General features: G+C 35.8%; 3 protein-coding genes and 1 long non-coding RNA gene across 4 annotated transcripts; 2 read left to right on the top strand and 2 right to left on the bottom strand.

Moving 5' to 3' along the window:
• Window positions 1–37419: 37419 nt before the first annotated feature.
• LOC114533002 lies at window positions 37420–38796 on the top strand. The gene is made up of 4 exons (XM_028554577.1): window positions 37420–37548; window positions 38059–38218; window positions 38659–38742; window positions 38777–38796. The coding sequence occupies exons 1-4, from the start codon at window positions 37468–37470 to the stop codon at window positions 38794–38796; spliced, it is 345 nt and encodes a 114-aa protein (XP_028410378.1). The 5' UTR covers window positions 37420–37467.
• Window positions 38797–45466: 6670 nt separating this feature from the next.
• On the bottom strand, window positions 45467–49375 carry LOC114532983. Its single transcript, XR_003688017.1, has 5 exons — window positions 48120–49375; window positions 47145–47324; window positions 46697–46844; window positions 46184–46256; window positions 45467–45750 (listed from the first exon to the last, which is right to left on the bottom strand). It is a non-coding gene; the product is annotated as an uncharacterized LOC114532983 (long non-coding RNA).
• A 1055-nt stretch (window positions 49376–50430) lies between these two features.
• On the top strand, window positions 50431–53638 carry LOC114533000. The gene is made up of 2 exons (XM_028554576.1): window positions 50431–52253; window positions 52661–53638. The coding sequence occupies exons 1-2, from the start codon at window positions 51519–51521 to the stop codon at window positions 53636–53638; spliced, it is 1713 nt and encodes a 570-aa protein (XP_028410377.1). The 5' UTR covers window positions 50431–51518.
• Window positions 53639–54225: 587 nt separating this feature from the next.
• Window positions 54226–56086, bottom strand: LOC114532999 (ATP-dependent DNA helicase RecQ-like). Its single transcript, XM_028554575.1, has 2 exons — window positions 55256–56086; window positions 54226–55129 (listed from the first exon to the last, which is right to left on the bottom strand). The coding sequence occupies exons 1-2, from the start codon at window positions 55837–55839 to the stop codon at window positions 54226–54228; spliced, it is 1488 nt and encodes a 495-aa protein (XP_028410376.1). The 5' UTR covers window positions 55840–56086.
• Window positions 56087–72089: the final 16003 nt, after the last annotated feature.

Below are 72089 nucleotides of genomic sequence, written 5' to 3'. Positions count from 1 at the left end.
AAGTCGAGTTTGATTGGGATTCTATGAGTCAGAGTAAGGAGCGGAGGAATAATATGAGATAGCGAATGCGAATCCACCATAATTGAAATCCCAGAAATGGGCACATTTTATTGGGATGGGTAAAGCCATATATAGAGGGGGGGGGAGGCATATCATTCCTCCGCTCATTAGTATGACTCATAGAATCCCAATCAAACTTCGACTTAAGGTAAGTTTCGTTTAATTTCTCAATACAACTCGTCATAGTGACGTCACTGCAAAATAATATGAAATTTGCAAGCGATGTGCCATATTTCCAAATAATTCAACACAGTAGTTAAACAACATGTTATATTTAACAGAATAATTATAAAGCCTGCGTGTGTAAACTAATTAACGCTATCCAACAGTTTTTCCCCACAAAGTTGGTTGTTCAAGTTCTAAATTATAAAATTTTTCAAAAGTGTTATTACTAAACCACCCAGCACTTTCTAAAATAGTATTTATTGGTAATCCATGCCGTGCTGCAGCCGACGTCGAAGCAGATCTAGTGCTGTGTGCTCCATAATAATTCGTACCTATATCAGCCTGTTCCAAGGTCGTTGTTTTCGACAACTGTTTTCTTCTATGGATAACGCATGAAGCGGTTGGCATCTTTGCCCACTCAGAATAGCAATAAGTACTGCCAGCTTACAGGTTAGTTCTTTTAGAGATATTTATCATACTCCGGTAATGATTTTAAGGATCTCAACAAAACATTAAGGTCCCTTGTTTTAGTATATGTCGGCAATGACGGTTTATCTTCAAAGACTCGTTTCAATAGCCGCTTGACCAAAGGATGTTTCCCAAACGATGTGCCATCAGGGAGTGTTAGTACACTTGATAGTGCAGTCCGTCCGGATACATGACATACCAGCAGCTGTAGCATTTCCTCTGGGTAACATGGAAAACATAAATTGTTTTTCTTTGGTGGTATCAGTAACGGATGTTGGATCAGCAGTCTCATCAAAGCTGGGAACCACACATGAGTTGTCCAGTTCGGTACCACTAACGCTCCAGTGACTTCCTCCTTTTCGATTTTCTGTATTGTTTGGGTTGTCACACTAAATTGTGGGAAAGCGTAGAACATTATGGGCTGCCAATTTAAAGAAAAGGTATCTACAGCTATACATTCTGGATCTGTTCTATATGAAGCATACAGTTTGCACTGGGTGTTATGCCGAGATGCAAACAAATTAACCTCTGGTTGACAATTAAATGTCTTAAGTGCACTGTTAAGCAATTCCCGTCAAGACTCGTAGTCAGCAGATATATTGTCTACCCCAAGTATATGTGCTGCAGTAACCCAAATTTTATTCTCAGCACACCACACCCAGATTTCTATGGTCAAGGTATTACAACAACAACCTGAATGACTAGTGGCCATGTAATTAATGCAAGAGACGGCTGTTGTATTGTCGCACTTAATCTTAACATGTTTCCCTTCAATATTAATGTGAAAAGCGGACACACACCACTTTTACACACTTCTTATCTTCATGTTTCTTTTACACAAAGCCAACCCTGCTCCCCGCTGACGAGTCCGCAAAAGGATGAAACGCCGCGTACGGGGATACTGATTCGCACGCTTGCCTTTCTTGTCTTCTGTTTTACTTTTCTACCTACCTCCTTACATCACCTTGACTTAACACCACCAATAACGCTACACAACCTATTACTACAAACGCAACTACATAGTTTCTTGAAGAACTCCATCATACACAAACAAAACCCCTTTTTTTGAAAAATTTTATTTCAAACACACCACATGGTTGGCAGTTGTCCAACAAATTCCAAACTACCCTGGTTATTTTTATTTATTTCTACGCCCCTCAATTCGCAATTAACTATTCAACGAATTACTCATTATGTTCCCCTTTAGCCCACATACACATAACGTTCTATTTTTTCCTCTAGTTTGTTTAATTCAGACAATTGTTACAAATTAACTTATAACTATATAAGAACTACAATATGGTTCCAATTACCTATGTCAAAATATAAAATAAATATTGTTTAGTTCTAGTTGTAACAATTGAATCAATCTCATACAATGAACCAGAAAACAGTCCCCCTTGTTTATTGACACGTAAACCTCCACTATCCCCAACAATGACTTTGACACCTGACCCCAGTGACCTAACATACTAACGCATCTTACTTCGCAATTAACTATTCAACAAATTACTTATTATGTTCCCCTTTTGCCCACACATATAACGACCTAACCTTTTTCTCTAGCTGGTTTAATTCAGATAATTGTTACAAATTAATCTATAACTATATAAGAACTACAATATGGTTCCAATTACCTATGTCAAAATACAAAATAAACACTTTTCAAAAGCCTTGAGAGAGTACCAAATGGCAAGTAAATTGTCATTGCCGAATAAAGACTTGTTATTATAATTCTTCTTATCATGTTCAACCTCATTCAATCATTGGTAATTATTTCGTAGTGACGTCACTATGCAGGGGCGTCGGAAGCGGGGGGGCCGGGGGGGCTCAGGCCCCCTCACTTTTTTATTTGGGGGGGCCTAAGTATCATTGGGCCCCCCCACTTTTTGACAAAGGTAAGTAATAAACCACAAAGTTATGATTGAAAAATTGATAAGCTAAAAACACTTTAAGTTAAACAATATTTCAGAAATTTGTATTTAGAAACTTTAAAAGTTGCGCGTACAGTCGAGAGTCGATATTAGCAAAATAAACATGAATACAGAAAACCAATGTCCGAAATATGTTTTATTTTGAGGTTTAATGACATTTTTATTGTTAGAATTCTGTAAATCTTCTCCCAAAGTACAGGATATGGCGTTTCAGTGTTCAGACTCTGGTTTTAAAAATTTCCCAGAGGGAAGGCATGCCCCTGTAACAGTGTAACCTCTTAGAAAGTTGCCCACATTTGGCACTTGGCAGGCACTTTGTGGGCCCCCTCACTTCTGGCGGCGTTCCGACGCCCCTGTCACTATGACGAAATAGAATTACACTGGCGTAGATAAATTGTAAGTTTCTCTCAAATTCAGATATTCTGACATAATCATCACCGATGTCCGTGGCTGGCCACTTCGTCAGTTCATGGTAGTTGTGCGCACGCGCAAAATTTGAACAAGTGAAGACTGGTAATTAGCAACTAGCTGATTGGCTAAGACGAAACCTGGGTGCTCACATATAGGGCGGTGCAACGAAAGACCGGGCGCTGATCGACGTGTGATGCGGAAGTAGCATGAGGCGAGCGTGTTTTTGATGAAAAATGCGAAAATTTGTTATTTTGACAGGTCTTGTTTATCCGTCGATAACTGATGACCGCATTTTTCGATGTGAAAATGCATTTACTGGATATATAACTAAAATATAACTATCGCAATGAGATTCATATACATTGAATGTGGTATAACAACTGCCTAAATAGTCAAAACACTTCTCAACGTTTCGACCTGGGGGGCTCAGGTCGAAACGTCGAGAAGTGTTTTGTCTATGTAGGCAGTTGTTATACCACATTTGATGCACCTTTTTAATAACGGTATGTTAAAGTTTTTCATTTGGTGAATTACAAATAGAATTTTCCTCAAAATCGAATTTGATTCTTGGAAGATATCATGGATGAAATATGACTCTTTTTAAACCCATATTTTTTGTTTTTTTTCTGCAAAATATTTCTCAGTTTGTAAACAATTCCAAACATTTTGGCGAAGATATGCTTTGTTTTGTTCATACGTTTTTTTTCGCAGTTTTACCCTGCAACTTGAAAGGCCTTGAAGCAATTTTTTATCAATTTACCAGGATTATGACTAAAAAGTTTGTCGCCGCTTTAACTTTTTTTCGGATGTTAGGAAAGGTGTGTAACTTTTTGAATTAGTTTAAATAAAACGTTCAACTTTTAATAGAACTGTGTTTGTTTCCGAAAATAGTCAAGGACCTGTATATGAGTTTGTATGCATTTCATTTAGGACAGGTAAACTCAGCTGTGTTAGGGTAAGTTAACCATGGCGGTCAACATGGTAATGCTGCCCGAACCAAAACATCCGAAACTGATCACACTCAAAAAACGGCACATTCACTATAGTGCTATGAGTAATCTGAGCTGCTTATATGGTTCAGAGATGGTGCTTTTAGGGGTGGTCATTGGTAAGTAGAAAATGCCTAGCACTAATACTTTACAAGAAAATAACCATGCAATATTCATACATAAGTGTCAAATTGTGGCTAATAACTTTTTTCCCAAATATTTTTTATAAAAACATAATTCGTACATTTTTAAATATATTATCACTGTTTGGTGTAAAAAAGTTAATATTTTGTGACTGAAATATTAACTTCACTTACTTGCAAATGGACGCATTTCGCCGATTCCCAAGTTCACATCTCTGTTTATCAGCGAAAATCGTTTGAATCCTTCTGAGTATGAAAGTCAGTCGAGACATTTTAATATCATTTACATTTTTAAAAAGTTTCCGTGAGTCTTCAAGTAGAGTTCAACTGTTTAACCATCGAGAACGTAAAACCCCAACTTTTACCAAATACGGCACCATTGTGTCATCCCGTGTCAGTGTTAACAATTCCGCATTGTTATTTTTACATTCAATGCCTTTTAATATGAGCTTTAACAAATATGACCTTTGTAAAGGATTTGAAATTAAAAACATGAATAAAATATCAGAAAACAGCGTTTTACGGTTTACCACCCTGTTAAATTTGCACATGAGTCGTTCAAAACAATGCATACAGATTTCGCGCGAGGAACGGGACAGGGCTCTGACAGGGGGTGAATATCTTCACAGATTGAAGAAAGCCGCATCAGAAGACTGAAAATACGCACAAAATTGAACGCTTTGCCGCTATCCAGTATATAACAGTATATTTCTGGATATACCTTCATTAATACATTGGTTTTTATAGTCTTTGTTTGATTACAGTTATTATATGCCTTTGTAATCGAACGCATTGAATAACACTGATTGAACGCAGCTTTTTTTTTCTCGTGTGGAAAGAGAACAACCCCCTTGGCACATCCTTATCACGTTCCTCGCGCGAAATCTGAACGGATTGTTTCGAAAGAATATTCTTTTATTATTTAAGAACACATTTTAAATGGTGCTAGCTAGATAACTATTGGTGGAGGTGAGGTGCTATCAATCCATGAATCAAAGTTATATGGGCAGTGAATTATGAGTGAGGTAAGTCTTCGAGGCGAAGTTTATTTCAGTTAAATAATGCCACATATGCAAGTATAAAGTGCATGTGATTAATGTTTTTTTAACAATAACACTGCTGGATGTTGGTATATTGTATCGAGATCTTCCTCGAATAATATCGTGCGCAAACATAATTCGATCTAAATTTGAATATACAAATGATTTTTTAAAACAGGAAGCTACAACATCAAGTGGTAGTGGTCGTGGCAAAGGTTCATGTTCTAGATGCTAGAAAACCTGCGCAATACAAACCAACGATTTGCCCTAAATGTGGTTTTGAAATTAGTGGATCTTACTCACCAAAGAAAGTTAAAAAATGCTAAAGAACGATATCCAGCTAGCACATTGATCTTCTCCAATGACACCACACAAATATATTCGGTTATGACTACAACAAGGAATAATCAGTGCTTTGTAATAGTTGAAGAAGGAAACATCATGTGCCTCAATGCAACATGCACAATGAAAAGATCAAGTCTTCGCATCAGCCAAAGTTGAAAGCTTAGTGCTGATAACAGTATTAAGTCAATATGTTTGACATAATTAATGAGAACAGTGATATAAATATTGCTCATGTTGTACAAGTGTCTGATAAAGTATTTGCAGTGTTTGCCCTACCTACTGCTTCAAATCCTGTTGGATATGCACATGTCAACAAGGAAAGAGGGTTCTATACATGCTTGTCTAAGGCCTGTAAAACAGTTGGTGTCAAGATGAAACAAGCTGGTGCAAGGAACATATGTATACATATCCACATAATTTTGTGCTGTCTGAGCAATGAAGAGCTTTTGGCCAACAAAAATGAACATGTTTCTGAGTCAGAGGTGAATGAGGTGGTAAAAGATTCGTTATCTCGTCAAAATACACGAAGGCTGTATAAAAAATTTTCCCTACTATGTCAAATTGAAGAGGCATTCATACAGATAACCAGAGGGTTGGATTCCAAAAAATACCTTGGTCAATGTAGGTGGCAAGATGTGTTTGAGCTAAAAGAGGTATGCTGTGGGCTGTGCGGTTCAGAACTCGGTCCTAGCCGACCTCAGACTGGTTCAGATGGCAATCGAATTCTCCTAACATCCCAAAATCCATTTCGGAGAGTCAGGATATTGGTAAAAGTCTGCCGCAAGACATTTTGTCAGGCAATGCACCGTGTATCTCCAACTGACCTTGGTATGTAAATGCACTGTATTCATTTTCGGTAATTGCGAGGGAAATTATTCTCCCAAGTATTGTAAAATGTGTAAAATTGTAAATTAATCTGCATGAAATAATATATTTATTTAACAATTCATAGTAAATCTTTTATCAAATTTGTTCTGCATTATAAGGATATAGGCTAAGGTATTATAATGTTTGAACAATGGCTTAATTCAGTTATTTCAATAAGCTTCTTAATAATATTGCATACATTGCTAAACAGTTAAAATCTACTTGAAAACTCATGGAAACTTGTTAAAAGTGTAAATGATATTATTTTGTCTCGACCGACTTTCATATTCAGAAGGATTCAAACGACTTTCGCTGATAAACGAGGAGTGAACTTGGGAATCGGCGAAATGCGTCCATTTGCAGGAAGTAAGTGAATTTAATTTGACACTTGTGTATGAATATTGCATGGTCATTTTCTTGTAAAGTATTAGTGCTAGGCATTTTCAACTTATCAATGACCACCCCTAAAAGCACCATCTCTGAACCATATAAGCAGCTCAGATTACTGAAAACCATTTCGGTTTGGCAGATAGCATTATAGTGAATGTTCTGTCTTTGGGTGTGGTCAGTTTTGGATGTTTCGCCCTGTGCTATGCTTCGGGCAGCGTTACCATGTTGACCGCAATGGTCAACTTACCCTAAAACAGTTGATTTTACCTGTCGTAAGTGAAAAGCATATAAACTCAGATACAGGTCCTTGACTAAAACGAAATATCAGTTATCCGCTTTACATTTAGGTCATTTCAAAATATTGAAGGTCTGCAAATATTTTGCTTTGTTTGAAATGGCGAGGGGTTGCTACATGCATATATTTCTAATTTTTAAATTATGATTTTGTTGAATGCAAAGACAAGGACCGTGCTTTAGTACCCAATATGCACGCATGGTATGAAAAATGATATAGTACTAGCATAATAGTACATTTAATATTTCATTTCGCTTATTATTATATAATGTGATTATTCGAAATGTAGGTGTTTTCGATCAGCCTGACATGCGTGTTTTATTCATATTGTGTTGGTGTTATTCTCCGTTTACGTGGCGTAACAACAAGCTCCTATAATGAATCAACTCCACAGCAATGATGTAAACCCGTCACTTAAATGAGTGCTCTAAACTGTATACTTACGACTATGACATTTTGTATGAGGTGTGTGTATATGCATGAATAAAATATACATATGCTCATTCGGTATTTTTAGATGTTTCCCCTTACATATAACAAAGAATATGTAATATATGTAATAAATTCATGAATATGTGTCAACATGAGTGACTATAAGTAGGCTTAATAATAACCTAACGTTTTCTAAAAATAATGGTAGTAAGGGTGATTCGAATAGATTTACGTTTTCTTTAAGGAATTTTGCAAATTGATGGTTTATAACGCAAGCCTTTTCTACAGCCTGGTAGCCTGGCTGTTCAAATCGCAATAGTTAGGCACACTGCATGGGTGAGAGACTGGCGTTTCAATTTAATTTTAGATATTTCCTTTACAAAAATGAATAAATCAGCATAACTGACCAGTTAGAAAATGTCCTACTGCAGTCAATGCCAAATTTTGCTCCGAGAAAAAGAACTCATATTCCTCACCAATTTATTTTTAGATCTATTATAGCATTAACGAATATATCAACTTGAATAACCTATTCCGAACATTCGGTTAGTCTGACGTTTTTAAAAGAGCAAACGGTGACAAGCTCTCTACAGTTTCTCTCATAAAAAGTGCTTTGTAGATAATGGTTCACTAACGTCACCAACCAAAGCCTATATCACATGCTAGAAAATCTGTTGCAACAACGCACTTCGGACAATGCGAACTTGCATCCCACAATTTTGTTTTTACCTTAAGTCCATATATAGACGGTGCATGTAAAAAGGATTTTCAAATTATGAAATATTGCATGCCCCTTCAATATAATTATTTAGATTGTATCATTTGTGACCGCAGAACTTTCTTTAGACGCACAAGTGATTCATTTCCCCTCTCTGACATCATCATGTGCAAAGTGCGTGAACTGTGAAGGGTCAGCACTGAACTGTGTGGTTAATAGCGCAAGAAAACGATACTATTTAAAGTAGCTCACTTTCCTAGTTTTGCCCATAAGACGCTCATCTGGTTGTTGGATTGAGAGAAGTAAGACCATATTATAGAAAGGCTATATATATTTCAGGTATATAGTAGATAACTTTATTATCTCATGTTCTAAAAAAATCTTTTAATTGTTTACTCATATCATCGATCATTGAGCTTATTTCACTTTGACATCGTATGCAATTAGCTATACCTTTCTTCCATGTGCACATTTTAGACAGAGGAAGGAGGATTTTTTTAGGGTCATCGAATTTGTGGATAAAGAATGAAAACTGGTACGTAATAACTATAACATCTCGGATTATAAAAATGTGCTATATTTTCTATTTCCAGTGTGAATCGACGCATTTTGCTAGGAGTGTCTTGCTCGACGCGTTTACTCCAATGTCTCAGGGATATCGAAATCTGAAACTTTGCCCCGCATTAAAAATTTTATATCATTGCGAACGATCCAACGATCCCTAACGATCCAACTTAGCTTAATTTATGTTGATTTTGATGATATTTATTCTTCATAGATACAACGTGTGTCTTCTTTCTACTATTCATGGTTTACTCGCTGTCAATGTGTTTCAACGCTGGAGATAGTAAGCAACTATAAGTCTAATAATGATTCAGTTAACTTGCTTAAACTCTACCTACATTAATAGAAGTCCAAACGAAAGGCAAGGGTGATAGATAATCGTGAAACCCCACTTCTGTATCGACGCTTATACGAGTGGGCTAGTGTTGGGAAAACAAGTGGACAGCAGTTGAGCTCTTCTGATCATTTTTTTCTCTTTGCTAAATATTCCAGGGTTTTCCACGAAACAATTGCTAAGGCTAGTACAGTGTTTCTCTAGCATTGTCTGAAGCATATTTATTGAAGAATTGCATGCGCCATTGAGCTGAGAGGACAACATTTCTTTTATTATATGTGTATAGAGATTTATGTACAGCAGAATGATGAAATAAAAATCGTATTTCGTTGCGTAAATTCATTTCACGCATTTCGATTGTACGTACGATGTTTCTCACGTGTGAGAAAAATGCCACACACGGCTTTGATTGGACGTACGATATTCTTCATACGTGAAAAATTGTCGATGTCATTTTGACGGCAATTTGTTTATATTTTCTTACAAGATGGTGTCGATACATAGGAGTGAGATTCAAAACATAATTCTCATATTCAAGATATTTTTACATTCAGCACATTCTCAAATCTTTCGGAAAGAATATCTAACTTCTATTGAACAAAATTACAAAGATTGATTTTTTTTTGCTTGCTGTGTTTTTGTATATTAAAAGTGTGTCGTTGTCAAATTGATCTCTATACACATTTAAAAAAATAAATTACTTCATGGTTGGGTCGTTTGTACGATTTTGATTATGAACTCGCTGTGAAGGATCGCAAATCACTCGTTCGCTACGCTCACCCGTACGTTTTGCGATCATTCACAACTCCTGCATAAAAATCGTACGTCCTCGCCAACCATGATATAATCTCTATTTATACTGCCCCTGTAGGTGAAAGCAAAAGGACGACTAACCTCTGCTGCGTTGAGTTGATAGTCTATGCAGTACATGTGATAACCAAATAACCGGCTCAGTCTTTGCTCGTCTGTGACACTTTTTTATATTTTTATTCGCAGAAATTGGTTTTTATCCGTTAGAAATATGGATAGAAATGTGTGGATCAGATGGCAATACATACACAGGTTATCGTTTGATGAAGAAGACGGCTCGCGATTTGGATGAAAAAATCAGGGTTGATCATCTAGGACGTTGTGGTAATTGTGAAACGTCTGCTAGGTTTATAGAAGTGATAGAAATCCTAGTGACTATCAAACATAAAACTCAGTCAAAGTCTAAATCAGGAACATCAGACAAATGCGGGTTGAATTCACAGTCGAGCTAGGGATTTGATAACAACCAAAATACTTTACAAACGACGCTTACAATAGGATCTTATTAACCTTCATTAACAAATTTATATTTTTCTTTAGATCCAAAGTGCCAAGGAATTTGCACAATGGAATACAATCCTCAATGTGGTACAGACGGCAAGACTTATGGTAATCCGTGTACCTTTAAATATGCTCAATGTGAAAGTGACGGAAGGATTAGATTGGCCTATCATGGAGAATGTGGTAGGTGTGTGGCATGAGAGTCAGGGTTTCCATTTGTAAGGAAATTTCCTTAAAAAAAGCTCCACTATGGGGAGGGGCAATAATTTTATTGCATAAATAATACGCTATTTTCAAAAATTTTTTGTTTACTCTGCTCATCCCCTGGGTATGAAGTTGCTGCCGTGCATGCAATACCAAATAGTACTAGGTGCCGTAATATTAAATAGTAGTAGGCGCACTGTATAAAAACTGACGAATGAAAAGAGATTAGGTGGATTTGATCATGAGATGGGAAGGATTTGTCGAATATATTTAATGTAAGTTATAGTTAATGTAAGACCCAGTTACCTGTCAAAATATATAATAAGTACATTGATTTTTACCAACAATAATTAAAATCCGGTAGATTTTATCAGATCACATGATCGACATTTACCAGTGTACTTCACTCTAGTAGTACGTGCATTGTATAAAATCTGAGAAATGAAAGAGCAATGTTCATACAAATTTTAATATTTAAAGGGCATCAGTGGGCTTTGTTGCTGTTCTAACAACTTACAATATGATGGATGGAAAAAAGCTTTTATAATAAACTATATAAAATTAAAACTTGATCATATAAAAAATCCATAATTATCAAAAATGTAAGTTTGTTAAAAAAATTCAAGTTGCTTAGCTACAAGCCCCCGATGAATGTTATTTAGAGTCCATCGCACCGTTGATTTTGCTAATTCTCCATTTATGTTTTTGCAACACTTGTATTGAACTATGTTTTCTTGCTTTAATTCAGTCTCTCTATATTCTCTTCTCAAGCGGAATTATATCAAACACGATTACTATTTTCTAAATTTGTCCGATATTTTCCCCCTCCCTTTGCCCTTGTCGGATTGTTTTTTAAAGTTTGAACCGGTTGCACGTATATTTATTCTGGGTTCTACTCCCCCCCCTCCATCCAAAATCAAATGGTCAGTACCTAAGTGAATTAATACCGACAGGTTCCACTTGTTTAAATCTTTTAACCAGAGCACAATTGCGTCTATCCTTGTCCAATGATATTCCTCCCTCCAGTATGCGGATCGGATGGAAACACATATCCCGATTATTGTGTTTTGAAAGAAACTGCGTGTGAGTTCAGACAAGATATCAAGATTGTTCGTGGAGGAGAATGTGGTAAGCATAATGATTTAACTTTAAATACGTTGGAAAGAGCTCTCTAAAGTTTGGCAAACTATGACCATAGAATCATTTAGGAAGAAAGAATAGTCGATGGCACCTGTTAATTCATTCTGGCGCGACCTTTTTCCGTGCATAGACAGAAATCGCAGTGATGCAATATGCAGATTGCCGTAAATAATTTGCATATTTGTTCAAATACTTTCGATTGCAGGAGCCGTTTATACGACGGCAGGATAGCGCTATCCTCCGGATAATGGTTTTTCAATCGCTTCAAAATCACCCGTTGCTGCGTGTTTGGTATAACATTGATTAAATTTCCTAGTACGGCTAAATTGAGGATCCTGTTTAATAATTGCTGGTTCCAAGGCTGAAATTGTACTGCTCTAGCTTGAAGCATTTTTAGAACGGTTGAAAAAACCACTGTCCAGTGGATAGTTCTATATCCGGCTTTCATAGAACCGTCCACCGCACTATAAATTACATTGTACCCTCTAAAATTCTAAAAAAATTGAGAAAACCATTCTTTCACAATTTTCACTGTTTGTTTCTTGTAAATCGAATAACATATCGAAGTTCCGGGGGGTAATGTTATGCTGGTTTGATTTAATTTATATCGAGGCAAATTAAAACCGACATGCTAATAGTTATATTTTAGTATTTCAGTACTTCGTATTATACTGTTACTATAAAATTCCGGGCCTAAAATTTAATACCGTATGCAAATTTAGGCGGATGTAGAATGTTAATTATGTCCGAATTTTCTGGCCATGTGCGTATCTTATGTTTTTAACCAGTCATTTCACATGTCGCTATGACCGAATGACTATAAAATCATTACTTTCGATTTATATCTAACATAATATTATATTATAACTATAACAACGAACTTAGAAAACATTGAGTTATACTAAAACAAAGATCGTCTATCTCTCTTCCAGATCCCAAATGTGCGCAAAGTTGCACTTATGAATACGATCCACAATGCGGAACAGACGGCAAAACATATCCTAACCCGTGCAAGTTTAAAATTGCCTTGTGTGAGAGTGATGGGAGAGTCAGGCTGGATCATCATGGAGAGTGCGGTAAACTATAGTTCCACACATATATATATATATATATATATATATATATATATATATATATATATATATATATATATATACATATATATATATATATATATATATATATATATATATATATATATATATATATATATATATATATATATATATATATATATATATATATATATATATATTTAAATATATCACTTGGGACACAGGACGTGCGGTTACAAATTGTTGGAATTGTATAGTGAAGTCACCAAACTTAGTGAGTGCTCAAACTTATACAAGCTTTGCATAAAGCTTGCAGTGAACGTCTCTCGATGAGACTCTCCACACAATTGCTAGAATGCTCTAACCGCGCATGCGCAGTGAGCGTAATACAACATGTGTGCAACAATGTGCCCTCCCGGCTATCACCAGAGCGCAATGGTGACTCCTGCACTTGGGACCCAGGACGTACGGTTACACATTGTTGGAATTGAATAGTAGAGTCACCAGAGCGCTCAAACTTAAACAAGCGAGCGTTGCATAAAGCTTACGGTGAACGTCTCGCAATGAGAATCTCCACACAATTCCTAGAGCGCTCTAAACGCATGCGCAGTGATGCCCGCTATTACATAGGTTAATAGCGCGGAATAAAGTCGTATCTCACAATTTGACGTCATAAATCAACCTGGCCCAACGTCGCGCTAATAATAATGCTTGACATTTCTGTTTAGAGCCAAAGCCGGAGGAGACTCAGGGGACGTGTGCCATTCCTTGTCCCAGAAGGTGGCTCCGTCCAGTATGTGGATCAGATGCCAATACATATCCTAATGTTTGCATATTGAAAGAGACTGCTTGTCAGTTCAAAGAGGATCTCAGAGTTGTTCACAGAGGACCTTGCGGTAAGTTAAGATAATTTTGGCTGAAATTTATTTTTTCTTAACATGGAATATAAGTATTTTTTAATAAATTAGAGGGAAACTCGAATGTGGTCAGGACGTCTCACGGCTTAAAAAATAACAAGACCAAATTTTCGACCGTGTATAATGGGTCGCAAGATTACTTTTTATTTGCAAAATTTATGCATTTTAATTAAATTGTTATCTAGTCTAAAATGACAGATAAATTTAATAAATATAATGAATGCATTATATTTTTTGTGAGAGTTGCCAGCTTTAGGATAATTATATACATTTGATAGTATGCAGTGCCCATATTGACCGCGGGCTGCCTATGCTTTGATTCTTTAAAAATATACGGCTTTGCGATTTGCTATGATTAGGATGCTTCCACGTGCAGAAAACTATTTCCATACTTTTCTCAATTTCTATTTCTCACATACCATGAACCCTCCAAAACGCCCAACCCACATAAATTTTCTAATAATCATGTTATCATCACTATGCTTAACTAATTTTGTTTGACCGAGGCGAGGGGTTGCTGCATGCATGTATTTCTAGTATTCTAGAAGTGTTTTTTTTTTATACTATTTTTCGTATTATGAGAGACAGGTGTAGTATAATACAGCATGCAAAATTTTATCAAAGGTCACCGAACAAAATAACGAGATATAGCGCGCTTTTTGGCAAAAAATGGAATTTTTTAATGACGTTTGCAATCAAACGAGCGGGGTCGAAAACACGCATTACGTGAAACAAACACGCATCGCGCATGCTGTTCTGATTGTTTTGATTCTGATAGCAGTATTTGTGTTTTTGTTTCTCGCTGGTTTTGGCAGTTTGTTCGAAAATATAACTAGACAAATATCGCGAGGCTATTAATGTTTCCATTGGCAAGAGCGCAACTAAATATACGGTATCGAGCCACCTTAACTTAACGAGACAAAATCTGTGGTTATATTCTCTTGTTCCGTATCTCGTTGGCAAAACCTCGGATCCCCAATCTACTTATACGTAACGAATTCTCTTATCGAACAAACATTTAACAGTATCTTCTTTGAATATAATTATTCGCCCTCGCCGAATCTGGTGTATCCATGCCATATCCATGCTCTGCATAGGATCCCCAATCAACTGTTTTCCGAATGTAATTATTTACGTTGCAAAATTACATAAACCATATAGGTAAAATAATTTGTATTTAGCAACAAATTGCTTTTTAAACGAATATTGCCTTACCCTTGTAGTCAAAACTTGATTATTTTTCCTTTTAGAGCTTCTTGTCTCACAGAATAATTATGCTGAATTAAAATCTGTTTACGGTAGAACCAAAGTGTAACCCAAAGATCCCATTGCCATGGAGTCCTGAATGTGGTACGGATGGTATAACATATGGTAACAAATATGAGTTAAAAGCCGCCTTGTGTAAGAGTGATGGAGAAGTGAGACTGGCTCATCATGGAGCGTGTGGTATGTACATTACCTTTAATGAAATTTTATATTTGACATGCATATATCCAGTTGTGCAGTTCAAGAAGATGTATGTTGGAAACCATCATGGACTTTATGATGTTTTTTAAAAAAAATATTCGCTTAATCTCCCATCTTAGAAACTAAGCCGGAGCCAACCTGTATCGTCCCTTGTCCCAAAATACAGCTTCCTGCAGTATGTGGATCAGATGGCAATACCTATCCAAATTATTGTATTTTGGAAGAGACTGCTTGTGAGTTTGGAGAAAACATCACGATTGTACGCGAAGGACCTTGCAGTAAGTAAAATGGAAGTTGGGGAATAGTTTATCGGCTCTAGGAATTTGATTCAGGGTATTGCACTTATAGGGGAAGAGACATGCGAGGAAATGTTCTTGTGTGAGTCTTTCCTATTTATTAAAATGAAAAATATTGCTATTCATTTTAGTAAATAATCTTGAGTAACATATTAAGTAAAGAGCACTTACAACCATCTTCAAAGCATGGAAAGTAAGCATTCGTACGGCTATAACCGTAGTTGGCCTAACACTCGTGTTCCGCGTACACAGTGATTAGCACATATTAATTTATCCTAAGGTTGGCAACTTTATCACCAATTATCAATAATATATCACATACATACATTTCAAACTTCGATAAAAACTGAAAAACTACCACAAAATACTGCAAAATTAATAAATATAAATGAACTTGGATATATTTTCTAAATTCCGACATAGTTTTTAGCTTCAAAATGTATTGGGAAATACGGAAATTTGTTCATTTAAAATAAGGTTTCTGAAAATACATTGTCGAAATTTTCTTGTCGATAGGCGGGATCCAATTTACCCTACATTACGTCACCTTCGGAGATATCCTGAGTCAATCCTATTGGCTGCTCTCTCATGGAGCAATGTTCGGAAATTTTCCGACTTTTCAGCAGCCAATAGGATAAATAGGATTGACTCGGGGTTTCTCCGAAGGTAACGTAATGTAGGGTATATTGGATCCCGCCTATCGACAAAAAAATTTCAACAATGTATTTTCAAAAAAAATTATTTTAAATGAACAAATTTCCGTATTTTCCAATGCATTTTGAAGCTAAAAACTATGTGGGAAGTTAGAAAATATATCCAAGTTCATTTATATTTATTAATTTTGCAGAATTTTGAGGTAGTTTTTCAGTTTTTATCCGGCGAAGTTTGACATGTATGTATGTGATATATTATTGATAATTGGTGATAAAGTTGCCAACGTTAGGATAAATTAATATATGCTGATCACTGAGTAGCGTGTACGCGCGCGGAACATGAGTGTTGGGCTACCTAGCTATAACCTAAATAGTTTCAAAGTGGAATGACATTCAAACTTGGACTATATGAACACCTGATTGTCGTAAGATCGAGTTTCATTTCTTCACAACGTCTAGTTAGATGTAGTATTACGAACATTGTGATATGTGAAAATGTGAGCAACCCGATAAAACTAAACTGAAAAACAATCGCGCCAGAAACAGAAAGAAACTTTCCGGGTATCCTGCAAATTGTTGCAAACTGTAATGCTTTGATCGATAGTCCGTAATGTTTCATAACGAAGTTAGAACGATAAAATATTCTCAATTCATTGTAGTACCAAAGTGTTCAGCGGCTTGCACAATGGAATACAATCCACAATGTGGTACAGACGGCAAGACATACGCTAACCCGTGTATCTTCAAATATGAACAATGTAAAAGTGACGGGAAAATTAGATTGGCCTATCATGGAGAGTGTAAAGTGTAGGTCATCCTTATACCGCTTTCTTTCCTTTTCACTTTCCACACAATAAATATTTGTCCTGATAATGTCATTCATTCCTTTAGACCTTTGAAGGAATAAAGAAGGAAGGGATCCTTATCACCTACGAATTTGTTTAACAATGTGTAGTTTAATATTTGTTGTTTCAATAATTGTCCATCAGTAATTTTTTTCGAAGAATCTGTAAGAATGTCTTCTATATTGTCAACTGCTTAATTGTTTTATGTTCTTTTCCAAATAAATGTTTGAGTCTGTAGCAGTTGTTCCGGCTGTTTTTACATTTTTGTGCAAAAGAGGAATTTTTTCCTGAGCAACAAAGCTTGCAACCTGAATTTTACTAAGCCATGGCATATAAGCATTACAATAAAAAATTTTTGAATGCAAAATGCAAATTTTCCTGACTAAGTCTACCAATGCAAATTTTCCTGACTAACGGCTGTATTCTAAAAGCTCACTCACACTCACATATTTGTATGTTCAGCTGCAATAATAATTGCAAAGAAACAGCAACATATACAGACAACTGCATGCATAGTCAAAAACAGAACAAAAAGAGAAAATTGATATTTTAAAAACTGATTTTGTATGGTGTTACTGGTTTTTAAGCGATTTTAGTGAAAATGGCGAGTTCAGTTTTGAACTATGCCTGAGATGACGACACCATTTTTTGATCCTTTGATGGAACGCAAGAGGCTTGACTCACTTGAAGCTCATGACTATGGTGCATCTCCTGACCTGCAACAGCTAAGGAAATTTGCAAATGTTCATTTGATAGATTTTATCAAATTGCCCCTAAAGAGTAAAGAAAATTATTCAGAAGCACTTGATATTGTAATTAATTCTAAACTGAAAGATTACTTATCTAAGTTTCTTGTATTATTGCCTGCTGACTATCCAAGTCAGTTTTACCCTAGAAAAATTTTGCACGAATTACTTCAGAAGTATTGTGAGGCAAAGAAACATGGAAAAACACCTGACCTAAATCCACTCTTGTCAATAATTCCAATGATTGGCCCTTTACATATTGATTTAAATTCAGATGAAGACCTGATGTTGAATCTCCTGCCACTATTCAGACAGATTTATGAATTAGTTTTCCCTGGGAAACATCTAGCAAATCACCCTAAACCATGGAGAATACAGTTTATCCTAGAGATTGTACATGGTGGTTGGACCCTCATCAAACGAATGGTAAAGACAGTTTTCAGGCAGTCAAAAGACATTCAGTATGGTACCCTTTTGAATGTTTTGGATAATTATTGCCCTTTAATACTAACCTCATATAATGTTTTTGTTAACTTCATAGCTAAGACCATTGTGGACTTTGAATAGAGAATGCAATTATATAATTGTTACTAAGCCCGGCGTAGCTAAAACGTAGCACTTCTCATGCGCCGAACGCACTATACTTGATAGCTAGTGATTTCTATAATATCTTGCTTGTTCATTTGAAATTTATTGTAATAAAAATAATATTATTTCTACCAGTCCTTCTCATTGAAACTGCTGCCAGGAATCGAATGTATAGGTTGTTGAAAAAACGATTTGTTATAAGTGCTTATCTTTACTTTCTTCTAAGCATGGTTACAGTATTTGCTAATAATTATTTGCACTCCGAAGTCTCTCGGTAGCGGTGAGGGAGTTTTGCTAAGGGTAGCAAAACAGGCTGCATAAAGGCTCGCTAAGTTACATACTTTATGGACCATGATATTATGGGAAATTTACTTTTCTAAAAATGTATTATATTTAGATGTTGTCGCTCCTACTATAAGGAACATTAAGACGCCATAATGAAGCGAGCCAATTAGACAATAAGTTATGCTAAACGAACGTTTGGCTACGCTAAACGAGATGTTTCACATTTAAAAGGACACGTTTCATGGTTGCTTTCGAACGCATGATACTTCATTTCGAACAATGGCGTCAGGTGATACCGGCCTAGCAATCGCCACAGTTCGCTTATATAGCGGGTGGTGAAACGAGCTCACTGCTCGCCGATGGATGTGTGATGCCGCTGATGGCTGGGGCAAGTAAGTGAGAATTAAAAATGGCGGATGCATTAAGAGTTCGTCCGAATCTTCATAAAATTTTCGGTTTTTCTCCGTTGGCGATAAAGAAGATGGTTGAGCTTTTGATATTACAGAAAAATGTTAGGATTCTTCATAATCTGGTAGAAAGCTTAAATCCAACTACAATGATCACACATAAAGAAATATTTTTATTAATTGCTTGAATAAATTGGCCAAAAATAAGGAGTGAACAGAACAGTGGATATATATCATATCAAAGTCAGTTGGAACATCTGCATGTTGTTCTTTTTCATGCAAGCATGATTAAATGCAGTTGAAATGTGAATAACTTGAAAGGCCACATACCTTTTCCAAGATATTAAATCACAAAGAAATGATTGAACATGGTATGAAATGCGAACAGCTCTCAGCCTCTTTTTGGATTACTTTGACTGAGCTTAAAGCAAAGAAAAAGTTTTAAAGAAACTTCAAAAGTTGGCTTTTAATGGTATTCAAAATGAGAAACTGGTTTTCAATGTGGCGCAAGTTGACGAGAAAATAAAAAGGTCAGGATTGCTAAACTCATTACATAAAGCAAGTTTTCAAATTCAAATACAGGTTTGCTTTATTCATTTAACTTTCCAAGAATTTCTCGCAACAAGGCATATTGGGAAAACAAAAACACCAGAAAAAGTAAAATAATTTCTATGTTGCTATATCAAACATATGGCAGATGACATCTGGGAATCCTGTTTCGTGATGGATTGTGGCGAGAGAAAACAGAGACGTCTCGCGAATACAAAACTGCGTATTGACGTTGAAAGAACATCTTTGTGGTAAAATTGAAAATGACGAGGCTGTGTGTTACATCGGTCGTGATCAAGTATTAGTGAGTAGTGATGAAAAGTTAAAGAGAAATACAGAATGAAAATATTGCTAGAGAAAATTTTGCAACCTCTATTTCAAAAGATGCGAACAGGCAATTTCGAATAACGAACTATCTCGAAAATCGTTTCAGGGAAAGTTTGAAGCGTTTGGACGGCAAACGAAGGGATAAAAAACGATATTTTTCAACGAGCGAAATAGGGTTAACTTAGCCCTGTTTTCCCGTGGAAGGTCACATATTCTCAAAAGACAAGGACATGACATTATTTGCTTTATTGATTCTGGAACTAATTTCCACATCCCGTGGTCTTGAACAACTAGATCGTTTATCATCAAGTTTCGTAATGATCCCATTGCTCTAACTTGAGTAAGAGGCCTAGAGGCACAACACACAACGTTTAGAGACTTAGCCTTCTATCTCATGTATTTATATTACATAGTCACTCGTATATATATGACTACAAATTGATGGTGACAATTTCTAAATGGTTTATGCCAGTGTGTGTGTTCCTTATCCTAAAATTTACCTTCCTGCAGTATATTTGGGTCGTCAGATGGCAATACACATCCCAGCTAACTAGCCTATCATATACCTTCAGATAACATGCATCCGCCACTATGGATCGTAGCATTTATATTATGCCCCTTTTTCATGCATGCATACAGGGGATGGATTATGGATTAAACTGTACTGACAGTGTAATAAATCACATTTTAATCTGAAATTTTTTTCAAAAAATTTGGCGTCGGGGCCGCGTTAAACACATTTCTTCATAAACGTCCACAGTGTTGAAATTACTCACAGTTTCCGGACTAAACCACAGAACTGCATACATACGTCATTATATCACAGGCTGAAAGCAAGCTGCATGAACACCTGAATTACAATAGCTAGGACAAAAGAAATAATCATGTCCATCTATCAGTAATTGTGTTACGTTAAGCTTCTAAGAGATGAACGTAAGCAGTATCAGTAACTTATTTTATGCACATACACGCGCTATTTTGAACATATTTATCATGACTGAATACTGATTTCAGAAAATAAGATTTCAATCTCAAAATGTTGTATTTATTATGTTACAGATGGAAATAACTATAGATAAACTCAAACTCACTCCAAGGAAAAATCGAATCTTATAAGTTTGTCCATATTTTTATCGGCCAATAATGGAGCGAGATCTCCTATTTATTATAAGTAATTGGGATGTTTTAAAAGAATGCCTCAAAATGTGGAGATGTATTTAGACGTATATATAATCATAAGACACACAAGGTAATAACCTCATGATTAATTGTCTAAAAAATCGGGCATAAAAACTGTATACGTTGCAAGGATAGCGCGCAGTTATACAAGCATAAGAGAACTTAATTAAGTAAAGCCTACCCTAGCTCCCAACACAGTAAAACCATAATTTTGGACTGAGGGCGCGAGAAGCATAATGGTGAGTTGTTATGTAGTCGAGTAAACACTGTGATGTAGCTTAAGCCTTGTGCGACCGAATACCATATACACAAGTGATCAGCGAATACAACAGAAAATTTTCTTGCTCTGAAGGCAGTTTTCTGATATATGTGTTATATATGACCCATCTTTTCTCTAGCGCTTAGGGTCCAACTATTATCTAAATCATAAAAAGCCCCATGCATTTTCTGAAGCCACAAATATTATTTAAGATTTAATTTAGATTACCTAAAGTGTCAAAGTCATGAAGGATATAATACTTGATTTTTGTTGTGTATCGGTTTGGTGATTGGTTGATATTTGTACCAGAACAGCGGGCTGTTCTGATGCATTTCTCGTACGAAACAAGTATGGAAATCTTTCATGATATCATTTAAGTGAGCCGTAATAATTATGAATACAACCGATTCTTGTATGTTTTGATTGAAGCTCATTTCATATTCGGAATATAAATTTTCCGGTTCCTTGCACCTCAAGTGCTTCCTACTTTAGTTTGTAATGTTCGTAGCGGCATGTTAGCAGCGTTGCATTTACGCAATCTTCCGAATAGTCGACCACATTAACCACAGGTCATAATGTAATTCCGTAATCTCCATGCAGAAACGCGTACGTTTTATATTTAGTTGTAAATTTTGGTTGGTTTTATAAAGTTTTAAATAGGTTCAACTTTGCACACTTTAGAGTAGAAAAAAGAGCGAAAAATGACTCCATCCCGGCCCAACTCAGTTCTGTCGAGCAGTGGCGCATGCAGGGTTAAATTACTGTAGCTTAAAATCCCAATCGCATTGGCAGATTTAAGATTATTTTTGATGACCATAACCGATAGCGTTGTACTTGTATAGGTAACTGAAATTAAATGAAACAAGACGCCTGCTCAAGGCGTTCACTCCGCCTGCAGGTGAGGAAACTACCGAAGGTGACAAAAGGTCACAAAGTGAGGTGATTTTGCCTTTTGTACTGTTGGATGTCTTACTGTTGTCTGTAATACTTTTGGGATTTTTTGTTATACATTTTGTATTGATTAATACGAAATTATTCATTGATGCATCTTTATTCATTGATGTAACTTTATTTAATGATGTAACTTCATTCAGTTGCTTAACTTTGTTTACTGCATGGTGTAACTTCATTAATTAATATAACTTTATTCATTGTAACTTCATTGTTGGCATTCCAAGTTAAGTTAGCATTCAAATGTGACTTAATTGGTATACAAATGTGACTTGGTATTCGAATGTGACTTGGTATTCAAATGTGACTTTGTATTCAAATGTGCATTCATGGAATTCACACTAAGGGACATTAATTTTTTTTTGCAACTTCCTGCAAACGAGCACCAAAACCTGGAAATTAGAACAAAAATAGAGTTTTATAAGTATGGCAAATCAATCCTGTAATAGGAACAGTTTTAATACCCCCTTTTAATCCTGTTATCGCTCAAATTGCCTGGTCAAATTGTAATCAGGACCAAACGTTTCGACAGTCCAGTCTACTGTCTTCATCAAGGGTGATCCAAAGCTGGAATCAAAGCTTCTTGAGGATGTCACCTGCCAATAAGATGCATATATTCCTGTGGCAAATGGGCACTGTCGTCCCTATTCAGAGCATGATTGCTCATATTTATATATGCCACGCTTCTAAGCAAAGTCATTGACCATGTATCGATCCGATACATTAGCGGTAATTACTTTAGAGTTTTCCCAAGCAATCTTGTGTTTGGTGTCAGACAGGTGCTCTAGCTGCCAAGGGAAAACTCTAAAGTAATTACCACTAAAGATCGATATGATCAAAGACTTTGCCTAGAAGCGTGGCATATAAATATGAGTAATCATGCTCTGAATAAGGATGACGGTGCCTATTTGCTAGAGGAATATAATTATTATGCGTCTCGTTGGCAGGTGACATCATCATTTATACATTTATATTTGTGACAAAAGAATACATGGTGTAATCTAAAATACGACACAACTTGGCAACTTAATCTAAAATTCTAAAATTACTTTGGTTCGGCAACAAATACGCGGCCGCCAGGACATTTTTGATTCTGTGAGACCAATTGCAAAGAAACATGTTTCATATAAAAAATCATTGCCGAATTGAGGCTTTTATAAAACAGGCTTTAAAATAGACTCTAGTAAATAGAAATATCGAATTCTTAAACATGTAGGGTTGCTAAACTTGTAGTATGTATAATTTCTGAGAGCAAACAGTACTTTGTATATACCTAGTTTGTATTAAAACACTACGTCAACGTGAATCTGACACTAAATCAACTATAAAACAGAGAATCTTAGTATACTAATATGCATTTACGTCACAGCATATGAATACAATCTAAATCTTAACAACTTACATTTGCAGTTGTTGAACATGGTTCTGAAAACTCTTTCAATTCGACATTCATATTGTTCAATTTTTCACAAGGGAAGGAAGAACATAGGCGGCCCAGAACTGATCTCGCTGACCTCGCGCGACACTCATGTTGTCTGAACAGTCTTATATTATGTCATAATATAAGAATGTTCAGACAACATGAGCATCGCGCGAGGTCAGCGAGATCAGTTCTGGGCCGCCTATGGGAAGAACGAAAAATAAGCATTGCACAAAATCACCACCAAACCTCCCTAAATACCAACTGATGTACATAAATTATTTCAGATCAGTGATTCATCCGTGTAACCCAGGGCTTCTCGGTCAAAATTTTTTGGGTTACCTGCAGAAATGCCAACTTCTGTCGCCCAAAACTACGACGAAAAGGAAAAAAGACCATGGCATTTTAAGACCATGGCATTTTAAGATTATAAGCCTTTCATATTTCCAGCCACGTTCATGGACCAATATTATCGGTGAAGAATTGTAATATATAAGCTATAATTAGAAAATATGTAACTATTATGAGGCTATGCTAATTTTTTGCGGTCGCGGTGTGATTTACGTGCGGTTACGGTGTGATTTTATTGAAAATAAGTGAGCCGACTCGCGAGCGTCAATCAAATCCCGTCTAATATCCCATTCGAGTTCTTTCTTACAAGAGGGTTGTGAGAGGTCACCTCTCGATTGAGAGCTTAGCATTTCCTCTCTGCATAGTTTGTAACCGCGGAAATTCGTTAATCACGCATCATGGATTCAGCGCACTTGATGACGATGACGCTTTGCGTCGCTGCGCATCCAGTGGGAAGTGCGTGAAGGTCAATACTCGGTACGCACACAAAACGATACTATTTAAGAAAACCCTTTTCGTAAATTTTGCTCATAACGCCTTCATCTTGTTGTTGGAGTGAGATAGCGAAGACTTTAAACCAGGTAAGATGAACTTCTTGCTTCATATTTCATTGCATTCCTCGTTCTACCTACATTCTCTTAGGTTGTTTCAATGCAGAAATTTCATACAATTTGTAAAAATATCTCACTAAACGGTTTATCTTAATTTCTTTTCACATTTCTAGGTTACTTAATCGTAATAGTGATTAGTCGTTGTCGCTCTTAGGACGAATTGCATTTATAAGCAACCATGAAAACAGGTAACATATGTTTACGATCTTTAATTTCAATCATAACTAACCATACTTTGTCAGCTAAATGTAAACTCTGCTGGTGCGTTAGATTCCTTAGAGTACTTTACCAGCATATTTACTTTTACTGAAGTCACCATGATTATATTACGAATTTTAGTAATATATACCCACCTCTCCCTCCTCAATTGAATCTGATTGAACAATGTGATACTTGAATTGATGATGTTTCTTGTTCCTAGATCTGTGTTTCTTTGTTGCGCTAATCGCTGTTTACTTGATATCAAGTCCCGTACACGCCATAAACAGAGGTAAATAATCCGCAGTTTAATAATCGCCTATACTTTATGACTGGTCCCTTATCTCCTCAGATATATTGTATCTAAAGCATGTACTATATGTTTTCTAAACTCAAAAATAGCTCAGCCAGTGCTAAATTATTGCACAGCTTTCCACTCGGCAAGCCCTGCACTCCTTAGCTATATTTTTGCCAGCATCAAATAGTTTCAGAAACCAGTTCCTAGCTCAGAAGATCCACTTCATCTTTTTAAAATTTTTCAGTGTGAGTAGTTTGAGTATGTGAGAAAAGATGTGTTGAAATCTATTTCTAGAAGTGGAAGCACTCTTGTCATGCAGCAATCTATATATAGCTTATCTCTGCATGACAAGCATTCATGCAGAGATAAGCTAAATAAAGATATGAATTATGAATCTGAGCCAAATCGAGTCACACTTTTTTGCCCCAATGTGCGCATGCGTAACTTGCTTCGCAAGTGTCAACACTTTTAGTTCATTTATAATATTTGATATCGTAATTTCTACGACGAACACAGTATTCTCCAGGTCAAACCTCGGTCTGATCGCGGTTGAATCGAGGTCAGACCGAGATCGAAACGCGGTGAGACGGAGGTTGATTTGACTATTGTGTTGTCGTTCTCAGCTGTTCATAACATTCTGTTCGGAAGCGAACGGCAACCGCGATCGTATTTTTCCTTTGCGGTCGTCTGCGGTTTCTATCGGTCGACCGCAACCGAACCGAACCGAACCGCGACCTAACCACAACCGAATCGCAACCGCAGAGTTAGGTTATTTCTGGACAGTGTTGTACGTCAAAACGCAATTCAAGCAATGAGGGCTTAACATTCTTATCTACTGCTTGAATTGCATTTGACACGACCAAAATGCGATTCATCATGGAGAGTGTGGTATCTGTACATTACTTCCCAATTGATTTAGATTCTTCTACACATTCAATTATAATCTTACACTATTAGAAATATTACACCTGGGTTGAATGATGTCGTTAAAACATGATATCCAAGACTCATTTGATCACTTAATCTCCCATCTTAGAGATTAAGCGAAAGACGTGTGCTGTTCCTTGTGTCAGAAAAGCGCTTTTTCCAGTATGTGGATCTGATCGCAATACATACCCCAATTATTGCATATTGGTAGAGACCGCTTGTCAGTTAGAAGAAATCATCATAGTTGTACACAAAGGACCTTGCGGTAAGTCAAGTTTATCATTTTAGCGTTTTTGTATTCACTCTTGCACTTATATTTGCCTCACGATTATGGTGCTCATTATATGTTCTATTTCAAGTCTATATTATATGAAATTATCCGTGCATGGTTTAAAAGATTTATAAACCCATTTGCGAATTCAGAATCAGAACCCTTGAATTCTCATCCTATAAGGTCGGATTAGGGTTGGGAATAGGTTTTAATTGGGTTTATGATAAAGGATAGGGTGCTATTTCTAAATCTAACAAAATACTCGCTTAATCTGAAGTATTAAATTGGCACATTTGCTACATAAAGTATCTGTGTCTCAATAATTATATATTCTGAATTTAATATAGAACCGAAATGTTCGGCAGCTTGCCCAAGGAGCTTCGGTCCTCAATGTGGTACAGACGGCAAGACGTACGCAAACTCATGTACCCTTAAATATGCGCAATGTGAAAGTGACGGTGCAATTAGACTAGCCCATCATGGGGAGTGCGGTATGTTAATTTCTCCTCAATCTCAGATTCTCCATTGCAGATCCACTCAGCGTTTCACCATGACTTTGAGATAAAGTCTAGAGTTTGTTTTTTCTTGTATTTCATTGTATTTTTAATTGTAGAACCTAAGTGTCCGAGCAGATGCACAGTGGAATACAATCCTCAATGTGGTACAGATGGTAAAACATATGGTAACCCGTGTTTTTTGAAAGTTGCCTCGTGTGAGAGTGATGGAGAAGTGAAACTGGCTCATCATGGAGAATGTGGTATGTTATAGTCCTATAGATTAGGTAATTGCAAGGCATCTTGGGGCCGGTTATTCGAAAGGCGTTTACTGAAACGGCGCATAAGTTCAAAGTGCAAAAAATTATCTACATTATTTATTACGAAAGAAGAGGTGGGTCTTCTGACCTCTGACTTTCTTCCGACTTTCGAGATTCTGACTGATTCCTGCTAATACCCAAGCTATTTCGATATTATGCAACGGTCAATCGCAATGACACTGAAATTATACTGAACTTCCTGGTATAACATTGTGGACGAAAAACTGGTATATTATGAAATATAGATGGGGAACTGATACGATTCTACACCAAAAAAGAGCTTGTTCACCTGAAGGAAGTCATTGTAACAAACAAAGTACGCCAAAATATTTGTTGTTTACTGGTGCAGCTAGAGTGACGATTTAGTTCCGTATGCAAATTGTAGGTTATTCATTTCTTTGCAAATTGTTGCTATCAGAGTAGATCAAGATCAAAATATTAGCTAACGGGACCAAATTAAATCGCCTAGGTATTACGCCTAATTAAATAACTGTGCCTTTGGCTTCTTGTGGTACATATACGATATGATATCCCGAAATTTGTTTAATCGCTCAATCTCTACCATAGAAACTTAGCCAGAGCCAACGCGTGTCGTCTCTTATCCCAAAATATATCTTCTGTGTATGGATCAAATGACAAATACGTATCAGATTTATTGTATTTTGGAGGAGACTGCTTGTGAGTTAGAATAGAACATCACGATTGAACATCACGATGTCAAGATACAACAGGATATCTTTTATAAATACTGTATGATATCCTAATATACGACGTGTTTCTCCGCAATACTGCTTGATATACCACAAAATTTTGCATTCTCAATACGAGATAACTTATATTTTCTACCTCAAATAAACCTTGTCATTCTTTGTGGTACTGCGTGGTATTATATGATACTCTGTGATGTTTTCGAATATAGTGATGACATTTTCTAATATTTCTTCCTCATGTGTACATTTACTATGCTCATATATATAATTGGCTATATATAGCGCTATCCACCAGCTTATGATTTTGCAATCGTTGTGAACATGCCTGAAAAGCAATGAAATTAGAGATTTGAAAATAATAGTTAAAAAGAGGATCCCCAATTTAGTAACATTAAGGTTACAGCGACTAAAAAACACTATCCCATGCCGATATCGCTATCCAGCTTTCGTACAACTAGGCCCTACATGGGCAGCATAGCCATGGGTAGTTGGGTACGAAAACAGGGAAAATTTCCTACGCCTAAGCGGCCACGTCGAAGCTGAAAAAAAACCTAATCGTTATGACCGTAAGTGCGGTCGTTCTTGTATGATCCATAACTTCACTTTGGGTAGCGCTCTTAAAATACATCACGATGCTGCTAAAAACTCCACAATATCCCAGGATCAGTTGTACTTTATATTTCTCAGATTACTGAACGCAATTCTAAACACAACAGCTTAAAATACTGCTTGATATTTCTATTTTAGAGCCTAAGCCGGAGGAGACTCAGGTGACGTGTGCCGTTCCTTGTCCCAGAAGTCGGCTCCAACCAGTATGTGGATCAGATGCCAATACATATCCTAATGTTTGCATATTGAGGGAGACTGCTTGTCAGTTCGGACAAGAGATCAAAGTTGTTCACAGAGGACCTTGCGGTAAGCTAAAACTCTGTGGTTATATTCTCCTGGCGTATCTCGTCTGCATAACCATACTTAATCCTTATCTACTTATAGTTATATTAGTTATAATTATTTTATGTACAGTAGTTATAATAATTTACTGTGCAAATAAACAATTCGTATGAAATTACTTTTGTGACGGATATTCCCGTACCCGTATACGTAGCTAGTCAGAACTTAATTGATAAGTCTTTGTTCTAGAGCTTCCTCTCTCATATAGTATTTATTGCATTTTAAATCGGTAGAACCAAAGTGTCACCCTATTATCCCATTGCCATGGAATCCTCAATGTGGTACGGATGGTATAACATATGGTAACGAATATTCTTTGAAAGCTGCCTTGTGTGAGAGTGATGGAGAAGTGAGATTGGCTCATCACGGAGAGTGTGGTATGCACATTACTTTCAGTGAAATTTAATATTTTCCATATCTCCAGTTATTAATGCACTTGCCGAAGAAGTACCTATATTGGAAAACATCCAAGACTTTATGAAGTCAAAATATTTATTCGCATATTCTCCCATCTTAGAAACTAAGCCGGAACCAACCTGTATCGTCCCTTGTCCTAAAATACAGCTTCCTGCAGTATGTGGATCAGATGGCAATACCTATCCCAATTATTGTATTTTGGAAGAGACTGCATGTGAGTTTGAAGAGAACATCACGATTGTACACGAAGGACCTTGCAGTAAGTAAAATACATTATTGTTTTTGAATGGAAGTTGGGCATTAGTTTTGCAGCTCAAGGAATTTGGTTCAGAGTTGCACTTTTATGGGAAGATACAAGTGAGGAAATTATCTTCTTTGAGTCTTTCCTATCTTTTCATAAAATGAACACATATTTTAAGTAACGGGTAATTACGACCATCTTCAAAGCGTCATGGAGTTAGGCCATTCATATCTTGTGTTCACACAATGCCGGGAAGAAAATACAAAACCGTCATGCTAACCTTAAAAGTTTAAAAGAGAAATTGCATGAAATATGTCAGCACCCGACTGTCGTAAGAGTTTCCTTTTTTTCAGAACTTGTAGTTAGATATACTGGGTGTAAAAAAAAATGTCAGGTCTCTCTACCAATCAGAGGCTGCAATCTACAACAATCACCGTTACAAGAATCACCATTATAACGTATCGTAGCTAGTTGAAGTGCATGTCAATGTCTAACCATAAATTTCGAATTTGATATAGTACCGAAGTGTCGCGCCGGTTGTCCAAAGCTTTACGATCCTCAATGTGGTACAGACGGCAAGACATATGGCAATTCGTGTATGTTAAGATATGCTCAATGTGAAAGTGACGGGGAAATTAGACTGGCCTATCATGGAGAGTGTGAAGTGTAGGTTATACCGTTTTCTTTCGTTTTCACTTTCCACACCATACATTTTTGTCCCGCGCTTATATCATTCATCTTTTTAGGCATTAAAAAAAATGAAGAACGAAGACATCCTGATCACCTACGAATTTGTTTAACAATGCGTACTTTATTAGTATTTGTTGTTTCAAATAATCAGTGATAATACTGTAAGAATGTCTTGTATTCTTCAGCTACTTAATTGTTTTATGTTCTTTTCCAAATAAATGTTTGAGTCCTTAGCAGTTGTTCGCCTATTTTTACATTTTTGTGCAAAAGAGGAAATTTATCTGAGCAACAAGGTTTGCAACCTGAATTTTACTAAGGCATGGCATATAAGCATTACCATAAAAATTCCTACTTATCAAATGCAAAATGCAAGTTGCCCTGACTAAGTGTACCAACGAATTTTTAACTGGCCATGCAAATGGTAGCAAAGTTGTATAAACATATGTCTCTAAGTGGTTTAAAAAAGTATGTGTTGTTTCTTTTACCAAAATTTGTGGATGATCACATGGCAATGAATAACCTAAATATAGTACCAATATGTTCCAATATGTTCCAACATTTATGATATGCTATGTTTTCAGATTTTAGACACTGCATTAAGAGACTGGGCTATGAGTACTATAGTCCATTTTGTGCGATTTATGGCAGGCATCTCCAGCAAAATTTTTTTTCTCACTCCCCGACACAGCAACTTAAGCCAAATATAAATGCCCAATATAAAAACATAAGAGATGCCTGTGGAGGAGGCTAATAAATATATAGTATTGTTGTATGTTTGCTTAGTAGCTAGTAGCTAGCCTCCTCCACAGGCATCTCTTATGTGTTTATATTGGGCATTTATATTTGGCTTGGGTTGCTGTGTCGGGGAGTGAGAAAAAAATTTGCTGGAGATCTCTCCCACTTTTTTCCTCACCATCCATGACACAGCTAACCCATGCCTAATATATCTAATATAAATACATAAGAGATGCCTGCGGAGGAGGCTAGCTATAGTAGCCTAGGTATAAGTAAGACTACACTTGATGCTATATTTTTAAGTATTTAGAGATGATTGCTGCTATGCATATTGTATATTTAATCATAATATTAATAGCAAAGGCAAAATTAAAATACGTTATTAGCAATTTGGGTGTAGCTCCGTAATCATTGATGTTCGTATTAAATATAGCTGCTAATCTGCCATCTTGAAAACCTTGGCAGGCAGGCGCTCCCGCTTGTAACCCGCATTTTCTAAGATCGCCCGAAATGCTCCCTAGCGTCTGTTTGCGCGCGCATGCATTAAGTATCATATAAATGCAAGCGTTTCCTGGCAAGCATTTTGAAAAACAGAGTCTTTTGAATATACTATAATCGTTGAGTAAAAAATTATAGCCTCAAACCATTCACTTTTGTTTAATTTTCTTCTCGACCTTTTCGTTTCGTCGGCCGGCTTCCGAATTTTACCAGTGCCGTAGAGTAGGTAGAGTAGGTCGAATTTTTTTTGTTTATTTTAAGCAAATGTTATTCCCTGTACACTGCCTAATTTTTTTCGAGATTTGAAAACTTCTAAATACACACAGGAATACAGCTAGTAACAGGTACAGATCTCCGACGGCAAGACATACGGTAACACGTGTGTGTTCAAATACGCCCAATGTAAAAGTGACGGGAAAATTACACTGGCGCAGATAAATTGTAAGTTTCTCTCAAATTCAGATATTCCGACATAACCATCACCGATGTCCGTGGCTGCTTCGTCATCTCTTCCTAAACTTTCGACTATCTGCGAACGAAAATTTTGTCGTGTGAAAAGGCCTTTAAGTTTTTAATTTAATTTGAACTTAAAATGGCGTCTAATATGCTCAGTGCATATGCATTTCTATGATAGTATATCTTTTACCCTCGATAATATGCATCAAAATTTGAAAATTCGCGGTAGAAATTGAAATTATTAACGGCCATCGTGATTCCCGAGCGGGCGCAGAACGCCCTGCGAGGGTATTAATTTTCCTGATAGATTAATTACACCCGGGTGTTGCGACAAAGCATAGCGGAGTGCAAAGCGGTATCGATAAGTGGGATGACATAGTCATATATTCATGTTCTGAGACCGTTAAAGCAATCAATTTGAAAAGAAATGAAGAATGTAAGACACGAATATATCAATATTTCCCCCCACTTAGTAGCTCTAGCTAATGCCAACAATTTTGTTTTGGAATATAGCATCCGCAATCCTGAAAACGTTGGCAAACGCTTTCGCTTGTAACCCGCATTTTCCGAAATTGCCTGAAATGCTCCCTTGCGAGGTAGTTTCGAAAGCACAATATGAAATGTGAAATCAATTAAAACGATTTAAACACTGGCAAGAGTTTAAAATACCATCATGCAGAACTGGAAGAGTTAGTGGTGAAATGGAAATGAAAACTCGTTGTTTATAATCCTTGAAATGGTAGGTGTTTACTTTGTTTATTTCGAGGTTTATTTCGTGTTTCCTGTACCAATATATTTTATCACCTTGGTACAGCATGTCATTATACTCGGTTTTGCGATGACATTACCGACTATTTAAGGCTTTACATCATGGTTTCAACTTCAAAAAGAGTTCTTAAAAGCGTAATTCGTAGTTTTGGTATGACAAATATCACTTTAAAGCTGTTATACAGTCGACTGCGTTCACTGCCTTAATTCAATAATCGAAAAACATCATTCGACGTTTACTGCTTGGTTATCTATATTATTTGTGCTGTTTTGATGTTTTGAAGGTTTAGTTATAGTGAAGTATTAACTTAAACTGTGAAAGTCTATAACTTCATGCAACGTAATGCAGCAGGAAAACGGGTGATTTCACACCTTTTAATACGACTGTGTTTGTTTCCGAAAAACGAAATATCAGTTTACATTTTGGTCATTTCAAAATATTGAAGAGCAGGAAATATTTGCTTCGTTGGAGATGGCGAGGCGTGGCTACATGCATGTATTTCTATAGTTAAAAATTATGATTTTGTTGAAAGCAAAGACAGGAACCGTGCTTTAGTACCCTATATGCATGCATGGTATGAAAAATGATAAAGTACTAACATAATAGTACATTTAATATTTCATTTCGTTTATAAATATACAATGTGATTATTCGAAATGTTGGTGTTTTTGATTGAACTGACATGCGTGGTTTATTCATATTGTTTTGGTGTTATTCTCCGGGTACGTCGGGTAACAACAAGCTCCTATAATGAATTAACTCTACAGCAATGACGTAAAGCCATCACTTAACTGAGTGCTCTAAACGTGCTTGCGAGTATGACATTTTGTATGAGATGTGCGTATATGCATGCATAAAATACGCATATGCTCCTTCGATATTTTTAGATGTTTCCTATATATATAACAAAGAATATGTAATATATATATATAGCATAGTGATCGATAGTGCGGTTAAAGAATGACGTTTACAAAAGGATGTGAAAATAAATTATGCATGCATGCTACTTTATGTATTTTTAGATGTATCTTTTAAATTCATGATGACCATGAGTGACTAAATGGTTTTAATAATAATCTAACGTTTTATAAAAATAATGGTAGTAAGGGTGATTCGAATAGACCTACTTTTTCTTTAAGGGAATTTTTCAGATTGACGGTGTGTATTGCATGGCTTTCTACAGCCTGGTAGCCTGCCGGTTGAAATCGAAATAATTAGGCACACTGCATAGGTGAGAGACCGCCGTTTCAATATAATTTTACATGTTTCTTTTACAACAATTGCCAGATTTTGCTACAAGAAAAAGAACTCATATTCCTCTCCAATTTATTTTTAGATACATTCATAAAGCATTACCGAATATATCAACTTGAATAAACAATTCCGAACATGCGGTTAGTCTGACGTTTTTAAAAGAGCAAACGGTGACAAGCTCTGCAGTGTCTTTCATTAAGAGTACTTTGAAGATAATGGTTCACTAGCGTCACCAACGAAAGCCTATATCACATGCTCGAAAATCTGTTTGCAACGTGTACAACCACTTCGGGCACTGCGAAATTGCTTCCCGCAATTTCTTCACCTTAATGTCCATATATAGACGGTGTAAAAATGATTTACAAAATTATTTATGAAATATTGCATGCCCCTTCAATAAATTTAGATTGTATAATTTGTGACCGCAGAACTTTCTTTAGACGCACAAGTGATCATTTCCCCTCTCGATCTGACATCATCATGTGCAAAGTGCGTGAACTGTGAAGGTCATTACTGAACTCTGTGGTCAACAGCGCAAGAAAACGACACTATTTAAAGTAGCTCACATTCTTAGTCTTGCCCATAACACGCTCATCTGCTTTTTGGATTGAGAGAAGCAAGACTATATAAGAAGACTATAGAAAGACTATATATTTCAGGTATAGATAACTTCTCATGCTCTAAAAAAACCTTGTAATCTTTCACTAATATCATCGATCATTGATCTTATTTCACTTTGAGAACGTATGCAATGCTATACCTTTCCAACATGTGCACATTTTAGACAGAGGAAGGAGGATTTTTTTTAACGAATTTGTGGATAAAGAATGAAAACTAGTACGTAATACCTATAACATCTCGGATTATAAAAATGTATTATATTTTCTATTTCCAGTGTGAATCGACGCATTTTGCCAGAAGTGTCTTGTTCGACGCGTTTACTCCAATGTCTGATATCCAAATCTGAAACTTTGCCCCGCATTAAAAATTTTATATCAATGCGAACGAACTTAGCTTAATTGATGTTGATTGTGATTTTATTTGTTCTTCATAGATACAACGTGTGTCTTCTCTCTACTATTCATGGTTTACTTGCTGTCAAGGTGTGTCTACGCTGGAGAGAGTAAGCAACTATAAGTCTAACAATAATTCAGTTAACTTGCTTAAATTCTACCTACATTAATAGAAGGCCGAACGAAGCAATGGGAGGGGTGATAATTGATAAATCATCGTGAAATCCCACTTGTGTATCAACGGTTATACGAGAGGCTAGTGTTGGGAAAACAAGTGAACAGCAGTTGAGCTCTTCTCATCATTTTTTCTCTCTGCTAAACATTCCAGGCTTTCCCACGAAACAATTGTTAAAGCTAGTAGAGTGCTTCTCTAGCATTCTCTGAAGCATATTTATTGAAGAATTGCATGCGCCCTTTAACCTGAGAGGCCAACATTTCTTTTATACGACTTACCTCTGCTGCGTGGAGTTTATATTTTGTGCAGTACATGTGTTAACCAAGTAACCGGCTAACTGACAGTACGCTGTCCAGAAATAACCTAACAACTGTGACACTTTTTTTATATATTTTTTGCAGAAATTGGCTTTTATCCGATAGACATATGGCTAGAAATGTGTGGATCAGATGGCAATACATACGCAGGTTATCTTTTGATGAAGAAGACGGCTCGCGATTTCGATGAAAAAATCAGGGTTGATCATCTAGGGCGTTGCGGTAAGTGCGAAACGTCTGCTAGGTTTATAGAAGTGATAGAAATTCAGGTTACCATCGAACATAAAACTCAATCACTGTCTAAATCAGGAACATCAGACAAATACTGGTTGAATTCACAGTCGAGCTAGAAATTTGAAAACAGCGAAAATGTTTTACAAATGACGCTTACAATAGCAACTTATTAGCCTTCATTAACAAATTTATATTTTCTTTAGATCCAAAGTGCCAAGGAATTTGCACATTGGAATACAATCCTCAATGTGGTACAGACGGCAAGACTTATGGTAATCCGTGTACCTTTAAATATGCTCAATGTGCAAGTGTTATATGAATCAGAGTCAGGGTTTCAATTTCTAAAGTAATTTCCTTAAAAAAAGCACCACTATGGGGAGGTGGTAATTATTTTATTGCATAAATTATACAATATTTTCAAAGGCTTTTTGTTTCATTCTGCTCATCCCCTGGGTATGAAGTTGCTGCCGTGCATGCGACTTAATGTGAAGTAGTAGTAAGTGAATTGTGTAAAAACTGACGAATTAAAGGAGTTTACCTCGGTTTGATCATGAGGTGGGAAGGAATTCAGGTATATAGATAAGTTTATTTTCTCATGTTGTAAAAAAAAATTTAATCTTTTACTAATATCATCAATCATTGACCTTATTTCACTTTGAGATCGTATGCATGCAAATAGCTATACCAACATACGCAAATTTTAGAGAGAGAAGCCGAAGGAGCACATTTTAGACATGCGCACATTTTAGACAGAATAATTCTTTGTATTATTTTACTCCACACGGTTATCGATATCGTTATCCAGCTTGCGTACAACCGGCCCCTGTATGTTGCATGTGTACGAAAACCTTCAGCCTTAAAGCCCGGGAATTAGGAAAATGCCAACGAGGTTGTGCCAATGCCTAAACGGTCACGTCGGAGCTGAAAGCTCCCAATCGTTATGACCGTCAGCGCGGTCGTTCTTGTATGATCCATAACTTCAATCAAGGTAGCGCTCTTAAAATACATCACGATGCTGCTAAAAACTCCACAATATCCCAGGATCGGTTGTACTTTTTATTTCTCAGATTACTGAATGCAATTCTGAACACAATAGCTTAAAATAATGCTTGATATTTCTATTTTAGAGCCAAAGCCGGAGGAAACTCAGGGCATGTGTGCCTTTCCTTGTCCCAGAAGGCGGCTCCGTCCAGTATGTGGATCAGATGCCAATACATATCCCAATGTTTGCGTATTGAAAGAGACTGCTTGTCAGTTCGGAGGGGATCTCAAAGTTGTTCACAAAGGACCTTGCGGTAAGTTAAAACTGACCATTTTGGCTGAGTGTTTACATAACATGTTTTACTGCTCCATGCAGTTTATTTGATGTTTTTAGTGAGCATCGCACTTATATATACGTAATGATTTCTGTAATGGACTGCTTTATTTGTGGTCTGAGTCTTTTGATTTAACGAAACGGCAAAATCAGTGGTTATATTCTCCTGTTCCCTATCTCGTCAGCTAGGATCCCCAATCTACTTCTACGTTACGACTTCTGTACATGTTATTGAACAAATAATTAACAAAATCTTCTTTCATTATATTGTAATGTTCGCCCTCGCCGAATCTGGTGTACCCATATCATATCCATGCTTTGCATGGGATCCCCAAACCGCCGCTTTCCGAAAGTAATTATTTACGTTGCAAAATTCACCCGTTCCTCGTGTTCTAAATCACATATTGGGGTTATGATGTTTTAACTGACGAGCAAAAGCGTGTCCTAAGGTCTTTTTATGACAGCGGTATGAAAACTACAGCAAAGGATATGCACAAAACGATAATGCGAGCTGCTGATGAGGTTGGGTTAAGCTACGAAAGAGTTAAGGTAACATTTACAATCATATTGTTTAATATTTTTTGATAAAAATCGTGTATGACATAGTCACATACACATCCCCTTTCACTCATTCACACTGATACTGTCTCGTTAATACAGTTATTGAAATAGGACAATAGGTATTGACATTGTGCTAGTAAAAAATTCCGAACAGTTCCGGACAGTTTATTAAAATTCATGAATAATCCATAATCCATTGCTTAATTTGCATAAATTCATAGTATGATAAAGTATGGCCGCGCCGAATGTGATCAACTGTGAATAATATACTGTATACTCACTGCCCTGGCAGATTCCAACGAATGATAAATGTGTTCTTTATGTAGTATTATTATTATCACCATGTGATTTGCTTCCCTCGAAAGTCTTTTGCCATGACATGTCCCTTCCCCTACCTAACCTACTTTAAATTGGCTAGAAAAACAATTCATACAGTGTTTGGAAATTTCAAATTTGGCTAATTAAAAGTAAAAATATATTACATATATAATGTTACAGAAGTGGATTGGAAATGAGAGAAGGAAAAGAAAAGTAGTGGAAGGAGTAGAAACCATGCAAGAAGATACTGGGCAATCAGAAAGCCATGTTGTTAAAGGTCCTCCGCTAAAGCGTTCAACTTCAGGTTTCAACATATTTACATCAAAACTCCTCAGCTCAGGTATGAGAGCATAGCAATATGAAAAGCTCTGGATAAAAAAGCTTTATTATACTACATGTATTTGTAACTAGCTGTAAGTTCTACGACTGGTGTTAGTAATACAGCATCTTTGGGAGATTAACCCGGTCCCATTGCTGGCTGGAGTTTTTGCATGATGAGTGCAATTCAGTGGCGTAGCCAGCCCAACTATTTGGTCATGCAATGCAATATTTTTATTTATTCATTTATTTAAAAATCTATATAAACATAGAAAAATTTGCATAGCATGATCAAAATAGTCGGGCTGGCTATGCCACTGCAATCATCTGGTGCTAGACAGGGTAAAATCTGTTGAGCAGCTTAATCTATCGAGCTGCTTGTTGCCACCGGCCTCACTGGCAACTGGTTAATTAGTGAGGAATGTTCATCAATGACTACAGTGTATGTCATTTTCTTTGTAGATGAATGTAAGGAAATTGAGTCAAAATCTGAGAAAATGACCTTTGTTGCTACAAAGTGGCAGTCTCTGAGTGATAGTGAACGAAGTGTTTGGCAGAATGAAGCTAAGAATATTAAAAGAGTTGTGCCATCACTGCTAACATTGGAAGAGAAAAAAAAACAAATTGCAAAGTCAAAAAAAAATCTCATTAAAGAGGTGAAAAGATAATATATTGTAGTCCAAAATATAACTAACCATAACTGTGGATACCCCTGTTAAGATGATGATGAATGCATTTTTTAAAATGATGAATGCATTTTTTAAAATGATGACTGCATTTTTAAATTTGTTTGCTACATGGTATTTTATTTGCCATTACCACTAACTCATTGCTGGTGGGAGCTTTCTTGTGACAAGTAAAATTGCCTGGTATTAGACAGGATAAAATCTGTGGCCAGTTATAGGTGGCCTTGCTGGCCATGGCTTAACAGATTTTACTATATCTCATGTAAGGGACTCAGGTGATTATACTCATCAGTCATCATGGAAAAGCCCATGGGTTAATTATAATAGAATAATTATTTAATAATTTTAATATCTTTAATTCTTAGCTAACATATCTTGAAAGCCTGGGATGTGAATCAGCAGTTCTTATGCACGACTCTGGAACTGGGACTGTTAACCAGTATGGATCAGCAAAAGGAGCACAGTTTCTGCTGCAAGATAATGCAGTGGCATTGAAGTTCATGAATTTTTTCGGTAAGCGTATTTTTAGCATAAAAATTTAAATGCTCGCAACCAGGCCTTTGAGGATGAACACATCTGCTGTTAGTCTGTGCACACTCTACACATATGCACAAAAGGGCTTTATGTAGAATGCACACGCAAAACTCTACCCACAGCCATCTTGTGCGTTCGCGTAGAGTCTGTAGTGACACATGCTAGCCTGCTGTCAGTAGTGCCACTTTGACACTACAGTATATTATGTTTATTTTAGATACAACAAACAGGGGTCCAAACTACACTAATAACGATGTAAGAGACTTGTTTAACAAGAAGTACAGTGAGTATTTTAATTTGAAATGTATGCTAAATTTTTTTTTATGAATTTTGCTATAAAAGCTAAGTGTGCAGGGTAAACTAGTAGTATCACATGGCATATTAACCCCATCGCTGCCCAGGCGGGCTGCAACTGGCCCTTTCGTAGATTTTACTCTGTCTAATGCCAGATGATTTTATTCATCAAGGGAAAGCTCCTAGTAGCAACGGGTTAATTGTTAAATAAATATCCAGTGAATAGGATTTTAGTATCCTACAGTAAAAGTAATTAATAATTGAAATATCTATAATAAGTTTTCTTTAAATGTTATAATAGGTGAAGCATGTGGGAAACCTGGGTCTCGTGTACCATACCTGAAAAAAGGTTTCACAGTAACTGGTCTTCCTAATGGAATAGAGTTTAGAAAGCCAAATAACTATGGGGAAGAGAAAGTTAAAGCAATAATGAATGCTCAAGAAGGCATAGTTTTTCAACTTGAACCAGAGCCTAGCATCACACATTCTGATGCTGCAGTAACTGAAGAAATCGACCCCCAACAAGCTGAACTTCAACATATTTTATGTAAGGTGGTTGACCAAGAAAAAGCTTTACAAGTGGTGACTGACCAAATTTGCATCGAGGAGAGTGATATGGAAGTCACAGATCTTGCACTCACTGACGTGGAGTATAATCTGTTAACAACAAATTACAGAAATTGCTTCACAGAAGATGCATTGACTGCTTTGGCAGCCAATTATAAATCATTGTCTAATCATAAGGGATACATCCTGCCTGTCTATACTGACACAGAAGATGCTTATTGGCTGTTTTATTTTCTTGAGAAGATGTCTGATCTTCTAAACCAGCATTCTCAACAACAAATTTGGGATATTGGTTAAATGCAACTGAAGACAAGTTGACATTCAAGCTTATTATGTCAAAAAACAAAGTATCTATTGAAACTTTGAATATTATTACAAAGGAGAATAATTCAAGTAGTTTTCTATTTTTACAAAAAACATTGTTGCTTAAGACTAAGACAACAGTAAATCTTCCTGAGCCATTCCATGACCAAATTTATGCCATTTTAAACGAGTATGGCTTCATATAGTTATATATTTATGATTCCATAAATGTAAATAAGTGTATCCTGTAGTATGGTCACCACAGTATGCTATAATACCTGTCACATTTCTTATCTGGTCAAATAATATTATATCCGTATGTATAATTACTTATTTCTACATTTTGTAATTTTATATTTTTATTTTAGCATTGGTATTTCTTCTTGGTATTTCATAGAGTACAGTTGTTTTTTGTTTATTGGTTTGACTAACTACAACAAAAACAAACAAAATGAAATGAAATATTGTAGAAAAACTGATGACCTGGTCGTGATGGTCAACAACTTGTGGCCAATTGGATATTGTAGGTTATCAAAATTAAATGTATTAGAGTTTGCCAACAACACCTGTTAATATTGGACCATAGTTGCACAGAATACTAATGCACCTATCAATGTTTAGCCCCATGGGGGGGCATACCCAGGGGAATTGAACACTGAAGATGCCACGAGAGGGGGGACTTTGACCATATGGAGGGGTTGCTATATGCTGCTTATCAAATTTTGGGAAAGCAAAAAGGTGCTTGAAAGGTGCCTAACTCTGCAGACTGGCCCTGGGGTGGGAAATTGACACTTTGTAGCAAAAAAAGTCAAGATCCCCTGGCCCTAGGTAAGACACCCCACCCTGGGGCTAAATTGATAGGTGCATAACCTGGTTGGGTCAATGAGCTAAGTCCTAACTGAAGCTATCACGGGAATTATTTCATTTTTACATCATTCATTTCAACAAATGTTTTAATTTATATTGTAGCTTACCTTGCGTCTCCGATGACGGCAACATATTAGTTTCAGACGAGTTCTCACTCTCGCCAGACATCACCCTACGAATTCCTTGATAATAATAAACATGGTTACTGTGTACCCTTTTCACGTTTGGGAAACACTGTCGAATCCACATTCTCTCTGAGAAATTGTATTAAATATTACGAAATTCAGCCTTAGGGCTGCGATGTAATTTTCCTTTAATAATAATAATAATAATAATATTGCCGTTTTTGGTGTTATTAGCGTTATTGCCGTTATTAGCGTTATTGCCGTTATTATACCGTTATTGCCGTTATTGGTGTTATTGGCGTTATTAATTGCCGTTATTAGCGTTATTGGTGTTATTGCCGTTATTGGTGTTATTGGCGTTATTGGTGTTATTGGTGTTATTGGTGCTATTGGTGTTATTGGCGTTATTGGTGTTATTGGTGTTATTGGCGTTATTGGTGTTATTGGTGTTATTGGCGTTATTGGTGTTATTTGCGTTATTGGTGTTATTGGTGTTATTGGTGTCAACACTACACAACCTATTACTACACACGTAACTATACAGTTTCTTGAAGAACTCCATCATACACAAACAAAACCCTTTTTACAAAAAATTTTATTCCAAACACACCACATGGTCGGCGGTTGTCCAACAAATTCCCAACTACCCCATCTGGTTATTTTTATTTCTATTTCTACGCCCCTTAATTTGCAATTAATTATTCAACAAATTACTCATTATGTTCCCCTTTTGCCCACATATACATAACGTCCTAATTTTTTTCTCTAGTTTGTTTAATTCAGACAATTGTTACAAATTAACTTATAACTATATAAAAACTACAATATGGTTCCAATTACCTATGTCAAAATATAAAATATACGTCACAATTGACGTAATGCGTGAAACATTTTATTTCCATGCAGAATCAAAGTTGTTCATTATATTTGTGGTATAATATATGGTATTGTGGAATGTTAAAGGAACCCAATTACCATGCACATTATTAGAATTCAATATCTCGGGGTGTATTTTCACGATATATTTAAAGCAAAACGACAGTCGTACCACACATTTCTAAGATTTACCATATATTTTCTAATATTTTCACGAAAATACGTTATTTGTTTAAAAATGGGGTGTATTTTCACGATATATTACAAAAAAACAACATTTGTACCATATATTTCCGAAATTTACCCCTCATTTTCTAATATTTACGTTAAACAGCTCATTTACTTAAAAATGGGGTGTATTTTCACGATATATTACACAAAAACAACATTCGTACCAAATATTTTTAAAATTTACCCCTCATTTTCTAATATTTACGTTAAACAGCTCATTTACTTAAAAATGGGGTGTATTTTCACGATATAATACACAAAAACAAACAACATTTCTAAAATTTACCCCTCATTTTCTAATATTTACGTTAAACAGCTCATTTACTTAAAAATGGGGTGTATTTTCACGATATATTACACAAAAACAACATTTGTACCACATATTTCCCAAATTTACCCCTCATTTTCTAATATTTACGTTAAGCAGGTCATTAATTTAAAAATGGGGTGTATTTTCACGATATATTACACAAAAACAACATTCGTACAAAATATTTCCGAAATTTACCCCTCATTTTCTAATATTTACGTTTTAAACAGGTCATTTAGTTAAAAATGGGGTGTATTTTCACGATATATTACACAAAAACAACATTCGTACCAAATATTTCTAAAATTTACCCCTCATTTTCTAATATTTACGTTAAACAGGTCATTCACTTAAAAATGGGGTGTATTTTCACGATATATTACACAAAAACAAGATTCGTACCACATATTTCCGAAATTTACCCCTCATTTTCTAATATTTACGTTAAACAGCTCATTTACTTAAAAATGGGGTGTATTTTCACGATATATAAAAATTCGTACAAATAATTACCACTAATATTTAGTTAACAGCTCATTTAGTTAAAAAATGGGGTGTATTTTCACGATATAATACACAAAAACAAGATTCGTACAACACATTTCTGAAATTAACCCCTGATTTTCTTATATTTGTTTTAAAATGGGGTGTATTATTTACGATATATTACACAAAAACAACATTTGTACCACAGTTTCCGAAATTTACCCCGTCATTTTCTAATATTTACGTTAAAGTTCATTTTAGTTAAAATGGGGTGTATTTCACGATATCGTACAAAAAATCTAAACATTTCCTCTGATTTTCTTATATTTGTTTTAAAATGGGGTGTATTATTACGATATAATACACAAAAACAACATTTGTACCATATATTTCCGAAATTTACCCTCTTTTCCTAATATATTTACGTTAAACAGGCCATTTAGTTAAAATGGGGTGTATTTTCACGATATTTTAAAAAACACAACATTCGTACAACATTTCTAAAATTACCCCTGATTTCTAATATTTCACGACTACTTTTCGTCTGTCGAGTCACAATTCGACACTAACTGGTTTTTGTGCAGATTCCTTAATTTACCTATAACTTGCTTCCCATTTCTGTGCAGTGCGTGTCACCAACTCACTCAGTCCCGACAATATATTGTTCTTAGAAAAATAGTGAAGTGAGAACTTTTAATACATAATGTTATACATTTTACATTTTACATAACAAATTTTATGCTTTATGAATAATGCCCACACTATGTTAATAATTAAATAAAACCATGCTTGTTTAAAGTAGTGTATATACAATTGTGGAATGATTCCGGAATGCTGACTTCACTGTTTTTTTTAATAAGATGGCTTTTCGTAAAAACAATAAATTATTTAGGTTGTTCTCCTTGATAATGTTCACAGAGTGAATTGGCACTTTATCTTTTGACATGAGGAGCTTATACATCAGATTCTCAATAGTGGCATCAAGCCAATATCCCCAAATTTTCTCGTTTTCCTCCATCTTAATATTAGCTATTTTTCCGGGGAAATAGAAGAGCCAATATGCATCATCTGAGTCTGTGTACACACGTAAAATATATCCCTCATGCTCACATGATGCTTTGTGATTTGCCTTCAATGCAATCATTGCGTCTGTTGTAAACCAGCTGCTGCATTTGTCAGATAACAACTCATACTCTTCATTCGAGAGCACCAGATTTGTCACCTCTACATCAGATTCCTCTATCTGACAATTTCCACTGAGTACTTGCTTAGCTTTTTCCTCATCAATCACTTTACAAATGGCAGTTTGTACCGGGTGGCGCAAAAAAAAGTTAACCTGTTTGATTGAGTATGACTTCAAAACTAAGTGGCCTGTTACTCTGAAATAACTTTCTTTAGATTCGTGAATGTCTAAATTAAAATTTGTTATATACCATGTGTATTTTGATACAGTATTCCCAGAGATATCGGCGTTTAACTTTTAATACGTGCTTTTGAAAAGTGCAAAAATGAGTAAAAAATGGCATATTAGCTAAATAAGAACAGATAATAAAGTTCGTTTTTAATTAAGGACACAACAACTAAGTACTATGCGTTCATTTTCTACCGTACAATTCAACGTCTATTCATTTTGAAAAGCATGCCCTCCAGCATTGATGCAACGTCTTGCTCGCGTTACCATGCATGGTGTCAAATGACCGTTGGATTATTTCCTGGTTGATGTTGCGGCATTCAGTAACAATTGCTGCACGAAGCTGTTCCAAAATTGTTCGGTTGCTGACCATGCGGCACGATTGATGATCCATCTGTCAAATACTTCTATTTAAAATTCTTTTCGAAGAAATTTAAGAAATTCCACTTTTCGAAAATGTATATTTAAATTGAAACCGCGATATCTCGGTCAAAACTGCATGTAAAACGTCATGCTATATATCAAAATTTAATTTAGACATTAGAGAATATAACAAACATAATTTTAATGTAATAGCTATTTTAATTTTGAAGTTATACTCAATCAAACAGGTTAACTTTTTTTTGCGCCACCCGGTAGTTCTTTATCTAGTATTCCAATTCCATCTTTAGCCATGTCACCACCTGATTCTGTGCTTTTTCCTCGATATGGAAAGCTATGCTCTCTTGACATCTCATTTTTTTTTTATTTTGTCTTCCCCATAATTGTTCGGCTTAGAGAATTCCACACCATCCGGAAGGCCAGTTACACTGAAACGTCCATTTAGATATGGCACACGGGATCCAGGTTCCCCACAGGCTTCACCTGTAACATGAGGCAAATTAGTAACAAGTCACACAGTCTGTTTGATGTTGTTTTCAACAATGTGTGAACAACCTCAAACTCATTGCAGTATACAAGCTGTTGTTTTAGGAGCTGAGGAAGTGTACAATTCCTCTGTCTGTCAAGAAACTGCCACTGGTGCCTGTCGTAGTTGTCATAATAATTTAATCCTACCACATCTTTTGCCAAACTCATTCTACCTAAGGTGCTTCCACCCTGTCCATATGCCTATGCTCAAGCTGGCCAGATAGTCAATCATTGTTGTTCATGTTTATTAACAATGTTATTGCAACAATTTTGTTGTTAACAGGCACAATGACTGAGATACCGTAGTGGCATCATGTACATCATTGGGTAATTGTTGTTGATACAGTAAACTAATTACTAACAATATTGCAGGCTGAAAAATACTCACTGTACTTCTTATTAAACAAGTCTCTGACATCACTGTTGGTGTACTTTTTTGTGTACTTTACTGTTTGCTGCATCTACATGTATAATTAATAAACATTCAAACAATTAATCAGGTTAACATGTATCATAAAGAGGGCAAAATGCTTTTAGATGGAATTCTTGGTGAACTATTTTTGTAAAATATAAAAATATGTAACACCGAGAAATGAGATAATTTTTAATACTCAATAAAACATTTTTTCTCAATATATTATGCATAAAAATGAGCAATAAAAATGACCTCATTTGCTGTTCTGTTTGCCTTCTCATCTCCAAATATAAACCTTCTCTAAATATACAGGTATTTTTGTTCTTTTATGTTAGGCCGGGGTATTATATTTATATTGTGATAACGATTCCCTCCTGGTTCATCAAGTGCAACAAGTTACTTATTGAAGAACTCAGTTGCAGAATTATTTTTGCTAATCAGACCTACTGTAGTGGCATTTTTACAAAATATTGCAATCATTCTTACCAAAAAAGTTCATAAACTTTAAAGGAATTGTTTCATTTGCCATCAGAAACTGTGCACCTTTTGCTGACCCATATTGATTGACAGTCCTAGTTTCAGAGTCATACATCACAACTGCTGTCTCACATCCAAGGCTTTCAAGATACATAAGCTATTCAATGAAGGATTTAATAAAATGTGAAAATCATAAAAACTGTCTGCTAAAAATATGTACTCTACAAAAATGATTTTTTTCACACCTGTTAAATATTTTGAACAAATGTTGACCACAAAATATTATTACTAAAGTGTGATTTGTTTGAGTTTTTTCAAGGTTTAATTAAACCTGTGACTGAAAAACATAAAAAAATACAAAAAAAATTGTTGAAAATTGTGGAAATATGGTATGTTCTATAGAAAATGTATGTATTATTGCAGTGGTTATATGTGGGGTTACAAAATATATCATTACCTCTTTAATAAGGTTTTTCCTGCTCTTTACAATTTGCTTTCGTTTTTCTTCTGACGTAAGCATTGTTGGTGCACTTTCACATTTCTTTGCCTCGTCTCGCCAAACACTTTTTTCATTGTCACTTAGAGATTCCACTTTGAAGCAACCAAGCTCATTTTCTCTGCCTTAGATTCAATTGACCTACATTCATGTAAAACAACATTATGATGGTTTATAGTCTAATTACAAATATCACCATAAAATAAATTAAAGAAATATGTAATTTTAAATATACAATTTTACCAATACTCAATTTACCAAAATGGAAGAAGCAGGCTCTCTCCATGTGAGAAAGCTCACCCACACACACAGTACACAACATAAAATAGGATCACCAAAATAAAGACTTTCAAATCATTCCATAGATAAACCCTCAGCTATGTGCACTGTGTATTATGGTAAACCCAATCAAATATCAGAACTTGTTAGTTGTATTTTCACAACTACAATATACAGTGAAAGCTGTTTTGTCTAGACTGTGAGAGGGATCATTGCAATTGTTTATATAATTACATTACCAACATTTTGTCCATGCATCACACAGAAATATATCCCTGCATAAACATGTTATACGTTCTTACTGCACAGGCCTATGTATTATACATGTTTACACTGTACTGTATATAATAATGTATTTCATACATGTATATTAGCCCCTATTCACATGCTCTCCCTTTTGATGTTTATATTCCTTGTACAAATTAGAACAAAAAATGCTTTATTTAAATTATGCACCAACTATTTAAAAACAATCAAGAGTGTCTTGGTTTGCTAAAAGCTCGAAAGTTCAATAAAGCACAATTTATGTCATGCAACATTGCTGAGCAGTTCTAAACATGTGGAATGGAGAAAGCAAGTTCAAGTTTACATTTATCCACCTCCAAGCTGGCTATAATAATTCCAATATACATTCTATATTTGAATGATTGTGCTTACCAGAGCCAAGGATTTTAGATGAAAACATGTTATAGCCCGATGTTACCCGCTTTGCAGGGTATTTGGCAGGCAGGGCTTCAGTTTGAACAGAATTACTAGTCTCTCCAATTTCTTTCCTTTTTCGTCTCATCCTTTCATTCCCAATCCACTTCTGCAATACAGTAAATGTTAGTGTATGTAATATGTTATATCAATCTGATTTATCAATATGTTTATACATCTCTACATAATATCCTTCAAAATAAAACTCAGCCTGATGAACCAAAACAGTGTAAATGTTAAATATTTAAATAAAATGCTATAATATACAATTATATAGTTTTACTCGAAATAATGAGAACCACAGAACCAGTAAGGCAGTTCCTTCACCTTATATTAAATATTATATTGTAATAGATTATAATATAATATCAACAAGCCACACAAACATTTCTGTCCATTGACACAACAAAGAATAAATATAAACTATATGTTGATTGTTCCCACCGGCAGTATTCATTGTTTGCCAAAAATATTATATTCCTGAGAAGGGACTGCTGGACGATATAGCTCACTTGTATATTTATATGTCACTGTCAGCCATAAATACGTATTTAGAATTTTAGTAATGAATGATAAATATACGTGCGTGTGATATGGAAATGATATGGAAATAATGTCTACGAATTATATTTATATATGCAAATGTATTTGCAAATATCAGTATGAAATAGAAACGATATTCATCGAATCTTCATTTTGTCGATAAGAACTGACCGGTTTGGTAGGCAGCAAGCTAAACATTTATCCCGAGACTCAGTAATACTGATTCACTGATTTCGTGCAATAAAAAAGAGTTAAAGTGAAACGTTACCTTAACTGTTTGATAGCTTACTCCTACCACGTCAGCAGCACGGGCTATTCTTTCCTGCATTTGTTTAGAAGTTGTTTTCATGCCATCCTCATAAAACCTCCTCAGGAGAGACTTTTGCTCATCGCTTAAAACATCATAACCTGCTCTATCAGTAGCCATATTGGCGATAGAACAGCGCAATATAAGGCAAGCAGCCACCTTAAATAAATCGGCCGTCAGGTTGTTTAGGTGATCACCTCTGTCACATATATCCGACGTTCTAAAATTTAGAACTCTCGCTATATGTGATTTAGAACACGAGGAACGGGTATGGGGCGCCAAATGTGACATAAAGATCAACCAAATTATATAGAACAGCGGTAGTATTTGTAAGTTTGAAAAAAATATTTAAAGATGATGTAAAGTCCGTTCTGAGCATATATTCTGCGCATAACAATGTTTGTTTACGTTGGTTATATAATCTTTACATGAACGTATGCGTCGTTATAATTTTCTTATTTTCTTCTCGCTCGACCGGCTGTAATCTGTGATGAATATGCTTATTTTACATCATATTTTGAAGAGGATATTGTTATATTTTGAAGAAAATATCAAGCGAAGCTTGTAAATAAACCGGCCGTTATTTAAAACGTTATATATTTGTAATTGTAGGACAAGCGAGAAGGTACCGTAGCGTCAACCTCGTACCCAGGGTCTTTTCTCTGTGCTCACTCTGGGGGGAACACCCGCTGAGAAAAGACCCTGGTATTGTTTGGTCACGTGTCTCCCAGATTCTGGGAGGTTACAAAAAAATTTTACAAGGGGCGGGTGGCTGAGTATTATTATGATTTGAGCGAACTTTTGTTCGAAGTTTCGAACTGCGAGTATAATGCGAGTTGAGTAATACGGAGATATGAACTCTGTTATATTTGCATTATTAAGCTGTGTATCGCGGCAACATATCAAGTTTCATATCAAATTTCATAAGCAGAAGCACATGTTTCGGGTGACAAAAGCCAAAAAGTCTTTTTTCCCGATGGCTTCGAAGGAAACACCGAAAAAAATTTATCGAGCAAGAAATTCTTCGATTGACCCGTTGTCCTGTAGACTTTGTCGATCTATTGGTGACGCGAATCATCGCAAAAATTTATTTAGTACACTAAACGAAGAATTATTGAGGACTGTAGAGCAATTGTGCGGCCATCCGTTGTTGCGAGATCCAAGTTTGCCTCATCTGTTGTGTCGACCATGCGAGCGCAGACTAAACACATTAAAGAATTTCGAGAAGTTGTAAGAAAAACACAGAACGAATTTCGCCAGCAACAACCTTGTGAAACAAGAGTGAAACGGTGCCTAGAAGCCTCACCGTCGGCATCCCAACCACCAAGAACTCGTTTGCACACATCTGGGCCTTCAGCAAGAACTTCGCTCAATTTTGGGGTACAAGTTCCATCTTCTGATAAAGAGGTATTACATGTTGTTAAAGTTGGTCGTGTATATTTACATAAAGCTGCCTCTCAAATTTACATATTGCGTCTTATTAATAATTCATATAAAATATAAAGAAAACATTGATATAGCTTTGAAATCTTGTGTTATATTACTACAAATGCCGCGAAAAAAAAATATTGTATGTTTGAACGTGTCGCTATTTAGTAAAATACCGCGTTTGATTTGTTATAGAATATAACTGCGTTGGATGAAATATTAAACGAGGCGAACAGAGAACTGATTAATATTGCCCGTAAAGACGAGCCATCCGTGCTAAGGAATGGAACATACGCAGGATTAAGTCAGTCAAACTGGATGACAGAAGTGGTAAATGAGCTCTCGACGAGGTGTCCTAATGTTGCAAAAATATTGTCAAGTTTGCTCGATTGTTCTATTTTGGATGCAGGAAATAAACTACCGCCAATTTCCCTAATTTACGGCATTATCATGTTTGTGAGATGTCATCACTTGAGCCGCATTCAAAGAATCAACACCATTCTTCTGACAGAAGGGAAAGCAACTAAAAAGGTATGTTCTTTTAAATCCATATTTATAATTTGAAGTTTGTTTGATTAATAGTTAGCACAATAGTCAATACCGCAAGGTTTTTAACTTTTTGTAGGTTTGATTATTTAGATCTTTGAATTTCTAACTGTGCTGTTACTATTAAAACATAGACAAATTGTCATGCATAATGCATTCCTTTTATTCAGCTTATGTTCACAATAGAAGTGATTATTATGAATGCTATTTGTTATTACTGTTGTGTTAATCAAGCTACAACTATCATACTTATATTGGTAAACCTTGTATTATTTTGATGTTTATCCTCTGAAACTTTGAAAAAATGCATTTGAATTTTAGCTGAAATTTTTTTAATTACCAGGTAGTGAAAATATTTATTACGATTCATGCCATCAGGGATACATATTTATACATGTTAATCTACTTACTTTTAGTTGATTGATCGATTCAACAAATATGGGCTCTGTTTGAGTTTTTCTAACAAATATGTTGTGCTTGACGATATTGGGAAACATTTTTTGGATCGTGCTGTCGAGTTGGTCAAATCTGGGATGAAATTTGTCTATGTGGTTGATAACATAGATTGGGAAGAGAAAGTGCATGACATGAGAGCAGACCATCAAAACAAGAGTGTGCATGCATGTGCAACTAGCATGGTGTTCAACAGAGTGCCAAGTGACCACTTACCTGACAATGGTCCACAGAAAGATATCGCAACTTGCAATTTTCGTGAAATTGTTTCATTGTCAGATGCAGAAATGACAACAATTCGGAATCGGTATAAAGTATTCATTGCGAGAATCCTGGTTCAAAAGTTCACTGAACTATTTGGTTTAAAGTCCTACATTCCAGAGGATCTTGTACTTCATGAAAATTCTGAGAAGACAGCTTTGAAATCCGAAATTATGACCCTTCCAGTTCTCATGAAGGATGAAAAAAAGTACAGTGACTGTGTGGATGTTTTGGATCAATTGGAGCAATGGACAGAGGATGTGTGCAAAGCTAGTGGCATATACAACTTTGATCAATCTCCATCTACAGCTTCCCATCCTATTGTTCAGGTGCCCACACGCCCAGATCAACCACGATCACATATCCCACCAGTTGGTTCCCAAACTGATCCTTTAGAAGGTGTGAAAATTCCCTGTTTTGGTGATGAGTTGACCCGAGTAAGGTTTGCTGGAGCACGAGATCTTCGCTCTGGATGCCATACACCCAAACAACGACTGGATCATTTGTACCCGTATCGCATTGTTGGATGGCATGCTAAAAGAAGTTTCTTAAAGGTAAATTCCTGGTCATGGATATGATTTTCCTGTTACAAAATTGTGTTATGTTACTCTTTTATATCATTGACACTACCAGCAGTTGTTTATAATCCTGAAAGGTTTTAAAATACATTTTGAACAAATTTATTTGTTTTTGTTTCAACCTAACATATAAAAACCTCGAAAAAAGCAATCTCAGGTTTTTCAGGAAGAATTAACTAAAGCTAGATTTGATTTTTCTGGTTGCATGAAGACATCATGTCTTATGATTGATTTATGACGAATTTTTCAAAAAAATAGGGTCCAATATTGGATCTTGTTACCACACCTACTACCTGTTACAATACTATTACATTGATATCTTGCATCTTGCCCTAATACTACATAGAACATAAAGTTAAATAAAACTTGCATTATATTTGTAGTCTGTCTTCAAAAGACTCTACAAGAACTCTGGAAGAGAAGCAGGTACCATTAGATACTTCCGAGAGGTACTCAACAGGAGAAATGTTACAGTCGATATAAAACATTATGAAGACTGTGAGCAGCTGTTCATGAGTGTTGGCAATTGCTATCTTGTTGAAGCATTGCTAGAGTTCTTCAAGATGGAAAATGTAAACGATTCTCCAAAGGAAAATAATCCATTGCCTGATCAAGAGGATTTGAGTGAAGAAGAAAAAAAAACCCACCTAATGACTGTCTTAGACAAGTTCTTGGATGAGTATGTTTTCCAAGACACTTCATGCAGCGATGTTGACAGTTTAGAGGAAAATATCTCAGACAACAACTCATCAGATGGCATTTTTAATTATTCTGTCAATCTTCTTCGATCCTTCATGGTTCTATTTGATTGCAAAGATGCAGTGGCATATGGGAATGGAGAACATTTGGCATTAATCCAGAAACAGATGTTGTATTACTTCTCATCTGTTTCTGGATTTAATGTATATGCAATTGAAATGCTAGTTACCACCATCCAGAATGAAGTTTTACTCTCACCTGCTGAGTCACATCTGTGTAAATGGGCTGCACTAGTCAACTGGAAAGGAGGTGGTGGTAAAAACATTGAAATAGACCTGTTGCAAGAGAACCGGAACAGGGACATGAAGGGGCTAATTAGTTTGATGGGAGCAAACAAGACAGAGAAGGCCATCGAAAGGATGAGCAAGGCAGCTGGAGGAATCCGTAAGATTGTAGATGTTTTTGAAAACCAAGCTTCCATTAAACAAAAATCATCAGCTCACTCGCACAAGTCCTCATTGGAAGATGAAAAAAAAGTTCTTGCTGATTTGCGCAAATTGAAGCCATTTTCGTATGTTCAAGGAAGATCACATACAACATTTGCTGGAATTTCATCAAACCCACTTTGTGCTTTTGATGAAGAAAAGTTTCTGAATGGTTGAAAAGACATCAAAAGAACATTGCATTACATTTCTGTTGTTAGTGACTTAGATTCTGACAGAGAAGAAACTGATGAACCAGAAGAAAATCAGAACTCTTAAAAGGTAGAACTCAGAACACTTTATTTATATATTATATATATATATATATATATATATATATATATATATATATATATATATATATATATATTTATAAATATTGTATATATTGTATAGTATTGTATATAGAGTATAGTATTGTATATAGAACCCATGTTTTTATGTTAACAAAAATATAATAGTTTTTTTTGTACACTAGAATAATAATAATTGTATAATTACTATTAATTACTATTAATAATTTCTACAGTATTAGCAATATAAACTACATGTATTGGTGAAAATAAAGTTGCCATTGGGTAATTAAAAAAACAATGCAATAGACACTGCAAAATTGGTTAACAATTTTATTCAATGTTTCAACTAGGTTTCAGTCATCATCAGGCAACTGTAAGTTAGTAAAAAAACCATATGTTAACCATCTTTGGAGAGTCTCTTGTTTTGTTCTTAATGCATTGGTAAACTGTATGTAGTTTAGTGTTCCTTTCTTAATCAATATGTACATTATGTTTCACAGCACTACATATGTTATTTATATTTGTTCTTAAATAGGATCTATGAAGTGCAACAATCACATTCTTCACCACAACACTACAACAGAAGTGTTTGGGAGAAAGTGGTTTAATGTACCTTTCATCTGTGTCCATTGATTTCAGCAACATATATCTGAGACATGTGCCTCTGTTTTGACAATAAACTCGAATATCTTCTTGCATCCCCGGTTTGTTTTTTGCAACATCCCGATTATTGTAATATAGGACTGCAGTTGCATGGTTTCCATCTCTCCCAGCTCTTCCAGTTTCCTGAACATACGCTTGTATTGTGTATGGTGGAGTGATATGCACAACACTTCTGATGCCTTTGATATCAACACCCATCCCCAAGGCTACTGTTGCAAATACAACCCTGATTGTGCTTCCTGTAGCACATGTCAACTGCTTCAAGACTTCATCCTTCATCTCCTTAGTTTGAGGCGAATGAAACTGTGCAAATAATCTGTTTTCAGGAATTGGTCTGCCTCCCTTGGGATAATATTGATCACATCCCAGAACAAATTCAAACAGTTTATATGCAAACCCGCACCACTTCAAGGGGATGTAGATTATTGTCAAAGGATAGCACATCTGCTGTTTTTTCAAACCTTCAGCTATAGGAGTAAGGATTTCTGTGAGAGAATCAATATCTGGTCCAGTTCTGAAATGCTTTTTGTATGTTATGTTCATGCGATCAGGATTGCCAATGATTTCCACACATGATTTTAAGCCCAGGGATTTTTTGATACAATCCCTATCATATCGGTTTGCTGTTGCAGTCATGGCTATGACAGGTACATTTGAAAATGTGGCACACAAGGCACCCAGATTTCCATAATCCACTCTGAAATCTTTACCCCTGATATAAATATAAAACACATTGAAATTATAAATATATACTATACACTTGAAATTGCAAGACTTTTTTTATAGGAGGAAAAGTTGTGTAATATATACAATGTATTTTATGTAATAAAACACTTACCATTCTAAAATGCAATGGGACTCATCAACAACAATAGCACAAACGTTCTTTTGATACACAATGCTTCGCATCAATCTTCGTCCATATAAACAGGAAACAAGCGACTCAGGGTGTGCAAATACAATATTATAATATCCTTCTTCAAGTTTTATTTTGTCATTAAGAGGAAAGTCACAAACAACATCAGATCTAATGCCATCATCTTTGTCTTCCGCATCCTCAGAGTCTTCTGCTGCTACGTTCCTAACGTCGAGGACTGATGCACGAATTATACCCGCATTTAATCGTGAAATCTGGTCTTTCATCAGAGCATTTAAAGGCGACACGACGACGATTATAGAATCAATGTGTTCGGTGTATTTGGCAACACCGTTCTTAGCCGCAAATAACAGAGCAGGAAGCAAGTAAAAAATCAATGATTTACCGTATCCAGTTGGTAAAACCGCAAGAACATCCGAATTAAAAAATACCTTTTCTAAGCAAATCACCTGTTTTGGCTTTAACATGAATTCGCTATACAAACTATTTTGTATTGCAAATTGCAAACACGAAAGGAAAAGCCCGCATTTAGAGTTTGAAAACATGGCGACAATACATATACATTAACTAACTAGTGTGAAGCTACCACAGGATTCACCACAGGATTCGCTCTTCCTCCGAGAACAACAAAATCGAACATATGCGAAGCTAGCACGATATTCAACCGCACTAAATTCGATACGTAAACACAATATATTATTTTTTATTTTGCCGTTAAAAACAGGCAGTATATCAATGAAACTGGTATCGATAGAAAGCTTACATAACACAGATTCCGAATATTTAATTTTTATCCTGGCCCAAATTCGTTGTCGAATCTTACAGCTCCTCAAACGCAGACGTCTGCCAGCCTGAGATTCGAAATCGCATATAATGATGTACGTTAAATGCGCGTTGAAATACGAGCGAAGTAAACACAAAAAAACGGCTTCAAAATTTATGAAACCGGTATCGATAGAAAGCTTACATAACACAGATTCCGAATATGTAATTTTTATCCTGGCCCAAATTCGTTGTCGAATCTTACAGCTCCTGAAACGCAGACGTCTGCCAGCCTGAGATTCGAAATCGCATATAATGATGTACGTTAAATGCGCGTTGAAATACGAGCGAAGTAAACACCAAAAAACGGCTTCAAAATTTATGAAACTGGTATCGATAGAAAGCTTACATAACACAGATTCCGAATATGTAATTTTTATCCTGGCCCAAATTCGTCGTCGAATCTTACAGCTCCTGAAACGCAGACGTCTGCCAGCCTGAGATTCGAAATCGCATATAATGATGTACGTTAAATGCGCGTTGAAATACGAGCGAAGTAAACACCAAAAAACGGCTTCAAAATTTATGAAACTGGTATCGATAGAAAGCTTACATAACACAGATTCCGAATATGTAATTTTTATCCTGGCCCAAATTCGTCGTCGAATCTTACAGCTCCTGAAACGCAGACGTCTGCCAGCCTGAGATTCGAAATCGCATATAATGATGTACGTTAAATGCGCGTTGAAATACGAGCGAAGTAAACACCAAAAAACGGCTTCAAAATTTATGAAACTGGTATCGATAGAAAGCTTACATAACACAGATTCCGAATATGTAATTTTTATCCTGGCCCAAATTCGTCCTCGAATGTTACAGCTCCTGAAACGCAGACGTCTGCCAGCCTGAGATTCGAAATCGCATATAATGATGTACGTTAAATGCGCGTTGACATTCGTCCTCACATTCATCCTGATATTCATCCTAAGATTCATCCTAAGATTCATCCTGACATTCAAATCGCAAAATCGTTAAAAACAGCTAAATTCACTGTTTGCGGCTAAAATAACACTTTAGCAATAACGTGTAACGTTTTGCCGACATAATAAACCCCAAATACTTGTGTTATCTACCATAAAAGCTGAAAATTATAGCTGCAAAATACGACGAACTTACAGGTAAGTATCTTCCTAAATATTTCATCATTTTCACGTAAAACACAACAAAGAGATTCCCCAATCTTTCATTTACGTGTACGTAAAATTTCAGATCCGGCACACCTTTATTTAAGAAGAAATTCAAAAAATAGTAGAGGTCGTCAAAGCCGTCAAAATTGAAACGGAAATTGAAATTATCATACTGTCACAATATTCAAACCCAATTTTCCATCACACTATTCGTCATACATACACCAAATGCTATTCCACGCTATCGTCGATTTTCTCAAAGACTACGCTTGACCCAAAGCCGAAAGATACTGTATTTAGTACTGTTTTTACGTAGATTTTAAATATAATAGTTTCCAGAGTGGCACAATAGACCTTTATTTCAAAACTTTCATGTATAGTATCCACGGCGTGCGCTATTGAATGAAATTAATTATGCTATCCTCACATTCGAAGTTCCGCGGATTTTCTAAAAAACTACGCTTGTGCCAAAGTCGAGAGATATTGTATTTAGGACTATTTTTATGTACATTTTAAATATAAAAGTTTCCCGTGCGGAGCAAAAAAAATTTATTTCAAAAAAATGTGTTCGTCTCTCTCCCCTATATACTCATTAAAATTGCTGACTCAGCTATCCTCACTTTCAAGGTTTCGCCGATTTTCTCAAAAACTACGCTTGTGCCAAAGTCGAGAGATATTGTATTTAGTACTATTTTTTACGTAGATTTTAAATATAAAAGTTTCCCGAGTGGCACAAAAGACTTTCATTTCAAAAACATCTGTTCATCTCTCTCCCCTATATACTCATAAAAATTGCTGACTCAGCTATCCTCACATTCGAGGTTTCGCCGAATTTCTCAAAAACTACGCTTGTGCCAAAGTCGAGAGATATTGTATTTAGTACTATTTTTTATGTACATTTTAAATATAAAAGTTTCCCGAGTGGCACAAAAGACTTTCATTTCAAAAATCTCATGTCTAGTACCCACGGCGTGCGCTTTAATGAAATTAATTATGCTATCCTCACATTCGAGGTTTCCCGGATTTTCTTAAAAACTACGCTTGTGCCAAAGTCCAGAGATATTGTATTTAGAACTATTTTTTATGTAGATTTTAAATATAAAAGTTTCCCGAGTGGCACAAGAGACCTTCATTTCAAAAACATCTGTTCATCTCTCTCCCCTATATACTCATTAAAATTGCTGACTCAGCTATCCTCACATTCGAGGTTTCGCCGATTTTCTCAAAAAACTACGCTTGTGCCAAAGTCGAGAGATATTGTATTTAGTACTATTTTTTATGTAGATTTTAAATATAAAAGTTTCCCGAGTGGCACAAAAGACTTTCATTTCAAAAACATCTGTTCATCTCTCTCCCCTATATACTCATTAAAATTGCTGACTCAGCTATCCTCACATTCGAGGTTTCGCGGATTTTCTAAAAAACTACGCTTGTGCCAAAGTCCAGAGATATTGTATTTAGAACTATTTTTTATGTAGATTTTAAATATAAAAGTTTCCCGAGTGGCACAAGAGACCTTCATTTCAAAAACATCTGTTCATCTCTCTCCCCTATATACTCATTAAAATTGCTGACTCAGCTATCCTCACATTCGAGGTTTCGCCGATTTTCTCAAAAACTACGCTTGTGCCAAAGTCGAGAGATATTGTATTTAGTACTATTTTTTATGTAGATTTTAAATATAAAAGTTTCCCGAGTGGCACAAAAGACTTTCATTTCAAAAATCTCATGTCTAGTACCCACGGCGTGCGCTTTAATGAAATTTATGCTATCCTCACATTCAAGGTTTCCCGGATTTTCTTAAAAACTACGCTTGTGCCAAAGTCGAGAAATATTGTATTTTGGACTATTTTTTATGTAGATTTTAAAAATTAAAGTTTCCCGAGTGGCACAAAAGACTTTCATTTCAAAAATCTCATGTCTAGTACCCACGGCGTGCGCTTTAATGAAATTAATTATGCTATCCTCACATTCGAGGTTTCCCGGATTTTCTTAAAAACTACGCTTGTGCCAAAGTTGAGATATATATTTAGAACTATTTTTTATGTAGATTTTAAATATAAAAGTTTCCCGAGTGGCACAAGAGACCTTCATTTCAAAAACTCTGTTCATCTCTCTCCCCTATATACTCATTAAAATTGCTGACTCAGCTATCCTCACATTCGAGGTTTCGCCGATTTTCTCAAAAACTACGCTTGTGCCAAAGTCGAGAGATATTGTATTTAGTACTATTTTTTATGTAGATTTTAAATATAAAAGTTTCCCGAGTGGCACAAAAGACTTTCATTTCAAAAATCTCATGTCTAGTACCCACGGCGTGCGCTTTAATGAAATTAATTATGCTATCCTCACATTCGAGGTTTCCCGGATTTTCTTAAAAACTACGCTTGTGCCAAAGTCGAGAGATATTGTATTTAGTACTATTTTTTATGTAGATTTTAAATATAAAAGTTTCCCGAGTGGCACAAAAGACTTTCATTTCAAAAATCTCATGTCTAGTACCCACGGCGTGCGCTTTAATGAAATTAATTATGCTATCCTCACATTCGAGGTTTCGCGGATTTTCTAAAAAACTACGCTTGTGCCAAAGTCCAGAGATATTGTATTTAGAACTATTTTTTATGTAGATTTTAAATATAAAAGTTTCCCGAGTGGCACAAGAGACCTTCATTTCAAAAACATCTGTTCATCTCTCTCCCCTATATACTCATTAAAATTGCTGACTCAGCTATCCTCACATTCGAGGTTTCGCCGATTTTCTCAAAAACTACGCTTGTGCCAAAGTCGAGAGATATTGTATTTAGTACTATTTTTTATGTAGATTTTAAATATAAAAGTTTCCCGAGTGGCACAAAAGACTTTCATTTCAAAAACATCTGTTCATCTCTCTCCCCTATATACTCATTAAAATTGCTGACTCAGCTATCCTCACATTCGAGGTTTCCCGGATTTTCTTAAAAACTACGCTTGTGCCAAAGTCCAGAGATATTGTATTTAGTACTATTTTTTATGTAGATTTTAAATATAAAAGTTTCCCGAGTGGCACAAAAGACTTTCATTTCAAAAATCTCATGTCTAGTACCCACGGCGTGCGCTTTAATGAAATTAATTATGCTATCCTCACATTCGAGGTTTCGCGGATTTTCTAAAAACTACGCTTGTGCCAAAGTCCAGAGATAATTGTATTTAGAACTATTTTTTATGTAGATTTTAAATATAAGTTTCCCGAGTGGCACAAGAGACCTTCATTTCAAAACATCTGTTCATCTCTCTCCCCTATATACTCATAAAATTGCTGACTCAGCTATCCTCACATTCGAGGTTTCGCCGATTTTCTAAAAACTACGCTTGTGCCAAAGTCGAGAGATATTGTATTTAGTACTATTTTTTATGTAGATTTTAAATATAAAAGTTTCCCGAGTGGCACAAAAGACTTTCATTTCAAAAACATCTGTTCATCTCTCTCCCCTATATACTCATTAAAATTGCTGACTCAGCTATCCTCACATTCGAGGTTTCCCGGATTTTCTTAAAAACTACGCTTGTGCCAAAGTCCAGAGATATTGTATTTAGTACTATTTTTTATGTAGATTTTAAATATAAAAGTTTCCCGAGTGGCACAAAAGACTTTCATTTCAAAAATCTCATGTCTAGTACCCACGGCGTGCGCTTTAATGAAATTTAGCTATCCTCACATTCAAGGTTTCCGGATTTTCTTAAAAACTACGCTTGTGCCAAAGTCGAGAATATTGTATTTGGACTATTTTTTATGTAGATTTTAAAATAAAAGTTTCCCGAGTGGCACAAAAGACTTTCATTTCAAAAATCTCATGTCTAGTACCCACGGCGTGCGCTTTAATGAAATTAATTATGCTATCCTCACATTCGAGGTTTCCCGGATTTTCTTAAAAACTACGCTTGTGCCAAAGTCGAGAGATATTGTATTTAGTACTATTTTTTATGTAGATTTTAAATATAAAAGTTTCCCGAGTGGCACAAAAGACTTTCATTTCAAAAATCTCATGTCTAGTACCCACGGCGTGCGCTTTAATGAAATTAATTATGCTATCCTCACATTCGAGGTTTCGCGGATTTTCTAAAAACTACGCTTGTGCCAAAGTCCAGAGATATTGTATTTAGAACTATTTTTATGTAGATTTTAAATATAAAAGTTTCCCGAGTGGCAAGAGACCTTCATTTCAAAACATCTGTTCATTCTCTCCCCTATATACTCATTAAAATTGCTGACTCAGCTATCCTCACATTCGAGGTTTCGCCGATTTTCTCAAAAACTACGCTTGTGCCAAAGTCGAGAGATATTGTATTTAGTACTATTTTTTATGTAGATTTTAAATATAAAAGTTTCCCGAGTGGCACAAAAGACTTTCATTTCAAAAACATCTGTTCATCTCTCTCCCCTATATACTCATTAAAATTGCTGACTCAGCTATCCTCACATTCGAGGTTTCCCGGATTTTCTAAAAACTACGCTTGTGCCAAAGTCCAGAGATATTGTATTTAGTACTATTTTTTATGTAGATTTTAAATATAAAAGTTTCCCGAGTGGCACAAAAGACTTTCATTTCAAAAATCTCATGTCTAGTACCCACGGCGTGCGCTTTAATGAAATTAATTATGCTATCCTCACATTCGAGGTTTCGCGGATTTTCTAAAAAACTACGCTTGTGCCAAAGTCCAGAGATATTGTATTTAGAACTATTTTTTATGTAGATTTTAAATATAAAAGTTTCCCGAGTGGCACAAGAGACCTTCATTTCAAAAACATCTGTTCATCTCTCTCCCTATATACTCATTAAAATTGCTGACTCAGCTATCCTCACATTCGAGGTTTCGCCGATTTTCTCAAAAACTACGCTTGTGCCAAAGTCGAGAGATATTGTATTTAGTACTATTTTTTATGTAGATTTTAAATATAAAGTTTCCCGAGTGGCACAAAAGACTTTCATTTCAAAAACATCTGTTCATCTCTCTCCCCTATATACTCATTAAAATTGCTGACTCAGCTATCCTCACATTCGAGGTTTCCCGGATTTTCTTAAAAACTACGCTTGTGCCAAAGTCCAGAGATATTGTATTTAGTACTATTTTTTATGTAGATTTTAAATATAAAAGTTTCCCGAGTGGCACAAAAGACTTTCATTTCAAAAATCTCATGTCTAGTACCCACGGCGTGCGCTTTAATGAAATTTATGCTATCCTCACATTCGAGGTTTCCCGGATTTTCTTAAAAACTACGCTTGTGCCAAAGTCGAGAATATTGTATTTAGACTATTTTTTATGTAGATTTTAAAATAAAAGTTTCCCGAGTGGCACAAAAGACTTTCATTTCAAAAATCTCATGTCTAGTACCCACGGCGTGCGCTTTAATGAAATTAATTATGCTATCCTCACATTCGAGGTTTCCCGGATTTTCTTAAAAACTACGCTTGTGCCAAAGTCGAAGATATTGTATTTAGTACTATTTTTTATGTAGATTTTAAATATAAAAGTTTCCCGAGTGGCACAAAAGACTTTCATTTCAAAAATCTCATGTCTAGTACCCACGGCGTGCGCTTTAATGAAATTAATTATGCTATCCTCACATTCGAGGTTTCGCGGATTTTCTAAAAACTACGCTTGTGCCAAAGTCCAGAGATATTGTATTTAGAACTATTTTTTATGTAGATTTTAAATATAAAAGTTTCCCGAGTGGCACAAGAGACCTTCATTTCAAAAACATCTGTTCATCTCTCTCCCCTATTACTCATTAAAATTGCTGACTCAGCTATCCTCACATTCGAGGTTTCGCCGATTTTCTCAAAAACTACGCTTGTGCCAAAGTCGAGAGATATTGTATTTAGTACTATTTTTTATGTAGATTTTAAATATAAAAGTTTCCCGAGTGGCACAAAAGACTTTCATTTCAAAAACATCTGTTCATCTCTCTCCCCTATATACTCATTAAAATTGCTGACTCAGCTATCCTCACATTCGAGGTTTCCCGGATTTTCTTAAAAACTACGCTTGTGCCAAAGTCCAGAGATATTGTATTTAGTACTATTTTTTATGTAGATTTTAAATATAAAAGTTTCCCGAGTGGCACAAAAGACTTTCATTTCAAAAATCTCATGTCTAGTACCCACGGCGTGCGCTTTAATGAAATTTATGCTATCCTCACATTCGAGGTTTCCCGGATTTTCTTAAAAACTACGCTTGTGCCAAAGTCGAGAATATTGTATTTAGACTATTTTTTATGTAGATTTTAAATAAAAGTTTCCCGAGTGGCACAAAAGACTTTCATTTCAAAAATCTCATGTCTAGTACCCACGGCGTGCGCTTTAATGAAATTAATTATGCTATCCTCACATTCGAGGTTTCCCGGATTTTCTTAAAAACTACGCTTGTGCCAAAGTCGAGAGATATTGTATTTAGTACTATTTTTTATGTAGATTTTAAATATAAAAGTTTCCCGAGTGGCACAAAAGACTTTCATTTCAAAAATCTCATGTCTAGTACCCACGGCGTGCGCTTTAATGAAATTAATTATGCTATCCTCACATTCGAGGTTTCGCGGATTTTCTAAAAACTACGCTTGTGCCAAAGTCCAGAGATATTGTATTTAGAACTATTTTTTATGTAGATTTTAAAATAAAAGTTTCCCGAGTGGCACAAGACCTTCATTTCAAAAACATCTGTTCATCTCTCTCCCCTATATACTCATTAAAATTGCTGACTCAGCTATCCTCACATTCGAGGTTTCGCCGATTTTCTCAAAAACTACGCTTGTGCCAAAGTCGAGAGATATTGTATTTAGTACTATTTTTTATGTAGATTTTAAATATAAAAGTTTCCCGAGTGGCACAAAAGACTTTCATTTCAAAAACATCTGTTCATCTCTCTCCCTATATACTCATTAAAATTGCTGACTCAGCTATCCTCACATTCGAGGTTTCCCGGATTTTCTTAAAAACTACGCTTGTGCCAAAGTCCAGAGATATTGTATTTAGTACTATTTTTTATGTAGATTTTAAATATAAAAGTTTCCCGAGTGGCACAAAAGACTTTCATTTCAAAAATCTCATGTCTAGTACCCACGGCGTGCGCTTTAATGAAATTAATTATGCTATCCTCACATTCGAGGTTTCGCGGATTTTCTAAAAACTACGCTTGTGCCAAAGTCCAGAGATATTGTATTTAGAACTATTTTTTATGTAGATTTTAAATATAAAAGTTTCCCGAGTGGCACAAGAGACTTCATTTCAAAAACATCTGTTCATCTCTCTCCCCTATATACTCATTAAAATTGCTGACTCAGCTATCCTCACATTCGAGGTTTCGCCGATTTTCTCAAAAACTACGCTTGTGCCAAAGTCGAGAGATATTGTATTTAGTACTATTTTTTATGTAGATTTTAAATATAAAAGTTTCCCGAGTGGCACAAAAGACTTTCATTTCAAAAACATCTGTTCATCTCTCTCCCCTATATACTCATTAAAATTGCTGACTCAGCTATCCTCACATTCGAGGTTTCCCGGATTTTCTTAAAAACTACGCTTGTGCCAAAGTCCAGAGATATTGTATTTAGTACTATTTTTTATGTAGATTTTAAATATAAAAGTTTCCCGAGTGGCACAAAAGACTTTCATTTCAAAAATCTCATGTCTAGTACCCACGGCGTGCGCTTTAATGAAATTTATGCTATCCTCACATTCAAGGTTTCCCGGATTTTCTTAAAAACTACGCTTGTGCCAAAGTCGAGAAATATTGTATTTTGGACTATTTTTTATGTAGATTTTAAAAATAAAAGTTTCCCGAGTGGCACAAAAGACTTTCATTTCAAAAATCTCATGTCTAGTACCCACGGCGTGCGCTTTAATGAAATTAATTATGCTATCCTCACATTCGAGGTTTCCCGGATTTTCTTAAAAACTACGCTTGTGCCAAAGTTGAGAGATATTGTATTTAGTACTATTTTCTATGTACATTTTAAATATAAAAGTTTCCCGAGTGGCACAAAAGACCTTCATTTCAAAAATCTCATGTCTAGTACCCACGGCGTGCGCTTTAATGAAATTAATTATGCTATCCTCACATTCGAGGTTTCGCGGATTTTCTAAAAACTACGCTTCTGCCAAAGTCGAGAGATATTGTATTTAGAACTATTTTTTATGTAGATTTTAAATATAAAGTTTCCCGAGTGGCACAAGAGACCTTCATTTCAAAAATCTCATGTCTAGTACCCACGGCGTGCGCTTTAATGAAATTAATTATGCTATCCTCACATTCGAGGTTTCGCGGATTTTCTAAAAAACTACGCTTCTGCCAAAGTCGAGAGATATTGTATTTAGAACTATTTTTTATGTAGATTTTAAATATAAAAGTTTCCCGAGTGGCACAAGAGACCTTCATTTCAAAAATCTCATGTCTAGTACCCACGGCGTGCGCTTTAATGAAATTAATTATGCTATCCTCACATTCGAGGTTTCCCGGATTTTCTTAAAAACTACGCTTGTGCCAAAGTCGAGAAATATTGTATTTTGGACTATTTTTTATGTAGATTTTAAAAATAAAAGTTTCCCGAGTGGCACAAAAGACTTTCATTTCAAAAATCTCATGTCTAGTACCCACGGCGTGCGCTTTAATGAAATTAATTATGCTATCCTCACATTCGAGGTTTCCCGGATTTTCTTAAAAACTACGCTTGTGCCAAAGTTGAGAGATATTGTATTTAGTACTATTTTCTATGTACATTTTAAATATAAAAGTTTCCCGAGTGGCACAAAAGACCTTCATTTCAAAAATCTCATGTCTAGTACCCACGGCGTGCGCTTTAATGAAATTAATTATGCTATCCTCACATTCGAGGTTTCGCGGATTTTCTAAAAAACTACGCTTGTACCAAAGTCGAGAGATATTGCATTTAGTACTATTTTTTATGTACATTTTAAACTGTGTAAAAAGCTGTGTAAAAAGCAGTTATAGAAGAAATGTCTTAAATACTGAAAATGGAGTGAAAAGAGGGTAGGCTAATAAGAAACACTAATTCAGGAAGTAAAAAGATCGAAAAGCAGTAAGAGAGAGGAAAAATGGCACCAATTTCAAATTGTCCTAATTTTTTATTTCAAATTTTTAGATTAAAAAATAGCTACTTCAAGTTTCATGCTACAACTCATTCATTTAGCAATTGAAATAAAAATTTTAAATATTAAAATTAATTTATATATATATATATATAAAAATGAAGATCAGACAAAGGATATCAAACAACACTAAATCTAATCATTTTGCACAAACGTTTTCGCTTTATTGAAAGCTCCTCATCAGGTGCTGAATACTTTGTTAATACAAAATACAAAGTATTCAGCACCTGCATGAGGAGCTTTCAATAAAGCGAAAACGTTTGTGCAAAATGATTAGATTTAGTGTTGTTTGATATCCTTTGTCTGATCTTCATTGCTTCCAAGACGAACCTATATATATATATATATATATATATATATATATATATATATATATATATTTTATATTTTATATACATGTTTCGGCGTTGCACGCCTCGTCAGTGCAGCTTGGTACGTTGGTAGACGCGAGATGTCAATGTGTAGTAGCTTATATTGTATGGTATGCATTTACACAGTGATATCTGAGCCTCTACACTTCTGTGTAGTAAGGTTTAGCTAGTTTGCTTTAGCAAAAGAGATCAACATTACTTCACAGCGTACAATCTACAGACATGTATATTTTTTGCATGATCAGTGTAATAGTATATTGATAGTCAATAACGCAAGAATGACCCGTTTCGCAACTGATGATTTTTATATATATCATAGTGATAGTTTTGCATCAGTGCAGGCCGCTCAACATTTCGCAGTTATGACTGATTTTTTTTCCTTAGTCAATAACGCAAGAACGACCCGTTTCGCAACTGATGATTTTTATATTTGCATGTTCATAGTTTTGCATCAGTGCAGGCCGCTCAACATTTCGCAGTTATGACTGATTTTTTTTCCTTAGTCAATAACGCAAGAACGACCCGTTTCGCAACTAATGATTTTTATATTTGCATGTTCATAGCTTTGCATCAGTGCAGGCCGCTCAACATTTCGCAGTTATGACTGATTTTTTTTCCTTAGTCAATAACGCAAGAACGACCCGTTTCGCAACTGATGATTTTTATATTTGCATGTTCATAGTTTTGCATCAGTGCAGGCCGCTCAACATTTCGCAGTTATGACTGATTTTTTTTCCTTAGTCAATAACGCAAGAACGACCCGTTTCGCAACTGATGATTTTTATATTTGCATGTTCATAGTGATAGTTTTGCATCAGTGCAGGCCGCTCAACATTTCGCAGTTATGACATACTTTTTATGACATTTACAAAGCATTCATTAGATGTTATATTCTTTCCGTCAGCATAGTTCACCCGACATAAGTAACATCCTGCATTATGTTTATCTAATATAAATGAATATGCTGGTTCATTATGCATAAGTTTGTTATTGTAAAACCATTGAAATAATTCCGGACTTGTTCCTTTAATAAAACAACGCATTGTTACTAATTGTCCAATTCCTTTTTCGTATCTGGATGGAATGAGGCATTCTCTCTTTATTTCGTTTGGATTAAAAATGGAAGTTATTTTGTTATATAATAATTCCCGAGTGATTTCAATACGATAAGCATTTATTGGTTCATTTGGACGAATTTCTCGTAATACGCCCATTCGAAATTTTGCATAAAGCAATATGTATATACCACAGCTGATAGAATCCTGTTGTGTAGGGAAACAATCTTCCCAATAAACGTTAAAACTTGCAGGAAAACTTTTTCCTTTAAAAGCTATGGAACAAGATCTAAAGGTATATAACTCAACAAAGTACGTCCTGATCAAATTTACATCTGTAACATTTTCTATACCTGAATGCATTGGGTCATAAAAATATAAAGTTTGATTCCAGCAATTTATGTAAACAATGCACCAATGATTTCCATCACTAATGTTAATGGGAATGATCATGCCATCAAAAATCTCGAAATTTACACTCCGGAAATATCTCGATATCATATTATGAAACTCCTTTTTTTTGTTTGGTGAGAAAACGCGGCGAAGTTTTATTATAAATTGCGTATTGAATGCAAAAAAATGCGCACCACGTTTAGCGCATTCTTTTACCAACAACGCCAGATATGCATCGATTATTGCGTCGTTCAGCCAACCTGTATTTGGTACTGTGTATGTTTTATTAACCAAGGGATATTCTATAGATTTGAAATCCATTCCATATAAGTCGTACCCTTCGTTTGCGATTGTACAAATCTTTAAATTCTTGTTAGTTACATCCCAAAGGTGGATTAGTTCTTCGTCATATTCACAAGAATTTAGATTGTTATCTTGAGAGCCAGTAGTAGAATTGTTACTTTTAAGATCACATTGACTATATTTACTTTCCTCAGCGTCTCCATCTTTGGGCCCATTGTCTTTACTATTAGAAGTATCATCGTTACCATCATGATATGCATCATAGTCGTTCGGTTCCTCTTCCACGATAGAGTAGAAAGCCAAATAGACTGTACGTGCAATATAGTTCTCCCAACAAGAGGTGATATCCTTAACAACTGTATCGTTTATTTCCATTACACTGTCACCTTCGAAGATAACAGCTGTGTAATGCCCACAGTCAACATTCTGTCCATAATGTAATGCACATGATGTCAAGTTGTAGGTGCGTTTATTTTTTCCAGCACTGATTGCAAATTGTTTAGGCAAAGCTACAAAAGCATTACTCTTCTCACGTTTGTCGTCCTCTACTTGAAATCTCTTAAAAGTTACTACCATAGTCTTTGGTAATTCTATGAGATAGCTGCTTCTGAAGTGGTATGTCAGCTTGTTACAATGGGCACAGAACAATTCGACAATATCTGTTAGGCTGTCGTATAAACTATCTACAAGATTGGTGATATTTTCCTTCATAGGAATGAACATGGTAAAAAAATTCTCTGGATGTATGCGTTCCTTTTTGCGACAATCAAGGCAGCATTTACTATACTGATACAAGCCAGAAAATTGATTTCCAATTGTGCTGTCATCTGAAACACTTATAGTTGATAAAGATGTTAGACTTTCGTGGATATCATTTTGCCTTCCATTAACGTAACCAAGCTCATTGGCAAACAATCTGTATAACGCGCTTGGGAAAAATGGTTTTTCTTTATGTTCATTGAGCTTCTGTAGTGTAACTACCAATGCGCCAATGAGTGGATTCACCATTTTGACGTCGAGAGATAGTAGGAAATCTTTTATATTTGACGAATTCAGACATTGGATTAGACAATTCAACCAACAGTTATTCGCCTTGTTAATCAGCCCCCTGTATTGATATAGGTTTTCTTCAATTACGGGTTTCTCTGATTCTTTTCCCGTCTTTTTCGAAGGCGCCATTCTCTTTTTGCTCTTTTTCGTTCCAGACCATTTGTTTTTGTCTTCTTGCGGTAAATCGTGCCATAATTTGCCAGCTTCTTTCGCAAGTTCAGTTACTTTGCGCCTTTCAGCTGTTCGATTCTTCTTATTGCCATTGTGTAAAAATTTGAAGAATGCTGATGATCGCTTCTTTTTTAGATTCTTTTTCTTCTTTATTTTCGGAGTCTGACTTAAGGGTACAGATGGAGATTGCTGAAATTGACCAACTTTAGGATTCTGTTTAGGGGTGAGTGGATCTTTCTTTCCCCATGTTTCCTGCGCAGTTGCATAGGCATTTTTCGTTGCCAAGTTTGAGGTTGCGTCTGAATGATCGGTCTCTTTATCAGATTTCTCTTCTACTTTGCCAACGTCATTCGCTACTTTGTTACTTTTTTTCGTGCTTTTCGTTGTTTTTTCCTTGGATTTCGGTTTCGCGTGTTCACTCTTGTGTTGGTTTTTTACTTGCTTACGTTTCTGTCTCCGTTTACTTGCAATTCTATCTCCAAAATCATTTCCTCTTCTTCTTATTCTTTGGTAATTTTCAAGAACAAAAGCGTCTGCTCTTAAACGTCGTCTCCCAGGAAAATCTTCTTGTTTAAGATGTCTCATCACGCTTTCAACATAGCCTTCTGTTTTCGTGTTTAATGATTTGAAAGACAAGTAAGGGTAATCTTTCAAGTCTCTTCTGTCTGACGATATTTGATAGCGCTCGAGCGAACCCAACAAAACGCCTGACCATAATGGCATCTCTTTCAAATATGATTCTAAAAAGCCAAAAAACTCTGGACAGTAACTACGGTTTGCCTCTTGCGAAAGTGGATCACCTCCTGTCAATTCTTCATCACTTTCTTCAGTTGAATCAGATGGTGTAGCTTTTCTTATAACGCTTTCGAAATGTTTTTCAAACGGATTTTGGGTCGCATTAACATTCAAGTCATCCTCTATAGAGTTAGAATCACTTTCCTCTGTTATGTAATTCTCCGTTGACTTGAAATCTGAATCGTTTTCTTCCATGTGGTGGATCAATTGCCACAATTTCTTGAACGATTGACAAACTGATGGAGATTGATGCGCGTTAAGCAAACATGTTGCTACATCTTTGAGAATGGAATCGAATTCGTCCAATGTTCTTGCATTCACCAACAATGATACGCAATACATATTGAAACGATACCAAACATCATTCTGCTTTTGATGTATATCTTCTTTTCTTGCCTTCATGATAGCTTTCAATTTTCGATGCATGATACTCATGAAATGGCTACAACCAACGTGGGGGATCATGAATTTGAAATCGTCGGCGGCCGCTTGGAGTTTAAGAATCTTGAAAACTCTAGCAAGGAACTCGTCAAGAGTTTCGCCGTTAAACTCTTTTAAAACTGCCAGGATAATAGCCTTAGAGTAGTCTAAATTAATCTGCCTAGGAATTGTTAAATTTCCTCTGAATATTATGGCTTCGTCCTTTCGGAATCGTTCCAGAAAGTTGCGGATACTATGCGCACTGTGGTCATTCGTAACCATTTCGGCAACTGGCAGGGGAGGGTTGCCTGGTACTGGATGGCGAGCGACGAGAACATAATACAACACGCGTTTACCATTGAAATCCTTTACGATTGTTCCAGTTGCATCTATATAAGATACATCTTTATGAGATATATGGTGCCATGTACGCACTTGACTTTCTGTCCACATATGCACGGCCAGAGGATAGAAACAAATGGTGTGAACAAAACCTTCTATATACGTAGGTGGGATTTCGCGCTTGTTCTCCTTCACAACCAGTTCCTTCATCACCTTCTCTAGGGAATGGACAATATCTTTATCCAGTTGGGTTTGCTGTCGCCCTTCACTAGCAATTTTTCTTATTGTAGTAGGTAGGTTACCACATCCAGATCTATTTCCTGATGCCTTCGAATTCATTGGAAGATTCTCTTTTAATTCTTGATATACTTTTGATGGTTTATCAGGTCCTTCATGGAAGTGATTTGCCATTTCCCGTCTTTCTTCATTCTGTATGAACCTGGACTGACGCTCTCCTGCAGCATGTTTCACGGAACCATTGTACAAAACGGTTATCTTCTTTTCTACAAAGTCATCGCGTTTCATACCTATCTCGAATGAGCAGGAACAATCTTCAAATATGCACTTTCCTGTAGCAGAAAATACAATTGGTGTGTTACGCTTTCTCGAATTTTCCTTCACGATGTAATGTCTTTGGAATTGGAACGTGCAAAACTCGTTAGATTCTTTCATGTGTCGTGCCATAATATCTGTCCAAGGAGGTCTTAACGTGTTTGGTTTCTCAGCAGTTGGCCGTATTTTGTTCCATTCATCTTCAGATATTTTAAAACTGGAACTTTCCACAGGCTGTGCCAAAAAGAACGTCT

This window comes from Dendronephthya gigantea, unplaced genomic scaffold, assembly GCF_004324835.1.
Source record: "Dendronephthya gigantea isolate DGI-Jeju-01 unplaced genomic scaffold, DenGig_1.0 000083F, whole genome shotgun sequence".
NCBI classification, from domain to species: Eukaryota; Metazoa; Cnidaria; class Anthozoa; order Malacalcyonacea; family Nephtheidae; genus Dendronephthya; species Dendronephthya gigantea.
Note: the sequence above shows the minus strand (reverse complement) of the source record. Positions and strands in the feature narration are given on the sequence as shown.

What these genes read in the sequence shown, in the direction of transcription:
- LOC114533000 (XM_028554576.1), top strand. Translation starts at nt 51,519, where the DNA reads ATGAAATTTGTCTATGTGGTTGATAACATAGATTGGGAAGAGAAAGTG. An exon ending in CTAAAAGAAGTTTCTTAAAG is followed by an intron (nt 52,254 to 52,660) that starts GTAAATTCCTGG and finishes TTATATTTGTAG; the next exon opens with TCTGTCTTCAAAAGACTCTA.
- LOC114533002 (XM_028554577.1), top strand. Translation starts at nt 37,468, where the DNA reads ATGAAAACTACAGCAAAGGATATGCACAAAACGATAATGCGAGCTGCT. An exon ending in TAAGCTACGAAAGAGTTAAG is followed by an intron (nt 37,549 to 38,058) that starts GTAACATTTACA and finishes ATAATGTTACAG; the next exon opens with AAGTGGATTGGAAATGAGAG. An exon ending in TCTGAGTGATAGTGAACGAA is followed by an intron (nt 38,743 to 38,776) that starts GTGTTTGGCAGA and finishes GAATATTAAAAG; the next exon opens with AGTTGTGCCATCACTGCTAA.
- LOC114532999 (XM_028554575.1), bottom strand. Translation starts at nt 55,839, where the DNA reads ATGTTTTCAAACTCTAAATGCGGGCTTTTCCTTTCGTGTTTGCAATTT. An exon ending in TCCCATTGCATTTTAGAATG is followed by an intron (nt 55,130 to 55,255) that starts GTAAGTGTTTTA and finishes TATTTATATCAG; the next exon opens with GGGTAAAGATTTCAGAGTGG.